This window comes from Panthera leo, chromosome A3, assembly GCF_018350215.1.
Source record: "Panthera leo isolate Ple1 chromosome A3, P.leo_Ple1_pat1.1, whole genome shotgun sequence".
Classification (NCBI taxonomy): Eukaryota; Metazoa; Chordata; class Mammalia; order Carnivora; family Felidae; genus Panthera; species Panthera leo.
Window position 1 is genome coordinate 98,079,679 of NC_056681.1, and position 72,089 is coordinate 98,151,767.

The 72,089-nt window shown below is 34.5% G+C and overlaps 1 protein-coding gene across 1 annotated transcript; it reads left to right on the forward strand.

The window, feature by feature from the left end:
• The first annotated feature begins 29,609 nt into the window (after positions 1 to 29,609).
• Positions 29,610 to 30,093, forward strand: LOC122215089 (ADP-ribosylation factor-like protein 5A). Its single transcript, XM_042930251.1, has one exon. It carries the CDS (start codon positions 29,625 to 29,627, stop codon positions 30,051 to 30,053), a length of 429 nt encoding a protein of 142 aa, XP_042786185.1. The 5' UTR covers positions 29,610 to 29,624; the 3' UTR covers positions 30,054 to 30,093.
• Positions 30,094 to 72,089: the final 41,996 nt, after the last annotated feature.

Here is a 72,089-nt window from a genome sequence, read left to right on the forward strand (position 1 = left end):
AGACTGCCTGGGTTTAAATCTTGGCTCAAAGTTTATAGTTTGTGTGTATGTGCGCAAATCACATATCCATTCTGTGCTTTGGGATTTTTAATCTGTAAAAATGGATCAAAAAATAAAATTAGCAATGCCTATTTCTGGGGTTGCTGTAAGAAATAAATGGCCAATAGAAATAAAGGACATATAAATGTGAATTATTATTATTCTTACTATTGTGCACCTACATTATATCTTCTTAAAATTTTCTTAATTTTTTAAAGTTTATTTTTGAGAGAGAGAGAGAGAGAGTGACAGAGCACGAGTCAGGGAGGGGCAGAGAGAGAGGGAGACACAGAATCCTAAGCAGGCTCCAGGCTCTGAGCTGTCAGGCACAAAGCCTGATGCGGGGCTGGAACTCATGAACCCTGAGAACATGACCTGAGCCAAAGTCGGGCTTTTAACTGACTGAGCCATCCGAGAGCCCCATACATCTTCTTAAAATATCCTACTGAAATTTTTGTTTACATAGCTTACATTATAGCAAACAAATACTTATGCTTGCCTAACTGCCCCCCCCCCCAAATGGCTATCATGAACAATATTGTCTGCCTCCTTATTTTGTGTCCAGCATTAAAACTGGTAAACACATCCCATAAAAAAAAGCTGTCACATGCAGGTAATAGCCCTTGTGATTGATGGGATCTATGGAGGTCAGAAAAAGCATTATGTTAAATATTAGGCATAGAGAATTTGAATTCATCACTCTTGGAGAGTAGGAACCTGAAGTTATCCATGTAGAATGAGGTTTGAGTACCTCACATTCAGGGTCTTGAAAGCATAAAAATTATTGATTGAAAGAGGAGGAAAAGACAAAGTACCTGATATAAACTAAAGTCTAAATGTAGAGCTTTAAAAGAATGTAGACACAGATAAGAAATAAAATTGGTTCTATAGACAGTAGTCTGCTGTGTCAGAATAGAGATACAAAGTGAAGAGAAAGCAAATAGGGACCAAATCAGAAGACTTCCATTGCTGGAAAAAGAAAGACTGAGTATTGGTGGGCAAGGGAAGGCGTAGGAATGCCTGCTGCTAAATACACAGACATGCTAGATAATATATATTTTCTAATCATTATAAATGGATACCTAAAAAAAAAATGAAAGTAGGATGACTTCCAGGTGAAAAATAAATAAATATAAATAAATAAATAAATAAATAAATAAATAAATAAATAATAAGTAAGTAAAGGAAATGAAAACTAAAGGCATTTGCTAGTACCAAGAAAGAGAAATTTGGTTTTTAACTACAACTCCAGGAATGTAAATAATTCCTTGAGCTCTTTAAAAGTACAAAGCTGAAATGGAAAACTCCACCTAAAGATAAATGTCAAATGCTCCTCCTTCTGAGAAAGAGTAGGATGGGAACCCCACAGTGGCAAAGGAAGGCAATCAAAAAACTCTTCTTGTCCTACAATTCAAGCAGAAAATATATTGGAATCAGTCCCTGGAATTAAAAGCACAGCTATTCCCTCATCTGGATTCAGCATTTCAATTGACAACACTTGAATGATCAGGAAAATTCCAAGTCCATAAATTAATTTAAAGAGTGCTGAGCTTGGTGTACACACACACACACACACACACACACACACACACACACACACACACAAAACTTGCCATCATAACAGAATCTTAGCAGAAATAAATAAATAAACCTCAGACTTAAATCCTTAAAATCTGCAAGTTTAAAAATACAAAATAATTACAGTGAATACATTTGAAGAGAACACATATATGAGATTGAATATGTGTTCAAGAAATAGGGAATCATCAAAAATGGCCAAACCTATTAAAAATAAAATCATTAATAGATTGTTTAGAAAGAAAAAATTAGTGAAGTAAAAACTCAAAGAACAAACCAAATGGCATAAAACAAAAGCAGATGAAGAACACGTTGAAAAGTAGACGTGATGAGTAATACAAATTATAAGATAAATATAGAAGAAGGTAGACAATTTAAGAAGCACACAGGGTAGAATGAAATGGTCTAAAACAATTGACATTTTTTAAAAATTTTTTTAATGTTTTATTTATTTTTAAGAAAGAGAGAGACAGAGCATGAGTAGGGATGGAGCAGAGAGAGAGGGAGACACAGAATCTGAAGCAGGCTCCAGGCCCTGAGCTGTCAGCACAGAGCCCGACACGAGGCTCAAACTCACGAACCGTGAGATCATGACCTGGGCCGATGTCGGAGGCTCAACTGACTGAGCCCCCTGTGCGCCCCTAAAACAATTGTCATTTAACTGACAAAAAAAGAAAAAGAAAAAAGAAAGAAGAAAAGAAAAGGAAAAGAAAAGAAAAGAAAAACACCAAAAAAGGAGAGGTAATTTTTAGAGATAATCACTTTGGAAGTACCAGCAATGATGGAAGGTGTCAAGCCTCAAATTCAAGAAGCCTAGTGAATATCGATAAAGAGAAAACAACATAAACTCCCATCTAAGCATATTGCCATTGAAATTCTGGAAAAAAGGAGAAGGAGAAAGGAGAAAAAAGCAAATGACTGGCAAATGAACATTAAAAGAATATCTTTCTAGCACAGAGGTATGTCAGCACACAGTGGGAAAATAACTTCAAATTTTGAGATAAAATTACTGTGCACTTTTATTTATATTAATTATCATTTAATATAAAAGTTAGTAGTAGACCATCAGCAAAGAAAACCCCAAACACGTATTCAGGAAGAAGATAAAATATTCCAAAAGAAAAGTCTGAATTACAAGAAGGAAGAGTCACTATAGAAAAATGTAAAGGTTTTACATCAATATGTATTTATCTGCAATCGTACAAAACAAAACAAAAACTAAATATATAGAGAGAGCAATAATATCATGTAATCCATGAAAAGGATAGTGGGATATTAAGCATTCCAAAATTCTTGAATTGTTTGAAATTTGGATGAAAGCAACAGATAAATTTAGATCTTTTAAGTGGCATCTTAATTTAAGATAAACAATAAAGGGATAAAGTAATACGAACAAACAGTCAGTGGCCAATGTAGGAAAGGAACAAAACAAACAAACAAAAAAACTAAACCAAAATAAAAATAAAAATGAAAACAAATATAAAATGTAATTCAAAAGGCAAATCTTACAAAGTAGATTGATAGATGTTGATCCAAATATAGAAACATTGAGTGTGGAAAAAGATGATCTCGATGTGATAACGTATTAAAAAAGATAAATAGCGGTGCCTGGGTGGCTCAGTCAGTTTAGTGTCTGACTTCGGCTCAGGTCATGATCTCACAGTTCATGAGCTCAAGCCCCACATCGGGCTCTGTGCTGACAGCTTGGAGCCTGGAGCCTGCTTCTGCATCTGTGTCTCCCTCCCTCTGCCCCTTCCCCTCTCATGTTCTGTCTCTGTCTCTCAAAGGTGAACAAACGTTTACAAAAAAAGATAAATAAAGCAAATATTATCCAGAGAGATGAGACAGTAGGAATATTTCTTTAAAATATCATACATATACATCTGTTATCATTAATTATATTTATTGTATTGGTGGTCTCAGGCAGTAGAAAAAATATTTATTTAATTATCCTTGTGGAGATTTAATTGTCTTCAAAGGAAAAAATTGATAATTTGAAACAGTTTATTTGAAGTAATAAGGTATAGTAATATTATTTGGGAATACAAGTGTAAAAACCATATCAATTTTAATTCTTGAATATTTACAGATAGAAGTTGGAAAATATTTTTTAATTTGATGCCAATGAAATTGCTGGAAAATAAGACATTAAGGATTAGATCTTATAAAAATGTTTATAACAAAACAAAACTGAAGTAAACGGAGCAATACCTTATACTTCCACATGAGAAGACACTGTTACAGTGATGTAGACTTGCCATCTTAATCCATAATTTTAAATATTCAAATATTTTGTTATTAATATTATTATTAATGGCACCTAGTTACCTTATTCTAAGTATTATATGGAGGAGCACATAGTCCAAGATTGGCAAGAATGCTTTGAAAGGGAGTAAGGCTAGAGAACTTGCCTTCACTGATATCAGCTAGAGTACACTATAAAGTGAGGTATTGGGGCAGTGATAAACACATAATTTAAGAAGAATGAGGGTACACAGTGAATCCTATGCATGTTTGGATATTGATAGATGTCAATCATGCAGTATAATACTCTGACGAAAGGGATGAGATGTAAGAAAATGGTGCCGTGGACAGTTGTTTCTCTGTGATAAAGACTATCTCAAACTTGAATCACTTGGAAAAATCAATTCATTTGGATTACATTCCTAAATAAAAATGCTACATTTTGTGAGGAAAGACAATAACATAGGCATTTATTTCTATGACAAGAAAATGGAGAAGAATGCCTTAATTAGGGCACAAAGAGTCATATAAAACATAAATGTTATTATGTTTTATTTTTAACCCACATCTCAAAGCACAGAAAAGGTCAGAAACAAAAAAGGTAAAAAGTGGACTCAAATTTGAGGAGTATATTTGTGACATGTATGAATAACGAAGGGTGTATGTATATATAGGATATCTATAAAAGGATATATACAGTTATCCTTCTTTGTAATCAATAGATAAAAGGCAAACAACTCATTAGAAAATGGGCAAATATATACAAAAGTAAGAAACCAGAATGCCAATTAAATATAAAAGAATTTCTCTATATTTTTAGACTCAACATACTGCAAACTAAATAAAGAGATACACATTTTTATTTTTACCCAATATCTTGAGAAAAAAATCCTGACATTCATAAACGCTGATGAGGGTATAGAGCAATAGAAACTTCTATGCACTGCTACAGGATGTGTAGTTTGAGTAACATAATAGTGAACAATTTGGCAAAATCTGTTATTCTGTTTTTGTATGTTTTGATAGAACATATTTTAAGGTAAAAGGATTGAAATCAGAGAGGTAGGATGCTGGGTATGTGATTGCTTAGTACAGGCAGATGCTGAGATTTTTCTTTGTATCTAAGTTGAAGAGTGGTATTAGATAGGTTTAGGGGATTTAAAGAGCTTGGAGTAAACCAACATGGATGTGCTTTACATAATCACTATATTTAAAATGAATATAATTGAATATAAAAGCTCATTACTGAAAATAACTCTGCTTAGCATAAATCACTTTCAGGAAGAAGACTCATAATCTCTCACATGCTCTTAGTGCCTCCCATTCTCCCTTCCTTGTGATCACTTTCAACCATTGACATGTCTGACGTTCTTAAGGACTTACTTATACTGGTTAATCTCCTGGGTTCTGGAACTCCTGTTGTGTGATATGCCCCCTTAAGAATTATTTAAACCAATTCAGGAGACATAATAAGTACCCTGAATAAAGGCAGAGTTTAGCTGTATGCTGTGATATAAGCTTTTATTCATATGCAGAAATGTCCCCTTTGTTCTCACTGATTAATTTCACTATGTACTTACTTCTGAAGCTTTTATAATACAAATTATTATGCATCAAAAGCAAGACAAGATCATATTAACCCCTATAATTTTTTTTTTGCATTTCAAGTGTGCCCAACAAATAGTTCTGCTCAGAAAACAGAAAATTAAAGAGTCATAAAATATTAGATCCAGCTCTTTCAAACCCAAATATGATAATAATTGCTGGAAACCTCATTTATAAATGAGATGACTGAGACTCCACAGTCAGTTGTATAGCTGATAACAAGAAAGAAAGATAGCTAGATGATATGCACTGCTTCTTTCCCTGGAATCTTCTCATTGCACATCAACCCTCGCAAATTAGTTTACAGTTCAGCATTTTATTGAACTCTATTTTTTCTGGACATAACTTGAAAATTCAATCAAGAGAATATTTGCTGACCACCCCCAAGTACTATTTTAAAATCTGGTCAGCACTTTTTTTTTAATTTTATTATTTGTTTTTGAGAGAGAGAGAAAGAGAGAGAGAGAGTGAGTGAGCACGAATGGGGGAGGAGCAGGGAGAGAGGGAGACACAGAATCTGAAGCAGCCTCCAGGCTCTGAGCTGTCAGCACAGAGCCCGACGTGGGGCTCGAACTCACGGACCGTGAGATCATGACCTGAGCCGAAGTCGGACGCTTAACCGACTGAGCCACCCAGATGCCCATGGTCAGCACTTTTAAATTTTGATGAAACTTCTGTGTGGGAGGTGCAGGTAAAAGGAACTGTAGACTGTGGGATGATTTATACTTTTCATGAGGCTTGATAATAATATACATGACCATAGCAAAAACATTAGAGCTTCCTCACCTATAAAATTGTGCTTATCCATAGAACCTGTTCAGTGTCCAGTTCAGTGTGTGGATTCAGTCCTCATCTTTGTCTTCTTGGCAGTGGCTCCATACTCACTGGTGAAGCATTCTTGATTCTCATCAGCTTCTCAGTCTCAAAGTCAGCTTCTCTGCTCAGGGAGTACAACTTGTCAGTGGATGCACTTCCTTAAATTAAGGTATCCATGCTTCTTAAGAATATTCCTAATAGTCATATGATGTCATATAGTCACTTTCAGGAGGATCTCTCATTTTAGTTGTGAATAAAATTTTAAGCCAAGAAATGAAATAACTCGTTAATCCTATTTGAGCTACTGAGGAACTTTTGAAAGGAAAAAAGTAATCAATTTAATAAAAAGAATAATCAAAAAAGAAACTTGATGGTCCATATATATCAAATGTAACAGTAGTGTATAAAGTCACCCAAACCTGTAAACTACTTAGCCAGATTAATAATAAAAATTTCAAATCTAACCAAATGTTAAACCTTTATAGATTGTCTTGTTCAAGAAGTGCATGGGAGAAGAATAAATAGATATGAGTTTTAAGGGAACAGAGTTACTAGGCTTATTTATGATTTCTGTTCAAGAGCCATAAGACTGGAAAACCCCTCAAGGCAAGGATAATGACTGAGCAGATTCAGGCATATGGTTCAGGTAACTGTAAAATAAGTGGAAGAACACAAAATAAACATCCATTTTGACTGGCAGAGCCTAGACTAGAGTCTGAATCTAACAATTACTGTGTGTGATCTCAGGCAATTTTTTTTAACCCTTCTGAATATTGCTAATTGGTAAGCAGAAGACCACATGTGATGATGTGATAGAGAGATGTGGGTTAAAAGCCAAGTTGACCTCTTGATAGTTTAATGTTCTTGGAAAATGAAACCCTTTAAACCTCAATGTCTTCATCTATGAAATTGAGGAAATAATATTTATCTAAACTTTGAGATTTGAGGAAAACTCAGGTTTATGTGATAAACACATAGTGGTTATTTTAAGAATGTTGGATAAGTGATTATCACTCGCTTGTGAATGCGGAACTTTGTAAATGTAAATTAACAGTACATACATAGGATTGTCAACTGGAGAGGATGTCCCAGTGAAATCCTCAAAATTTGAGTGACAATCAAAATATGTTTGTCCTCTATTGCCTCAGAGTACAAAATTAATCAGTAATTCTTAGGGACAAATATTACTTTTTCTCTTAAACTTTAATAGGCTTCTGGTTTGATAACACATTGAGTCCCTAGTGTGTTCTTATGAATGAGACTGTAGTATATTTTCCCTTCTTTCAATTTGTATTAAACAGAGAAAAGGGGGAGAATGGAGAGTGTGTGAAGAGCAAATATTTTAAAGACCCTAAAACACTTACATCATTCACATTTTGGCATGATAGAAATTGGGCTGTATTTTATAATCTGTGGCTTCTTGCAATTGCTGACATCCAGGAAGCAATCTTGAAAGAGTTGCCATGAACTTGGTTGATATTCCTGGTGGCAAGACAGGACAACTGTACCTCATCAGTGCTTCAGTCAACAAAATATTTCAGGTCCACTTAAAAATGGAATGTGAGTGTTCATTTTTGTCTGCAACTTTCTGATACCAAAATCAAAACTCACAGAGATGTTAGCATCTTGGTGCAATAGGACACAAGGAGCAGGATGTACAAAACTTCCTCTGAAAGATTGGCTCACTCTAGTGATTTGGATAATGAGTTACCTGGAATTCAGGGCTCCCTGGTATCCCAGTAGAATGAGCTCCATCCATGGTAAGCTTTCTGTGGTTTTGGTGTCTTCCTGCTCCCAGAGTTGAACATCCCAAGGAATCTAAAATCCCCAGATTTGGGGCAGCTGGCATTCCCAGACAAAATTTGAGCTGATGCCTGAATCCAGACTGCCTAAGTCCTGAAGCAGCCTGTTCATGTTCCCAGTAGTAGTTATTTTTCATTAGTGTTCTAGAAGGAAGAAGTGGGAGTAACGGGATGGAATACGTTCCTTCCATTCGATCGCATTCCCTCACTGTATGTCTAGCAAAGCAACATGTTTCTGGCACTCCTCTCTGTAAGACAGTAGGACAAGTAAGAGTTGCGATTGTTTACTCTAGGTGACTTTGGCTTGCAAGTGAAATCTTTCCTTAAGACCTAATATATGGTAGAGGGGATTGTTCAAAGTGCTGTATAAGCATAAATGAACCTATCTTATAGAAGAGAATAATATCTCAAAGGAAATAGCATTAACAAAGGCTGCATCGCTAATGGTACTCATGGAACAGAGGATGATGTCATCAGCAGGATAAGAACAATAAATATTCCATGTCAGAAGATTTGGATTTTGAATGCGAGGAGGTTTTAGAATATCTAAATAAACTATTTTACTGAAAATTTGTTTTTATGCATTCACAAGATTGGTATATGATTACACTTAGGTCTAAATAACTATACAAATATTCATTCAATACATATAAAAAGAAATGAGAGATTTTTAAACAGCATTGGATCATGGTTTAACATGAAGCTATTATTATTTTTTAGTGACTCAGAAGATTGAAAACGTTCTTACAATTTTTGGCATCATGAATTTGATGAAATATACAAAATAAAATCTCTGTAAAAGGAGGCCAGCAGCTTCCAACAATATGACCACCCGACCTTGTAAGTACGTCAGTTCAATTATAATAATTTCAGAGTTGTAACAAATTATAGTAATTTGCACCCTAAGGTATGTCTTGCCTACTGGAAAAGCAGAGACACCAAAAGTGAAGGGAAAAAATCAGGGGGAAAATGTTTTGATGTTAAGATACATGGGCATTTTTGTGTGTGGTGTTAGAAAATGGTTCAGTTTCATTCTTTTACTTTTAGCTGTCCAGTTTTCCCAACACCATTTACTGAAAAGACTGTCTTTTCCCCATTGTATATTCTTGCCTCTTTTGTCGTAGATTAATGGACCATCTAAGTGTGGGTTGATTTCTGGGCTCTCTTATGTTCCATTGATTTGTGTCTATTTTTGTGCCAGTACCATAATGTTTTGATTACTGTAGTTTTGCAGTCTACCTTAAAATTTGGAATCGTGATACCTCCAGCTCTGTTCCTCTTCCTCAAGATTGCTTTACCTATTCAGGGTTTTTGTGTTTCCATGCAAATTTTAGTATTATTTGTTATACTTTTGTGGCAGATGCTATTGGTATTTTGATAGGCGTTGCATTGAATCTGTAGGTTGCTTTGGGTAGTATGGGTATTAAGGCATGTGAAATAAGTTAGACTGAGAAAGACAAATGCCATATGATTTTGCTCATAGTGGAATTTAAAAAAATGAATAAACAAACAAAAAGCAGAATCAGACCTTTAAGTAAAGAGATCAAACTGTTGTCTGCCAGAAGAGAGTGATGAGCATCTAAATGGGTGCAGGAGATTGGGAGGTGCAGGCTTCCAGTTAAGGAAAGAATAAGTCATGGGAACAAAAGGCACAGTATAAGGAAGATAGTCAATGATATTGAAATAACATTGTGTGGTAAGAGATGGTAGCTACACTTGTGGTGAGCATAGCATAATATATAAACTGGTCAAATAACTATGTTGTACACCTAAAACTAATATAACATTGTCAACTGTTCTCAAAAAAAGAAGACGCATGAAATAATTACTGTTTAAAGAATCAGAATTGGTAGGTGTCATAGTAATTTGGTGACTTTGTACTGAGTTTTATATATATATATGTATATACATATATACACACACACACACAGAGAGTTTGAGGACTTTGTACTGAGCTATATATATATATATATATATATATATATATATATATATATACATACACACACACACACACACACATATATATACACACACACACACATATATATGTATACACACACACACACACATATATATATATATATATATATATATATATATATATATATATATATATAGTTTGAGGAATTGAAGCACACTAATAGTTTTTGTGTTCATATATAGCATTACAGTTCTTCAATATGTGGTTTCTACTCTTTCTAGAAACCATTTGATTTTTTTCTGCTTCTCTAATAAGATAAATGAGAAGAAAGGAGGATTATCAAAAGGTGACCTGCTAAAATTACAAAAGTATAAGTTAGATATAGCCCCATGGTAAACATTTTCCTTCAAACTACCATGCCTTTAACTCACTTACTGAGATTGTACTTTATCACCCAAATATTTTATTTCTAAAAGTGTTCTGTACATGGCTGAATACTGAGAAGAGAAAATTAGAGGCATTGGAAAAGTGACAGTTCTTAGCTACAACTATATCCTTCAACCCAGCAAAATTAACTAACAGAGTTTACCTTTTTTTATCTATTATCCTCATCTCCATTCACAGTCCCACTTTCTTATTTAGGCTGTAGTTGCTTTCTGATAATTCTTATTTTTCTTACTGAAGTTCTTTTGTCTCACTGACCTTAATTAATTAATTAATGTATTTATTTTATTTCTCACTCTTCAGGTAGTTCAAAGTTTTCCCTACTTAATCAAATTCCCACCTCCATAATGGATGTTTCTTAGGAGCATAGCTGAATGTACTCACTAGTGTCTCTCATGAAATTCATATTTCCATAAGCAGGGTAGGAAAGGCAAATGATTTTGTGGAGCCCAAATCTATATCTGTGTTTTTGTGTAACACTAAGAGTTCAAACCACAATTTCACTGTTGACTACTATCTGTTTGACTTGGGGCAATTTGAAAATTACTTTCCAGCCTTATTTGCCTGATGGTAAATCAGGTAATGTCTATCTCATGCTGTGGTAAACAATAAGAGATTTTAAAGGTATCTAGCAGCTTTTCTTCTTTTTTTCCGAGATAATCTATGTATATTTCCAAATATCCTGCCCATCATAATAATTATGAACTCAAAATAATCAGGTCAGTATCCCATCTCATGATATACTTACTTAAAGTCAGATAAAGTCATCTAGCCTGATCTATATTAGACAGTCCAAAAGCTGCCCTCACCTTAAAGAGAACTTTTATGGGTGTCACGAGGAGATCTGGAAGGGTTGGAATAACAGACAATATCCACTGCCAGAAATGGTGCCTCACATGCTCCCACACTGTGTTTGTTTTGGTGATTATATGTCCTTCTCTTGGTGAATACTTGTGTAATAAACATACATACAGAAACAAGTGTGGGCACTTTAGCAACTACTGCTTCTGAGTCAGGGCTTGAACTCTAAGATATGTATTCACCTATGCTAATGCTGAACTGTTCTCAGGGAGAGCTGGTCCCAAGAAGCCTTAATCATAGCTCTGTGGGAAGATTGTGAGAGATTCTTGGTTTTGGAGATGTTCCATTATCTCTTACAACCAATAGTGCCACCAAAATATGCTACAACAACCATCAGGAAGTAGGATCCTCGCTGGATTTGTACTTTCCATTTCCGGAAGACAGAAATCTGACAGCAGTTAGATTAGTGTCTTCCAATGTTCTCTGTCATATGTGTGTACAATAAAAAGGGCTAAAGAATTGCCTTTCATTTGTATTACCTGATGCTAGATTAAACAGATTTAGCAGGTGTTTATGTGTGTGTGTGTGTGTGTGTGTGTGTGTGTGTGTGTGTGTGTTGTGTTTTGCTTAATCCAGCAATGATTATGGAGATTCCTAGCCAAGTCTCTATTATTTTCAAAATACAATAGCAAGTTGTAAGGACTGGATTTTAATCCTTCCCTCAGTATGGTTGAAGATGTCTGCTCCAAAGCAGCATTACAGAGTTGTCAAACTCTTTTCAGCCTGGCAAATAGAACCTAATGTCTTTCTTCACTGTGTATTTGAACCTATCCAGTAGCAGAACTTGCTTTATGACATTACCAATTTTCAGGTATGATGGCTCATGTCATTACATGAGACCCCATTTAGAAGAGCTGTGAAAATGTGAATAATCTGGACTAATGAGAAATAATTACTAAAGTAAATAAAAGGATTTTCCAAGGGAGGGCTTTGTAAAATATGCTTATAATAAATAATAAAAAGGTGAACTATGTTAGTGTCAATACCAGAAAACACAACAGGCCTATGTAACTTGTTCACCAGATTTTTATGCTTTCTAATAGTTTATAACTAAAGACAAAATGTGAAAATAGGTGTGATATACCTGATTAGAGTACAAAAGGCATTGTTTCCTATTCATGTGTAGTACCAGTAGTGTTATTAAATTGTTTATGCAAACATTTTTTTAAAAGCCCACAGGTTTGATTAAATTAACATACGTAAGATTATAGAATAGATGCTCCAAGTGTCCAAGGGATACTGAATTTTAAGACATATTATAATCTCTACAAAGCCAACTAAGGGAATTCTATGATTTTAATGTCCTAAAAATGCAAGTCCCATATAAAGTTTGAGGATCAATTTTTATTGTTCAATGAAATTTCACTTGGGCCACCACACTTATTCTTTAAAAGTGAATCCTCTGGGCCACTTGGGTGGCTCAGTTGGCTGAGCATCTGACTCTTGATTTCAGCTTAGGTCATGGTCCCAAGGTTGTAGGATTGAGCCCTGTGTCAGGCTCAGCATTGACCATGCAACCGGCTTGGGATTCATTCTCTCTCTCTCTCTCTCTCTCCCTCTCCCTCTTTCTACCTCTGCCCCTCTCTCCTGCTCACACACTCTCTCTCAAAAAAAAAAGTCACCTCTTGGGGACGCCTGGGTAGCTCAGTCAGGTAAGCATCTGACTTGAGCTCAGGTCATGATGTCACAGTTTGTGGGTTTGAGTCCTATGTTGGGCTCAATGCTGACAGCTCAGAGCCTGGAGCCTGCTTCAGTTTCTGTGCCTCCCTCTCTTTGCCCCTCCCCTGCTTGTGCTCTGTCTCTCTCTCTCTCTCAAAAATAAATAAACATTAAAAAATAATTTTTTAAGTCACCTCGTATTAAACAAACAAACAAACAAACAAAGTAACTCCTCACAGTGAGTATAGTTGTTGTTATCTATAGTTTATATCGTATGGGTGATGGCCAGGAGGGCTACTGTAATCAAGGGTCAGGGCTAAATCCCTGATTTGTCTCCAGGCATCTGCATTTTCCATTAGATTCTTCCTTGTCTTACAACTCTGCTGAAAATCTTTCTGACCAGAAGAAGAGTTTTGAACACACTAGAGAGAATAAATGCCCTTCCCACAGCTGAGATATAGGTCCCGGAGTATTTTCCCCAAAGCAGAGGCATGTGTTGTAGAGAAGACTGAGTATATTTGGCAGTGATTACTCTTCCCTTCTCCCTGCTGGAATTATTAGTGCATTCTTCTAGGATTTTCACTGTGAGAACCTGGGAAGGCTCCTGGAGCTAAATTCTGCTAAGGTGTTGGGATCCCTCTCAGACTGGGATCTACTCACATGCACATCTATACTCAGCCTCCAACAGTTCATCGAAATTACCATCTAAGTGTCCCCAACAGTGTATGGCTCCAGCAGTTGCTGATCCTATTAGTTGTGACTCTCCAGATGTACATGTGTCTCCAGGTTCTGGGGTGGCAGATAACCATGAAACCTCAGTTTCTAATGGATTCAAGGACAGGACACTCAATGAGTCATTTCATCTGGCCACTTTTTTTTTAAAAACAGGAGTGTAGAATTCTAAGCTATTGACATTTTGACACTGTCTCTTCATCATTGTTCACTAATCTTGCATTTTTTCTTGTGCCCTGATTCCATTGTGTTTTCATCTCTCATTGTCATATATTTCTGCATGTATAATACAGTTTGCCACTTACTTAATAACCACTTAAAGGTTGCAAGTAGCCAATATGTCATCCTCAGTGGCCAAGGAAGATAACGTTACCATGGTTAGGCCTATCTGAATTGTTTACTCTTGCCTTTAAGCCATCATGTGTACACCTGAGAGTGGCAAATGTAAAAATTCCCCCAAAATTGCTGATGTGAATCAAAACACAGTGTTCAAACTCAGGTAATTAAATCTAAACATGTCATGAGTAGCTAGAAATCAGAACAGAGTAATTTGTGTGAAGATTTGAAGATCTTGGAATGAAGGTGATCCTAAAGATATTACCTATGAAATGCTAGAATTGATTTCACAGACCAATTAGGAATGGCAGATACTGGACAGTATGCAGACATATAAGACACTTTAAAGATTAAGAAGACTTGAAAATTCAGGTGAGCAGAACTTGACCATGGAACTTCAACATGTTAAGAGATACTGTTTTCTTCTGTGGCACAGATATGGATCTGTACAAAGAATATAACCTTTTAAATCATTCTGTATAGTCAACTGCCCACTTTTTTCACTATGTACACATGAACAAAATGTTTTGGCTTTGTTTTATGCAAACTCTGTGTATGCATTATTATTTGCAAAATAGTACTTTATATGTTTGTATGCATTCAGAGAAGCCAAGGATTGTTTTTCATGAATAAGAAAAAAGGAAAATTAGCTTCAGTAATGTTTGTGTGTGTGTGTGTGTGTGTGTGTTTAACTTTGGATTTAGAATTTAAATGGTGTACAAATAAAAGTTAGTTTTAAAATTCTGTCTTCACATTTATTACAGCTTGGGGGGATTCAGTAGACTTCTCACTGGCTCATTAGTGGTGCTTATAAAACAAGAGCAATTGAAAAAAGGAAGGAACAGCTGTTTGGAAATGCAAGGAGAGAAATTAGAGCAGAAATGCAGGTAAAATATGGGCACTTTGAAAATAATTGTAGTGACATCAAAGAGGTACAATTTAAACATTATTTAAAAATACCTTGCAAACTGCTTTAAAACTCAAGATCCTGAGTCAATAATGAGTTTATGCATCAGCTACTCCAAATGTAATTGAAACGTGGAGAATGCTGTATAAGTTATTCATTAAAAACTATCCAGTTGCTGAGTAGGAAAGTAACTCCTCCTCTAAAGTCAGCACTTTAAAAATCCTGGGGAGAGTCACTAGGGCCATCAATATTTTGATTCATGACTGAAAGAATGTCTTGCATGAGGGGACACCTGTCTAATTCAGTTGCTGCCTTTAATTGTGGAAGATAGGCAAATGGGGATGATAAAGAGATTTGTTTAAAAAAAATTCAGGGTAGGGGTGCCCGGGTGGCTCAGTCGGTTAAGCGTACGGCTTCAGCTCAGGTCCTGATCTCCCGGTTCATGAGTTCAAGCCCCGCGTCCAGCTCTGTGCTGATAGCTCAGAACCTGGAACTTGCTTCAGATTCTGTGTCTCCTCTTCTCTCTGCCCCTCCCCTGCTCATGCTCTGTTTCTATCTCTCAAGAATAATAAATAAACTAAAAACAAATTTAAAAAAATTTAGGGTAGTGATATTTATTTGCATATTTTTTCTAATAAGAGAGTGATTTAACTATCATAACTGCATTCAAATTTGACAGAAAATAGATTTTCAACTTTACTGAATTTCTTTTTTTTAATCAAAATTCAACCCAAACTTTACACTTCTGGAACCCAAATTCTGTTGTTTCTGACTCTAAATTCTCCAAAGCACTCCCTGTTCTGATAGCATAGAATCTTCACTCTCCTCATGGCAGAGTGCAACAGCTTTAATTACATAACACGCAACCAGAAAAGTAATCAAGTTGACTTTGCTCTGTGACATTTGGACCCCAAAACTTCCATGGTTATAAGAGAAAATACATTGCAATATATTTTAACCTTGAATGAAACAGTAGTATTCTTATAGTTTAGACAAATGTACATCAGTAAAAGTGAAATATGAAAAACTTTCTTCAAACATAATTTACTTTCTTCAAAATTCTGTTTGAAGATCCACTTTAATACATCTTTTCAGCAAGGCAAGCATTTCAGATTATTTCCATGCAGATGGAGAATCACTCAGTTCTTCATTAATTGAGTTTCAAAATGTGAAAGGTGCTGAATAATCTAATTGGGAAGCAAAAACAGAAAAATTCTTCTTAAAGCTTTCATTATCTCTGTAGCAACAATTCCGGGTTTAACTTAAGCAGTGTCCATTGTAAAAGCATCTCTTCCCCTTTTTAAAACCAGAGAATCTATACTCCTCAAGGAAAGGATTATTCTACCCTTCCCTCACATTGGTAGAAAATCAAGCACATTTATAGAAAAATCAAGAAAATCAGACTGATGTCTGGGAAAAATAGCAGTAAACCTTGCCTTTCTAAGCCTACAACATCAAAGTCAGCTCCCCAGGTTTAAGTTTTCAGACTGGGTGTTGCATTCAAGCCTCATCTATTAATAATTGTCCTTTTGCTGGCCATTATTATCATCTGTTTCCTTCAGTGACTTGAAGAATAATATGTGATGAAGAAGAATAATTGAGAATTTTAGACTTTCCAGAGGCTTCTGGGTGGCTCAGTCAGTTAAGCATCTCACTGTTGGTTTCAGCTCAGGTCATGATCTCATGGTGTTGTGAGTTGGAGTCCTGTGTTGGGCTCTGCACTGCCAGTGCAGAGCTTACTTGGGATTCTCTCTTTCCCTCTCTCTCTGCCCCTCCCCTACTCATACTGTCTCTGTCTCAAATAAATAAATAAACTTAAGAAAAAAGAAGTTTAGATTTCCATGACCAAGTATCATCTAAAAGTCATTTTCAGCAAAGAAAGCTTTGGTAGATGCATGCTTAAAGCAGCAAAGATGATATTTAAATAAGGCATCTGAAATTAGGTAGGAGGAAACAGAAAGATTTTAGAATTTTTAGAGTAGACGCAAGATATAAACTCAGGCCAACGACTCACAGAATGTGTATCATCAGAAATGGTTAATGAAGTCCAGTTCTGGATGAGATGGACTAAGCAGCCTCTATCATTTTATCCATGTGAATACATCCAGTACATCAAGAAGCATTTTCGGCCTCTGAAATATAAGTAGTAGCAGAGGATTATACAAGAACACCAGAAGTACCTTGGAGGTAGCAATTACTTTAGCACTTCTTTTTTCTTCAGTATGCCTTGACCAGAATGCAACCTGTAACCTGGAAGTAAACACCAAGGTACAGAAATTCAGGAGCCTTCCTCCCACCTTTTATTATTATCTGTTCGCTCACACTCCAAATTTCAAGTAACTGTCAGGTAGTGGTGGAAGAAGCAATAATGAGAGCCCACAAAAAACAAAACTCTGAGAACAGGGAGCTTTCTCTACAATCAACAATCTCACTCCAACCTATTGCTATTGCTTTATTTTGTTGTCTCTGTCCTCTTGTCATTGGAAAAGGGAGATCCAGGGAGCCACAATGTACCCAGGAGATCATACAGAGGATGAAGCCCAAGAAGAAAATTCATAAAGAATGAAATACTGGGCTCGTCCCAACTTTTGCATGCATGGGTATAATCTTAATCATCATAACAAACACTTTGATAGCTGACCACCAGCGAGGACTCAGATTGAGCAATGACTGGTGCACACCAAGGAAAGGTCTGAAAAGCAATGCAAAGGATTTGAAAAATGAACTAACATTGATACAACAACCCACAGAAGGATGATTGGACCTTGTGACTTGAAAGAAAATGGGTTGATTGCCTATTTAAAAAAAAATTAAAAATCCTCCTTAGAAGTTAGATAAAACTCAGAGTCCCGTAACATAATAAGGAAAGTGTCCAAGATATGATCCAAAATTATTCCCCAAAGGAAGAACCAAGGAAGTTTCAACTAAAATGGAAACAATCAGCTAACATCAACAAAATTACACAGATGTGATTTTCTAGCAAAGTATTTAACTATTACACAGTGATCCAAAAAGCAGTCATGAACACTTTAAAAAATGGACAAATTCAGAGTATCAACAAAGAAATAGAGAATGTAAAAAAAAAGAACAAAATGGGGCACCTGGGTGGTTCAGTCAGTTAAGCATTCAACTTTGGCTCAGGTCATGATTTCACAGTTTGTGGGTTTAAGCCCTACATCAGGCTTTGTCTGTATTGACATCCTGGAGCCTGCTTCAGATTCTGTGTCTCCCTCTCTCTCTGCTCCTTCCCTGCTTACACTCTGTCTCTATCTTTCTCTTTCAAAAAATAAATAAACATTAAAAAAAGAACAAAATGGAAATTTTTGAACTAAGAATGTAATAATAGATATGAAAGCTGTACTGATTGGGCTTTGTGATAAAATAAAGATGACAGAAGATAGAGTGAACTTGAGGGTATGTCGACAGGAATTATTCCATCTGAACAATACTAAGAATTTAAAAAATAAACAGCCTCAGGGATGTACAAGAGAAACACAAAAGTTGTAACATTTGTGTCCTCAGAGTCTGAGAGACTGGTGATGTAAAGGTTGAACAGTTGAAAACTTCAAAAGTTTATCAGAACATATAAAGCTGTAAGTTCAATAAAAATGCCCCCCAAACCCCAAACAGGTTAAGCCCATATATTTCCACACTAACACACATCATAAACAAATTGTTGTAAATTAAAGCCAAAGAAAATGTATTGAAAGCCCCCAGAAAAAAATGACATGTTACCTATGAGGAAGGACAATTTGAATGGCTGTGGATTTCACTTCAAAACTACAGAGGACAAAGAGAAGTAGCACAACAATATTAAAGTGTTAAAAGAGTTGTTAGCTTTAATTCTACATCCAGGAAAAAACATCTATCACAAATGAAGGTAAAATACAGACGTTCTCAAATACAGAAAAACTAAGAGAATCTGTTTTCAGCAGATCTGTTCTAAAATAATTGCTAAAGAAAAATCTTCAGACAGAAATGACACCAGAAAGAAAGTTGGAACAGAAGAAATTACCTAGGATAAAGAGGAACACTATATAATGATAAAAGTTTTAATTTACTAAAAAGACATAACAATTCTAAATGTGCATGCCCTGAACAACAAAACTTAAAAATATACAAGACAAAAACTGACAGAACTGAAATGAGATATAGGCAAATCCACAATTACAAATCAAGATTTTAACACTCCTTTCTCAGTAATAAAAGTAGTAGACAGAAACCAATCAAGAATATAGAAGTACAAAATAACACCATGAGGCAAAGTCCTCAGTTCATATTGAAATTAAATTAGAAATGAATAACTGAATGACAGTGGAAACATCAGTAGACATTTGGAAAGAAAAAAAATTAAAAAAAAACTATACTTTGTTACAACCTATCAGTCAAAAAGAAAGCCTCAAATGATATTAGAAAACATTTTGAACTTAATGAAAATGTAGACAAAAATAAAATCCCATAAAAATAAATTTGTGAGATACAGATAAAGCAATGATTAGAGGGGAATTTATACCATTAAACATTTACATTAGAAAACAGGAAGATTTCCTACCATAATTTAAGCTTCCAATTTAAGAAACTAGAAAAAAGAAGAGAAAATAAACCTATGGTATCAGAAGAATATAAGCAGTGAAGATAAAGAATGCAGAAATCAATGAAATTGAAATTTAAAAACAGAAAATTAATGACATCAAAATCTAGTTCTTTGGAAAGTTAAATGAAAATGATATGCCTCTACTAGGACTAATAAGGAAAACTGAGAGGAGACAAAAATAATATTGGAAATTGTGGTAGCAGGGCACCTGGGTGCTTCAGTTGGTTGAGCATCTGACTTTGGCTCAAGTCATGATCTCAAGGTTTGTGAGTTTGAGTCCTGCATTGGGCTTGCGGCTGTCAGCGCAGAGCCCAAGTCAGATCTTCTTTTCCCCTTTCTTCTGTCCCTCACACTCTCTCTCAAAAGTAAACAAAATGTAAAAAAAAAAAAAAAAAAGAAATTGTGGTAGGAAGAAGTTTAAGATGACTTCCATTTTTTTCTCCCCGGTGTAAACACATTGTATATTTCCTCTCTTTGATTTTAGGCATAGCCTGTGAATATGATGGGCTTTCACTCCTCTGATCATATTATGTTCTATAGCAGAAATGATTTTTTAGGTATAAATAAAAGTTCTGGACAGATGTCTTTGAATTAATTGAAAAAGAGCTTATCCAGATGGTCTGAGTTAATCAGTGAACTGGCTAAACCTGGGACCAAAGGTCAGTGAGAAAGAAGTCAGAAGTTCAGTGTGAGAGATCACGTGGCTGTGAGGGAAGCTCCAGGATGAGGAAGTGTGGACCACTGGAAAAGTTCCCAGGCTGACAGCTTGCAAGAGAATAGAGGCTTCCCTACTATAATGATAAAGAAGTGAATGCTGCCAACAATTGCCTGAGCTTGAAAGAATTGAGAAAGGAATACAGCTAGGCTAACATCTTGAGATCATTCTTTTGAGATCCTGGTCAGAGAACATAATTCTCTCATGCCTGGACTTTTGATCTAAAGAAACTGTGAAATAAATCTCAGTTGTTTTAAACTTTCAAGTTTGTATTATTACATTTTAGTCATAAAAAGTTATTAAAAGAATACAGAAAGGCTGTATCCCAATAGACCCTATAAACATCAAAAGGATACTAAGGGAAACCCAAAACTCTCTCTCCAAACATAAATTCTACACTTGAGGATGGACCAATTCTTTAAAGGACACAAATTATCAAAATTCATCCAAATGAATAGGTAAAAGAGGGAGGCAAAATACTAGTAGATAATGACCAAGTAGAGTTAATTCCTAAAATGCAAGATTGACTCATTATTGAAAAGTCATTCCATGTAATCTGCTATGTTAATAGTCTAAAGAAAAAAATCATAGTATTAATTTCAAGAAATTTCAGAAAAATTTCACATTAATTCATGGTAAAGACTCTCAGCAAATCAGGAATAGAAAAGAGCCATCTACAAAACAAATAAAAAAACCTGTATATATAACACCATTCTCAATAAAAATTAAAAAGTCAATGTTCTCTTTCATGAATGGGAAAAAGGCAAAAAAATTAACTGTGATCATTACTGTTCAACATTATACTGAGATATCCTATCATTGCCATAAGGCAGGCAAAAGAAATAAAAATCACATAGATGGGGGGAAAAGACATAAAAAATTCTCCATTTTTTTTTAACATTTATTTAAAAAAAATTTTAATGCCTATTTATTTTGAGAGAGAGAGAGGGAGAAGGAGTGAGTGGGGTAGGTGCAGAGAGAGAGGGGGGCAGAAGATCTGAAGCCCAGTATGGAGCTTGAACCCACAAACCATGAGATCATGATCTGAACCAAAGTTGGCCACTTAACCCATTGAGACACACAAGTGCCCTAAAAGATTCTCCATTTTCAAATAATATTATTGCCTATGTAACTCTGTAGAAAATATGCACATAACTAGTTTAGCAAATTCGTAGCGTACAAGATCAACAAACAAAAAATAATTGTATTTCTATACAGTAACAACATACAATTGGAAATTTAGATTTAAGAAATACCATTTAAAGTAATTCCAAAATGGGGTCCCTGGGTGGCTCAGTTGATTGAGTGTCTGACTCTTGATTGCAGCTCAGGTCATGATCCCAGGTCATGGGATCGAGAGCCCCATGTCAGACCTATGTACTTAGTGACAGCATGGAGCCTGTTTGGGATTCTCTCTCTCTCGTCCTCTGCCCCTCCTCCACTTGTGTTCTCTCTGTCTCTCTCTAAAATTTTGCAAGAAGCTCCAAAAAATTGAAATACTTAGGTACAAAACTAGCAAACCATGAACATAATGTTTCCTGAAATCTAAAAAATGCTGACGAAAAAAATAAAAGGAGACCAAAATAAATGGAGGTATATGCTACGTTTCTGAATTGGAAGGCTCCATGTAGTAAATATTTTCATATTATCAAATTGATGTATATATATTTAATGTAATGCCAGTTAAAGCCACAACAGGATTTTTGGTCAGTATATATAATCTGATGATAAATTAATGTGTAAATTAAAAGTACCTAGAATAACTGAAACAATTTTGAGAAAGAAGAATAAAGTTGGGGGGAACACTTTAAGTAATTTCAAGACCTGCTATTAAACAATTATATTCAATAAGTATGTTATTGGCAAAAGGATAAATACATTAAGTTTGACACAGAATAGAATATTAGAATTCTACAAAAGTGGCCAACTGAAGTTTTACAAATTTGTGAAAGCAATTCAATGGCTAACGAATGTTATTTTTAGCATTTGATGCTAGAACAATTAATTAGACATCCATATTGAAAGAAGTAAACATTGATTTATACTAACTCACTCCAACTGAATGATAGACATACATGTAAAGCATAAATCTATAAAACTTTTAGAAGAAAACACAGATGAAACCTTTGGGAACTGAGTTAGGCAAGGGAATTTTAGACAGAACATCAAAATAAAATCCATAAGACAAAAAAATAATGGCAAATTGGATCTCATTTTTAAAAAGATGTGTGAAATACCTTATTAAGAGGATGAAAATACAAACTAGGGAAAGTATTTGCAAATCACATACCCAATAAAGGACTTGCATTTAGAATATATAAAGAGCTCTGGAATCCTGATCATAATTTATCTCTGAACACCTGTGTGAACATTTTTTGCATGAATGTTAAGTTTTATTTCTCTAGTATAAATATGCCAGATTAGAATTCCTGGGTCATATAGTAAGTATTTGTATAACTTTCTAAAGATTGCTTGTTCATAAAACTGGACTATCCAAATATCCTATGGATGAACAGAGAAACAAAAGTAGTATATCCATACAATATAAAACTACTCAAGAATTAAAATCAAAAAGTCATTGACACATGAAACAACTGAGATGAACTTCAGAGACATTATCCTGAATGAAAATAGCCCAAATCAAAATATTACATATTATACTATTCCCTTTCAATGTCATTTTGAAAGAGACAAAATGATAGTGATAGAGAATAGATCAGTTTTCCATGTATTATGGATTGGGTTAGGATATGAGTATAAAGAGACAACATCAAGGATTTTGGTGGTGGTGTTATTGTTCTGAATATTGGTTGTCATGGCATTTACAGATTCTCAAAATGTATTAAAATTCTAGAGCTCCACATCAAAAAATAGGTATTTAGTTTAAAAATAAAAAGAAATTAAAAAATGAAAATGTAGAAGAAAATATTGCTGAATTACGAATCAAAGAAAGAGGAGTGCCTGGGTGGCTCTGTCAGTTGGGTGTCCAACTCTTGATTTCAGCTCAGGTCATTATCCCATGGTTGTTGAGCATGGAGCCTGCTTCAGATTCTCTCTCTCTCTCTCTCTCTCTCTCTGCCCCTCCTCCTCTGTGTGTGCTTTCTCTCTCTCTGACTAGATAGAGATTTTTGTATGACTTCTAGTAATATTGGAATATTGGACCTAAGATTAACAAGTACATTTAAAATACCAGTTTCATAATTGGTTTTCAAAATTCATTTCACTCAAAACATGTTTTTGTTTGCTTCAGTGAAAAGTTTTAAGCAAAAAAAGTTAGTATATTATTTGATTTTACCATTTCCTACTATATCCTAAAAAAGTAGTCAGTAAATATAAGATTCCTATCATTATGCTACATACAGTCTTTGGAGGAAGTAGGTGTGGAGTAGGATATTGAGGAAGCAACACGACAATGTAAGAGAAAATAAAATATGAATCACTCTTTTAAGTACCTTATATATTTAACAAGAAAATAATTAAGTTCATCAAAATTTATAATGCTTATAATGCTATGAGAATTACTTTCTATGCTATTTGTTTACATAACAAATCAATGCTCAAAATCTAAAATCTAATAAATATCTTGAAAACAGTAACAATTATCTGAATAAATCAACAGGTATCTATATTAACATATCCAAACTAAAATAACATTTAGAAAAAAAGTGGCCATGTCTTTTTTTGTAAAGAAATAAAAAATGAAGGAAAGAAGGGAGAGAGAAAAGGAGGAACACAGAAAAGTAGTTGCATGTACAAGATAGGTATCATTTTCATAATGTTCTCTGAAGAAAGTATAAAGCAAAATACATGCAACTTTAACTTTTCTTGTACTTACATTGCAACAGTAAAAAAAAAAAGAAACTAATTTTTAGATATAACACATATCTTACATGTTATTATTTAATATTAAATATAAAGTAGATACCTATTTTAATAATGAGTTATAATTCCAATATATCTAAAAGATTATGTTAACATGTAATCAATGTAAAACTTACTTGAGAGATTTTTATATTATTTTCTTAGTACAAAACCTTTTTTTACTAAATATTTGAAATTTTTACATATTTCAAGTTTTATACTAAATTTTCATCAAGATTACATGATCTGTATTTAGATTTAATAAAACTGAGTTTAAAAAGTAGATTTACATGCTTGTTGTTCCAAATTTACTTAAACATTTTCCAGTAATTGAATTAACAATTTAAAATTTCAATTTATACGTTTATATTCAATTTTAAAATAGTAAAATAAAAAATTCAGTTCTAAGGTCACACTAGCCACATTTCAGGTGTTCATTAGTCACATGTGGCCAGTGACTTTCATTTTGGACAGTGCATTTCTAGTACATAAATTTAAATTATTTAAATAAAAATAGACATTTTTAGTAGGTTATTCTCCTCTTGGAAATGTCTTGGCATCTTGTAAGTTTTATGACAACTTTTGTCTACTGATGTTTACTCCTTGAAATATTAAGTGTGTATTGACTTTAGAGACAAACAGGAAAAATGAACATTGTTTATATTTTTATTTTTTATGATGATACTTTGATAAAACTGTCTTTTATGCTAGTATTTGAGAGTAGCAGTCAATCTGGTGTATTAATTGTGAGCATTTTCCCTTTTGATGCATTTGCTTTACTGGGATTCAGAATAAAGTGATGTAGTTATTTGCAATTTGTTATAATTTAATTGGTTAAAATTCTCTTTTCTCAATATATTAAAATGGTATAATTGTACAGTGTAAAATCAGTAGGCTAATTTTATTTTCTATAAGGAACAGATGTCAGGGCAAAATCCTCCTAGCTTTTGAAAAGCCCCAGGCATTATGAAAAGAAGTGATCATCTGCAAAAGTCAGTTTCATGGATAAACAGAAAAGTGGGCACTTTTTAAATTTAAGTACTACTTTGCATTTTTGTGTCTAATTCCACCTGATATCCCAAGTACCTTCTTAATTCCCTGTTATATCCCTCAAGACTCCAAGAGCAACTTGCATGTTAATTCATATCATTATAATTCTCTGAAATGGAGAGTGTAGCAAATGGGAAATTGCTAAAGAGTAAGGGATTTCAAATTTGGACAAATATTCACACCTTTCATCATGTGCACAAATACACACATCTTTTACCTTATGAGCATATACCGTAAGGTCATCTATTGGCAAATATTTTTGGAGTTCATCAAATTAAAAGAAAATTTGTCATGTGTTTTCATAGAATCACATAGGGACATTCAGTTTTCATATATCAACAGAATTCTTTATATCGCCTTATTCAAAATATACTATAGCTCAGCTGTTTGGCTGGATAAAGTAGATTTTTCTTGCTGACTGCAACTTGATGCCGGGATGGCCTGGACCCAGGAGTACTATAGCTATGTGGGGAACACAAGATCCAAATTAAATGTGCATGGAGCTTAGAAATAAAAGTGGTGAGAAAATCATAAAACAATAAACTAAGTCCGCATAAAAATGTTTGAACCTCATAAAAAAATGAAGCCTGAATGCAGACATTTTTCATTTTTTTCTGTGAACCATGTTTCTCCTTGCAAGATAGTTTTGCTGGGTTTTGGGGCAGTTACCATGACTAGGTAATAAATAATGCAACTTGTTTCATATCAGTTTCTTCCTACAGAAATATAATGATTTATCTTTTTTTTAGTGTCATAGAAAGTATGTGGATGAATAAAGTCATGACTTTAGAATACACTGAACACGAAGGACTGGTGAGGTTTAACACTCAGTAAAGATTAGCTTCTCTTGCAAATAATTTTGTCGAGGAATTCTGGAGCCTTAAAAAATAAAATTCATAATTGTTTCTTCAACTACAATTTGAGACTTTCTTATGGCTATGGTAAGAATCTGTTAGAATTCACCACAGATTTACTGGGAATCCAGTTAGCACTATTTTGTGCACGATCGCTACATAGAAAGAGAGTAGTAAGATAACTATCAGTAATAGCCAAGTTATGGAAAGAGCACAAATGTCAACCAACTGATGAATGGATAAAGATGTGGTATATATATACAATGAATACTACTCAGCCATCAAAAGAATGAAATCTTGCCATTTGCAACAACCTGGATGGAACTAGAGTGTAATTATGCTAAGAAAAATAAGTCAGAGAAAGAAAAATATCGTATATTTTCACTCATACATGGAATTTAAGAAAACAGATGAACATAGGGGAAGGGAAGGAAACATAAGCTGAGGATTGCTAGAGGGGGAGATAGATGGGGGCATGGGCATTAAGGAGGGCACTTATTGGGGTGAGCACTGGGTGTTATATGTAGGTAATGAATCACTAAACTCTACTCCTGAAACCAGTAACTGGTTTTGTTGACTTTCTTTTTATACCATGAAATATTATGTTGACTTTCTTTTTATACCAATTTATTAATAAGAGGAAATTAGATTCTCTTGAATTTATGTTTTTCATCCATATAGAAAGGAGATAGATTTTTTTTCAACTCAATTAATTTTTTTTTTTTTATTAATGTTTATTTTTGAGAGAGAGAGAGAGCGTGAGCCGGGGAGGAGCAGAAAGAGAGAGAGAGAGGGAGACACCAAATCCGAAGCACAGAGCCCGATGCGGGGCTCAAACTCATACCATGAGTTCATGACCTGAGCCGGAGATGGACGCTTAATCAACTGAGTCACCCAGGCGCCCCTCAACACAATTCTTAAACAGAATACCAACTTTTATTTTTTTTAAGTGACCATATTTTTTAATAGGACTATTGTGGCCTCAGTATGTTTAAACAAATTTCTCTTAACTATATTTCTTTCCTAGTAATGGCTTACAACCAACTAAATTAGTATATTTAATGCATATTTCTGATTAATATATAAATTTAGACATTGGTAAAATCCCATTGTATATGTTTTTCAGTTTCTTTAAAGCAAGATAATCAGACATTAGCTAAAATATTTTTTGTTTCACTTAGAGATCTTTAGTTTTTCAGCTATAAATTTTGTTGATTTCTTTTTCTTTTCACAAATTTTCTTAAGAAAGGGAGTAGAGGATTTGATGTGATAAAATATGAAATATATCTTTACAGAAAATATCAAAAATATTTATTGTATACTCTATTACCAACAAAGGCACTGCTTTTGTTATTTTCCTATGATTCTGTTAATCCATGTACCACTTTGTTGTACTTTTTTTTTTTTTTTGAGGAACCATTCCTTTGAACAGTGTTAAAAAATGTTAAATTCTGTTGTATACATATCAACTCCTCCTTGCTGATTAACATTTATTTTATATCAAGAAAAAATCGATTAAATGATATCCTGATATAGAAAACTAGTATTAATTATACACAATGAAATCACCATACGGTAGTGATGAGAAAGAGGGGTGTGAGAGAGAGACTGGGATGAAGAGTTTATTTCTTTTTTTTTTAATTTTTTTTTTTCAACGTTTATTTATTTTTGGGACAGAGAGAGACAGAGCATGAACGGGGGAGGGACAGAGAGAGAGGGAGACACAGAATCGGAAAGAGGCTCCAGGCTCTGAGCCATCAGCCCAGAGCCTGACGCGGGGCTCGAACTCACGGACCGTGAGATCGTGACCTGGCTGAAGTCGGACGCTTAACCGACTGCGCCACCCAGGCGCCCCAATTTCTTGTTGGCTCTACACCTCCACTGTAAATCAGTGAAGGTGTTCTTATTGTCAGTCAATAATGTACCTTTGCTGATGAAACATACATTACTTGGATCACTGCCATCTGCTGTGCTGGGGATAAAGACCTGTAGGATCTCAAGTGTGTAGTTAAATTACTTCCATGCAGAACATATTAGCCACAGAATGGACACTTAGCCCTTTGCTCCTGCTAGGAGCTGGAGAATATTTTCTGAGTAGCACAAATGAGCACTTTACCATTTGGGGTAAATTTACAGGTAGCAGTAAGTTAAAATGAAAGGTTAAACTTAAAGAGCATGAATAAATTGGTTGAGATAACTTCTCTAGCAACTTATGTATTTTTCCTATTAAATTTGAATTTTTAGTATTTAATATTTTGAATATTATGTTGTATTATAGGAAAATGTAGCTCAATCATTTCCTCACAGCCTAGTTAACTGAAGTTCTGTATCCCTGCTCTGTCTTCAAGGGCCATAAAATGGGAAAAAATAAAGAATAATCAAATGCAGTGCCACATAGGCTTAGATAAGATGGATCCTGTATTTTATTTAGAAGGGTCTGTATATCGCAAACAAAAAAAGACGTCAAGTTGTTTAAAAGACACATGGAGCCTATACCTTGGAATCTGGCCCTCAGTACTGGGAGGGTACACTTTGTGTTTCAGTGCCCACGATCATGAGCAACATCCTCAGGCTCCAGAGAATGCTTCTCCACTGGAGCTGTGTGTCCTATGGCAACCATGGCCTGATGGCATTAGGGTGTGACTGGTGCCGGTATGTCTGGGATGATACTCCTTCCAACTACAAGGAAGATTTGAGTGGTGAAGTTCTTTGGAAAGAGCAAAGACAAATTAGCCTTTTTATGTTTCAGTTTGTGGTCCTGGAAGTACTCCTAATTTAATTCAGTATTTACAGCAGTTGCACATACGAGGAACATTTTGTAGCATTAAACAATCAGTCCTAGATTTGCATATATGCATGTGTGGGGATAACATCCATGGAGCCTAATACTCTTTGTAACGTTGAATAGAGCTATATCATTACTTTAAGGATAGTGAAATTGCGATATAAGTGACCATTATTTGTATGATGAAGTTGAATTATAGTATTTACTGACCCTTTCCAATATTTGATCAGAATATGTAGAGTACATTGTTTATTTTTAAATCTAAAAATTGATTATTTCCCTTAGCAGTTCTTTGACAATAATTCAGAAATTCATCTTATTTGCAATTGTTTTCAATAAAATAATCTCTGTAAAATACTGGCTTTAACAAAACTGTACTGAGACAACGCGGCGGCGATGTCCGCGAGCCAGGCGAGTGCTGCGGCAGCAGCTGCGGGGTTCTCGCACACGCACAGGGCAGGGCAGGGCGGCAGGGCGGCTTGGGCTTCGGCCTCCCTCCAGTTCCCAGGAAGGATAATACTATCCTTAGTTATAACCATAATGAGATGAGTACTGGCAGTGGTGTTAAGTGCCATTTTGAGCTGGCGGCCAGCGCAGAAGCAGCAGCAGCAGAGGCGGAGGCACCGGTGCCTCTTTCTCCTCCCCTTCAGCCTGAGCCAGGGGAGGGCAGGCGCTCGGGTGGCTGGAGGCGGTTCCGCTGCCCAAGAAGGGGAATTCTCTTCACCAGGAAATGGAGACTGTTCGATCACCAGGGGCACAAAGTTATCATTGTTGGGCTGGATAATGCAGGGAAAACTACCGTCCTTTACCAATTTTCTATGAATGAAGTTGTACATGCATCACCTACGATTGGAAGTAATGTAGAAGAAATAGTGATTAATCATACGTGTTTCTTAATGTGGGATATTGGTGGACAAGAATCTCTTCGTTCTTCCTGGAACACATACTATACTAACACAGAGTTTGTAATTGTTGTTGTGGACGGTACAGACAGAGAAAGAATTTCTGTAACTAGAGAAGAACTGTATAAAATGTTAGCCCATGAGGACCTAAGGAAAGCTGGATTGCTGATTTTTGCTAGTAAACAAGATGTTAAAGAATGCATGACTGTAGCAGAAATCTCCCAGTTTTTGAAATTAACTTCTATTAAAGATCACCAGTGGCATATCCAAGCATGCTATGCTCTTACTGGAGAGGGATTATGCCAAGGACTTGAATGGATGATGTCACGATTTAAGATTAGATGATCTCTACTGACCTCTTCTCATAGACTTTGTATAAACCAAGTGCTGGACTTTATCTGAAAGCTGCAAAAATTAATGGTTTAGATATATTTATAATAAACTGATTTAAACTTTTTCTATAAGAAGAAAAATTAAGACCACTCATTTGAAAACAAAGATGAAGTCTCACTTTCCAATCTGCTTTCTCATTAGTCCCTTCCAAAGCAAGGTCTTTAAAGCTGTGATTGCCATTTTTCTCGTAATGAATCCTCTCAGGACATTGTGTAGCCTCTGGTAAGTACAAAGGGAGAAGGAGACATTTTTAACTTTAAGTGCTTTATTGTCAGTATAAGCCTCCCTAGTTGAATGTTGTTCTCTTCTTGTTCCATTAAGTCAGACTACAAATCAGCACATATTCAGTTTCCAATATTTTAAAATGTAAGGTTACTTATGAAAAGTATTTTACATAAGGTTGTATATCTAATGTGTATATACTTCAAGTTCAAGTTTATGGCTTTGATTTATGTTCCAAAGAAAAGCAAATAACACAAAAGGTAATACTATCCTTAGTTATAACCATAATGAGATGAGTACTGGCAGTGGTGTTAAGTGCCATTTTGTGCTTTCCCCTGTGTACTCTGTATTGTACTAACCAACCCACAAAATTATTGAGCTGCTCTTAAAAAAAAAAAAGCGAATGAAAAAGAAAGAAAAGGAGAAAGCTCGACATTTTGTACCTATTTTTTTGTTGATCAAATTACATACATGAAAACATGTAATCTGAGTGGAGTATCTGCAAACTTTCAGCTTAGTGTTAGGAATGGACAGAATTTCACATTGAGCAATTCTTGTTCCCTTTGTTGGATCTATGCCATCTAAATTACTGAGAAAATTGTTAATCCATTAATCATTAATTATGATTAAAATTATCAAGTGATTTTTTTCCCGCATTAATTGGAAGCTATTGTGTAAAATATGCCTACCCAAAGAAGTATCATCCTATAAATATTATAAAATAATTTACCTAGAGTCTTCTTAGGTATTGAATTATACAAGCAGTTAGAGTGAGTTTGAGATAAAAAGTACTTATTTTCTAAGCAACAAAGGTTATTTCTTAATTTGAAAATTTCTTATTTCTGGAGTTGGGATAGTTTGAGATTTTTTTTGTTTCTACGCTTTTTTTCTTTTTCACTTCTTACTAACCAGTGTGAATGCATTGACAACTATAAAATACAATTTTTTTAATGCTATTAAGAGTTGATCAATGCATGATAAATTATTTTTACAAAGAAGTAACTTGGCCCCAAATATCTTATGTTTGCCTAGTGTATTTTGTTTTTCACTGAAAATGGAAAGATATGAAGGTTGAAGGTATTTTTATTGTACTTGTAAACAGACTTATCCTAAATGTGTTCACACATATTTTTGGGTACTCTCTTTGTATATGTTTCATGCCCTGAAAATCTGAAGGCTGATCCAAACTGGCATGTTTTAGAATGTTCAATAAAAAAAGTAACTACCTTGAATATGAGCCTTTTGGATTTCACGCAGATTTTGGTGAGGAGTAATAGTATATACTACAAGCATTGACAAAACTTTGAAAGTTTCTTTCTGTAAAATATAATATACTCAGTAGCTAAATCCAAGTCAGGCATGGGAGATCAGTGTTTAACAGTGGATGTTTTGTGTTTGTATTTATATTATAATGTTCATAATGCAAGTATAACATTTTATAATATTTTAATATTTGTCAACTTGCTTTTACAAAAGTAAAATCTAAATTACTAAAAAAAACCCAATAAAACTGTACTTTTGCCAAAATGAATATAAAAAAAAGTAATTTATATGGAATGAGCATATACTAAACTCTGATATATATTAATTTATTTGATGACTTATCCAAACATTACCAGTATTCAGGGAAAACACTGATTAAATTCATTGCCTTAGAGGGGCGCCTGGGTGGTGCAGTCGATTAAGCGTCCGACTTCAGCTCAGGCCACGATCTCTCGGTCCGTGAGTTCGAGCCCCGCGTCGGGCTCTGGGCTGATGGCTCAGAGCCTGGAGCCTGCTTCCGATTCTGTGTCTCCTTCTCTCTCTGCCTCTCCCCCCTTCATGCTCTGTCTCTCTCTGTCTCAAAAATAAATAAAAACGTTAAAAAAAATAAAAAATAAATAAATTCATTGCCTTTAGAGCCTGTGCTTTTTTTAGTCATAAAATTAAAACTTTACACATATCTTTCAATTGTGTCAATGTAAAAATAGTTTTAAGTTAAGAAGATAAAATACAGTAGATATAATGGTGTGTTGGCTATATTTGTGTCTTTGAATATTTAGACATTTGGTTTGAATTTAGATACATGTCTTCATTTGTACTGCTGTTTAGGCCCTGACAAAGTTAGTGTGATGAACTGAAAGAAGTGTAATATTCTATTTATATTATATTTTGAAGAAAGGAGAGTTCATTGTATACTAAAAAGATGGTCGTGTAGAAGAAATGTGACTTAAACGGAATTTTATGAGATTTGCAGAGCAGTTGCGATGACAGAAGATAAGTCAAGAGAAAGAAATAACAAAATCATGAAAGCAGAAGCAACCACACATACCCACAGGAACTAAAGGAGCCTCCTGGTTCAGGAGCTCCTCACTGATGTCCAAGGGTACAGGAAGTTGGAGCCTTTCAAGGAGACTCTTAAAAAGCAGGCAGTGGAGTTTAAGACTGAGACAATTGTAACCTACACAGAAATTAGAATTAAAATCACAATTTGGAACCTTGAAAGAATTTGTGTCCATACAGAGCCCATTATCAGTTTCATTTTCTCTTCTTTCAAAAACAAAACAAAACAAAACAATTTTATCTAGTGTCTTTTAAATTCCTTTGACATCAAGGATTTTTAGCTTACTTAGATTATATCCCTTTAATTCCTCTCATAATTTTTTGCATTTGGTAAAGATTACTAAGTAAATGGTTAAATAATAAACTAATTACTCATACCATTAGCTTATTGAAAGAAGATTTTTAATTATTCTAATATTGATGCTGCTGTGAGACTTTATTTCTAACTGAATCGTGAATCTCTCACAGATGAGGAGTAATTCTTTCAGTTTGCCAAGCAGACTTTTTTCACTTGCCAATTGAAGGATATTTGGGTTGTTTTAATTCTGAGTGATTATGAGTAGAGCTTTCCTGGGTTGAATAGTGTCTTCTAAAAATTCATGTTCACTCAGAGCCTATAAATGTGACCTTATATGGAAATAGGGTCTTTCTAGATGTGATCACGTTAAATGAGGTCATTCTACATATAGTAGATTCTAAATCCTGTGACTGGTGTCCTTGTCAGGAAAGGGACATTTGGATATACAGAGACACAAAGTACACGCAGAAGGGAAAAAGTCCATTTGGAAATGAAGGCAAACTTTGGAGTGATGCAGCTAGCCAAAGGAAACCAAGGATTTCTGGCAATCACCAGCAACTAGGAGGAGGCAAGGAAGGTTTGGATTCTTTCTGAGAGCCTACAGAGGAGGACTTCTTGCCTCCAGAATGAGAAGACAATAAATTCCCCCTGTTTTAAGCTATCTAGTTTATCGTATTTTGTTACACAGACGTATGAATCTAATATAGAACTGCTATGCTAGGTCATATGATTATTTGCTTAGCTTTTGTAAGAAATTGTCAAATTGTTTCTTACTTAGCCTTCCCACCAGAACTCGATGAAAGTTCTGTTTGTTCTGGGTCCCATCCGGCCCCTAGTACACTACCTTTTAATTTTAGCAGTCCCGAGAGATGTGCAATAGCAATTAACTGTGGTTTCAAATTTTGCATTTCCTTAGTGACTGATGTTATTTTTGATGTGGTTGTTATCTAGATCTCTGAATTAGGCCTTTAAATGCCATTTATCCCCCCCTTCATTTCCTAAAATGTGTTTCCCTTGTCTCTTTTTCTCTTCTCTTTCGCTTAGTTGAATTTATGTCAATTTTTTTTTCATATCATGATAATGGAGTTTCAGGAAGAATCATAGGTTAATGCATGCATTCAACCCACCATCTTTCCCAGAACTCCAGGCTTGATTTTTATTCAAAATTACTTACAAATATGAAGGTGGAAATTAAAGAGACAGGTTTGATAAAATATAAATTATACAAATTAAGGAAATTGCATTGCCTTTGAAATTAACTTCCTATTTTTATAGCAGTGTAGACATCGTTACATTCATTGCACACCCATTGACAGTAAGATATAAGCTTAAAGTACATATGTAAGAATGCATAAAGTTTCATTTCCCGACTCTTGATAAATTTAAACATTCTAAGTCAGCATTCCTAATGTACTTAACCTCTATGATGATTTCAAAACACCTCCAATTTTTTTTTATTCCTCCTTTCAAGAGATGAGGCTGAACTTCCCTTCCCTTGGGTGTAGCCTGGGCTCAGTGACTTGCTACTAATGAAAATAATGAAAGAGAAGTGATGGGATATGAGTGTCTTTTAGCTTTTCTTTTTAGCTTAGCTAAAAGACACTGTGATCCAGCTCTCAAGATTTTATTTCACTCTCTATTATACTTGACTCATATAGTATTTTGGCACATCCAAGGGAAATAGGAGAAAACAAAGAACATGAAGCACCAATAAAATAAAGCTATTTTCTGTTTCCTCTATTTCATTTTCCCTTATCCTGTCCAGCATACTCTGGAGGCTGGTGGTTTTCTTGTTTTGTTTTTTTCTGTTGTTGTTGTTTTAAAAGTTTTTTTAAATCTTATCTTCAGTTCTCTACCAATGAATTAAATGACCATGATAAGAGTCCTCTGGTGTGACATTTGACATGTAAAAGAAAAACTAGAGAATTCATATAATTTTTTTCTCTCTCTCAGGAAAGCCTTGTGAGAACTGAAACCAACATATTTTCCTGTGTTCATGTTAAAGAACTCTGGGACTAGGCATCTTTTCCTTTCTCTATATTAAACAATGTGAGGATAGGGAAAGATAAGATCGATACTTGCTACATTAGAATAAGTTCAGTACTTGCTGTTAGATGAGATTACAAAGTATGTGAACAACTGACATGTCCAGATGAACTACGTGATCATCCATCCATCAAATACCAGGATCCCTGGGCTCACAATCCAAATTTTATGATTTTATCAACTCTGCTTATTCCCAACTAAAACCCTAATAATATCTTCTCCTGATTATCTCCTTCTAGGAAGGATACTACTAATTATCCCCTAAGGGATTGTTCTTTATTGCAGTTGGCTTTGCTTCAACAATAGATTTCCTGCTTATCCTTTGAATATCAACACTTGTCAAGATTATTGTCCTTCTAGGAATAGGAATTTAAAAAAAATATAATGTGACAAAGCTACATGATGATTCGATTCTAGTTTGTATCTTCACACAGTTCTCAAACCTTCAAATGAAGTTGTATATCCTATATCTTTAATAAGTTGAGAATATGATGGAGAAAAGAATATAAAAATACAACTGAAAGTAATCTAAAAAAATATTACATTGGAATCATCTTAGTTTATCCCTAAATAAAATTACTTATATATCTAAAGGGTTCAGGCATTTTTAAAATGTTTATTTATTTTGAGAGGGAGTGCAGGCTCTTGGCATGTGAGGGGGGGAGGGGCAGAGAGAAAGGAGGAGAGAGAACCCCAAGCAGGCTCCTCGCTGTCAGAGCAGAGCCTGATTCAGGACTCAATTCAGGTCTCAATCTCATGAACCGTGGGACCATGACCTAAGCCAATATTAAGAGTCGACACTTAACCAACTGAGCTATCCAGGCTCCCCTAAAGGGTTCAGTCATTTTATTTTCCTACTGGAAATGGACCTTACACAAATGGACATAGTGAGTAACACTTGAAATAATAGTAAGAGGTAATCTGCCATTTCTACATGGAATGGGCATTCTTTAGCTCTTCTTCATTTATATATCACTAAAAATTAACTTCAGACTCTTTACTGAGAACATATTCTGACAATTTTGGTGGTGCTAAGTAGAACAGGATGACACTAAGTGATGTGAATAACAGAAAAAGAGGAAGTTACAATCAAACTGTGTATAGAGTACTACTCAATCTTTACTTACTCAGGAATACACCCACTTTGTCTTTCATTAATTTTGAAAGATTCTATTTCTGTGCTCTCATCTGCTTCAGAAACTAAATGTTTGGCCATATTTGAATAGTTTTTGGGTCACTCAGTTATCATTTCTACACATGTGGGAGAACTTAGCATCACAGAATCTACTCTCACAGTTAAACAAGATTTCAAAGGCCCTCTAGTCAATGAATGTAAACTTAGATTCTGCTTTATTTTAATTTTTATTCTCTATCCTATTTATTTTGTTTGAAAGTCAAGATTAGTAGTTCATCCATATAACAATCTCTCAGATATTTTCAAGACAATCATCATACTTTACCCTTCTTTCTCTAGTTTGTCTACCATTCCTCAAAAATAAAATACTTAGTTCCTTGGCTATTTCTTTCACTTTCTCTAATCTCCTAATTATTATAAGTATTGCATACTTTAGACTAAAATTTTTTAAACTTTTATTTTTAAACAATTATAGAGTAACAAGACGTTGAAAAGTAAGTAGAGAGAGGTCACAAGTACCTTTTACCCAGTTTTCCTCAGTGTTTACCTCTTATATATTATAATACAGTATTAAAGCCAGAATAGTACATTGATACAACTTGTGTATGACATTCTACCTCATCTTATCCCTTGTGTGGATTTGTATAAGCACCACCACCATCAACATAAAGATCTATGGAATGGATAAAGAAATTTTGGTTTATATACACAATGGAGTACTACGTGGCAATGAGAAAGAATGAAATATAGCCCTTTGTAGCAACGTTGATGGAACTGGAGAGTGTTATGCTAAGTGAAATAAGCCATACAGAGAAAGACAGATACCATATGTTTTCACTCTTATGTGGATCCTGAGAATCTTAACAGAAACCCATGGGGGAGGGGAAAGAAAAAAAAAAAAAAGAGATTAGAGTGGGAGAGAGCCAAAGCATAAGAGACTCTTAAAAACTGAGAACAAACTGAGGGTTGATGGGGGGGTGGGAGGGAAGGGAAGGTGGGTGATGGGTATTGAGGAGGGCACCTTTTTAGATGAGCACTGGGTGTAGTATGGAAACCAATTTGACAATAAATTTCGTATATTGAAAAAAAAAACAAAAACATAAAGATCTATGTCATTACCACAGATTCCCCTCATAGGACTTCTTTAAAGGCACAGCCACCCACTCACTCCCCACCACCATCCCTAACCCTTGACAACTACTAACCTGTTCTTCATATATATAGTTTTGTCACTCATATAATGTTATGTAAGTGCAATCATATACTATGTGAGCACTTGAGATTGGATTCCTTTACTCAGCACAGTGTGCTGAGGTTCATGCAAGTGGTTGTGTTCAAGTTTGTTGTTTTATTGCTGAAAATGGGGCATAGTTTGTTAACTATTTATCTATTCAGGAACATTTTGGTTGTTTTCAGTTTGGGGTTATTATGAATAAAGCTGAGGTGTACATTCATGTATAGGCTTTGTGTGGAGATATTTCTTTTTTATTTCCCTAGATAAATGTCCAGGTTTGCAATTGTCAAGACGTATGGCAACCATACATTTAGTTTTCTAAAAATTTGACAATTTCCCATTGTGGCTGTACCACTTGACACTCCCTCCAGCAATAGATCCCATTTCTCTGCATCTTTGCTAGCATTTGATGTTGCCACTGTTTTTATTTGGCTGTTTTAATATTTGTATAGTGATATATCATTGTGTTCTTAATTTGCATTTTCCTGATGGCTACTTATGTTGAACAATATACTTATTTGTTAGCTATATATAAATCTATTTTTTACATTTATAACGTATATCATACTTATATTGCTTCTGTATATACTAGTGTGTGTGTTGTGTGTGTGTAACAAATTTTTATCAGTTGATATCTTAGCACGTCACAAGGGTAATTTCACTATTCCATGAATTTAATTCCCTCCAACCATTAAAATATAGCTGATTTCTACTTGTATAAAAAGCATATCCTTTTTCTGATAATTTATTAAGGAATCTGAAAATGATGCATAAATATGTACCAAAATCACAGTTATCAGATAAGTATCCCAGCCCTCTAACTAATCCAGTCTTTTAAAAGCATATCCAAGCCAGAAGACACAAAGAAGATTTATTAAGTGAACTGGAATTACACAGTCTGCAAGTGTGTGAAGCAGAGACAATTCAGGTTAAAATATTTTTTTAGCAATCCATTGACATTGTGAATTACACACAGATCTTGTGGCTACATCTCTGATGCCAATCCACGATGTCTAGCTTCCGTGGAAGTAGCAACATCAAATTTTCAGTTTTACAAGATGCAAAGAATTTTTCCCTTTGCCATCGTATTTTGAAAGAAATTTATATAATTATATATTTATCCAGAAACACACATTTCCATTTACATAACTGACAATCAACTCAAATATTAAAGTGAAGTCTGAAGTCTGATAAGACAGCAAAAGTTATGATTAGTTTCTATGTTCTTGCTCTAATGTATGCATGATCTTGTAAACCCTTGAACCTCTTCAAAATATAGCTTTGACATTTAAGTCAAAGTTTAAATTTGCTTACAATCTAAAGCTTTGCAGGTAACATTTCCAAAAGAAAAGCTCCTATCGTGTGATTCCTGAGTTTGTTTCCACTTTCATATTCTTCCCTTAATAGCAGTGCAATCCTAACATACTGTGTAGTTTCATAGTCTTATAACTGCTCTTATGAGGCATATAGAGGGCTATAGTGATGGTAGAGCGTAATGGTTAAGAGCCATACTTCCCCAGTTTAAAACCTGTCTCTGTCATTTAGTAGCAGAGTGAATTAGAGCAAGCTATTTTGGCTTTTACATTTTATAATTTCCTCATCTATAAAATAACAAAGGGATATTGTATAACTCCTTGAGTTTAGGAACGTATACATTGAAATAACACAAATGAAGTGTTCAAAACAGTGTCTAGCACATAGTAAAATACTTAATAAATTTCAGCTGTTCTTATTTTCATTGATCAATAAGCAATGAGCAATTCGAATTTTTAAACATAATATTTACATTAGGACCCAGGGGGAAAAAAGTAATACTTAGGTTAAATCTAACAAAATATGTAGAAGATCTATAACAGAGAAAACTACAAAATTCTGATGAAAGAAAGCTAAAGAGATATTCTATGTTCATTGATAGGATGACTTGATTGTCAAAATACCAGTTCTTCCAAACTAGACCTGTATTTTCACTACAATTCAAATAAAAATCCCAGCAGTTATTTTGTGGTTATTGACAAATTGATTCTAAAATTCTTATGAGAGGCAAAAGATTCAGAATCACCAACACAATATTGGTGAAGAAGAGCAAACTTGGAGAACAAATGTTACTTGACTTCAAGATTTGCTATAAAGCTACAGTGATCAACTGATATAGTATTAACAAAATAATAAATTAAATAATAAAAAATGATAAAAGAGTAAATATATCAATGTAGCGGAATAAAGAGCCTAGAAATACACCACCAAATAGTCAACTCATCCTTGACAAAAGACCAAAGGCAATACAATGGAGAAAAAATAGTCTTTTCAACCAATGGTGATAAAACAGTAGACATCGACATAAAAAAGAAGAAAAAAACAGAAGTAAAAAAATAATTAAAACAATTCTAGACATAGACTTTACACCCTTCACAAAAATTAACTCAAAAATATCACAAGCCTAAATGTAAAATGCAAAACAATGAGATTTCTGGAAGATAATATACGAGAAAATCTAGATGAACATGGGAATGCTGATGGCTTTTTAGATACAGTACCAAAGGCATTATCCATGAAAGAAATAATTGGTAAGCTGTATTTCATTAAAATAGAAAATTACTGCTGTGTAAAAGACATCATCAAGAGAATGAGAAGTCATAGACTAGAATGAAATAGTTGTAAAAGACCCATCTTATAAAAATTGTTGTCGAAAACTCACAAAGACCTCTTAAAATTCAAGAATGAGTATATAGACAACCTGATTAAAATGAAACACCCAATTAAAAATGTGCAAAAGAGCTCAAAGGATACCTTACCAGAGAAGATACATGAATCACAAATAAGCATATTAAAATATGTTACATGTTATATGTCATTAGGGAATTACAAATCAAAACAATGAGATACCACTACACCTGAATGGTCAAAGTTCAAAACACTGAAATCTCCAAATGCTAAGAAGAATGTGGAACAAAAGGAGCTCCCATTTATTGTTGATAGGAATGCAGACTTGTTACAGCCACCTTGGAAGATAGTTTGGCAATTTGTTACACGATTAAACATACTCTAACCATATCATCTAGAGTTGTGCGCCATGGTATTAACCCAAAGGATTTCAAAACTTAATGTAGACACCAAAAACTCCACATTCATATTTATAGCAGCTTTATTTATACTTGCCAAATTTGGAAGCAACCAAAATGCCCTTCAGTAGGTGAGTGGATAAGTAAACCACAGTACATCCAGATAATGGAATATTACTCAGCCCAAAAAAAGAAATAAGCCACCAAACTATGAACACACGTGAAGGAGCCTTAAATGCACATTAATAAATGAAGGGGGCAATCTGGAAAACTCACATACTGTATGATTCCAATTGTATAATATCCTGGAAAAGGCATGAAGTATGGAGACATTGAAACACTTCATGGTTGGCAAGGATTAAGGGATAGGGAGAAATAAGTAGGTGGAGCACTGAGGATTTTTAGGGCAATGAAACTATTATCTATGAACTATAATAGTGGGCACAGTTGTCAACACCTATGGAATTTACAGCACCAAGAATGAGCCCTAATATAAACCATGGACTTCGTGTGATAATGATGTGTGAATGCAGGTTCATCCATTACATTATTTGCAATAATAATGGTGGGGTGTTGACAGTGGGGGAGGTTGTGTGAGGATAGAAGAAGGTATATAGGAACTGTTTCCACTTTTCATTCAATTTTTCTGTGAACTTAAAACTTCTCTTGAAAATAAAGTATATTTAATAAAAAAATAAACTATAAACTATATATATATGCATAGTATATGTGTGTACATGTATATATATACATATACATACATGTATATATACATATATATGTATATATATATATATAGTTTATTTATTCAATAAATACCAAGAGATATATTTCACATTACAAGATATTTACACAGTTCCCGATAAGGACCTAATACAGAATCACAATGCTAATTCTTGTGTTTCTTTCTTCTAACCATTATGATTTCACATTTGTATGATACCCATCTTTGCTCAGTCTTTTCCAGTGAGAAGCTCTGTGAACTTTTTTTGATACTTTTTCATTTTATTACCATAAATTATTTTGTTCTGTCTCATAAATGATATTGCTCTGTATTGCTAGCTATACTTCAGCAAAGGTTAGGCGAACAGGGACCATGTGCTGTCATTCCACAGTTTCATTTCACGGATCTCTGTTCTAATCCCTTCAAATCAAGTCCAACTTTATTGTTTCATTATATTTAGTTTTTTGTTTTGTTTTGTTTTTTTCCTGAGAGAACTTTTAAATGTTTATTTGAGGAAAAACCCTGATTTCAGTAGAAATTAAACTAATACAATGAATGCAATGTTTAATTGTTTGGGGGAGAAAGATCCCTTACAGATGTAAACTTACACTTATTTTTTAAAGCATAGCATTATTTTTAGAAATCATCATTTTATATCTTTAATTCTTTTTCTATCTTGTAAAATTATTTTTTATTTACACACAGTAAAATACATTTCTTTTGCTGTAAAAGTTTTTGTGTTTTTAAAAATGTAACAAGTTGTGTGACTACCACAGTTAAAATTCAGACAAGTTCCATCACCTCCGAAAATTTCTATCATGATATCCTCTCGCAATCATATTCTCCTCACGAGGTAAACTCCTGAGGAACACTGATGTCTTCTCCATTCATACAGTCTTTTAAAAAATGGAATACTGTAATTTCACTCTGACTTTGTTTGCTCACATTAGTCTTTTTAAAATGCTCCATTAATACAGTCTTCTTGAAAATAGAATCCTGTAATTTCACAGTAGCTTCTTTTGCTCACATGACTGCATTTAGGATTCATACGTGATGATGCTTCTATGAATGCTTTGTTCTTCTTATGGGTGATAGCATTTCGGTGTATATATGTACCATAGTTTGCTTGTCTCTTCTTTTTTAAAATTTATTTATTTAAATTCAAGTTAGTTAACATACAGCGTAGTATTGGTTTCGGGAGTAGAACCCAGTGATTCATCTCTTACATATGACACCCAGTGCTCATCTCAACAAGTGCCCTCCTTAATGCCCATCACCCATTTTGCCCATCCTCCCCACCTCCCTTCCAGCAACCCTCAGTTTGTTCTTCATATTTAAGAGACACAGTTTGCCTGGTTTGCCTCCCTCTCTGTTTTTATCTCATTTTTCCTTCCCTTCCCTATATTTGTCTGTTTTTTTCTTAAGTTCCACGTATGATACTTGATATTTGATATGATGTTTGTCTTTTTCTGACAAATTTATCTCACTTAGTACATTACATTCTAGTTCCATCCCTGTTGTTACAAATGGCAAGATTTCATTCTTTTTGATCACCAAGTAGCATTCCATTATATGTATATGCATACATATACAAATACACATACACATACACACCACATCTTCTCTGTCCATTTGTCAGTCGATGAACATTTGGGCTCTTTCCACAATTTGGCTATTGTTGATAGTGCTGCTGTAAACATTGGGGTGAATGTGCCCCTTCAAATCAGCATTTTTTTATGCTTTGGATAAATACCTAGTAGTGCAATTTCTGGGTCATAGGGTAGGTGTATTTTTAATTTTTTGAGGAACCTCCATACTGTTCAGAGTGGCTGCACCAGTTTGCATTCCTGCAACAGTGCAAAAGTGTTCTCCTTTCTCTGAATCCTTGCCAACATTTGGTGTTTCCTGAGTGGTTAATTTCAGCCATTCTGACAGGTGTGAGGTGGCATCTCATTGTGGTTTTGATTTGTATTTCTCTAATGATGAGTGAAGATCATTTGTGTTGTTTTCTCTTGTATGTTTATAAATTAGGTTTCTATGAGCATTTCTGTACAGATTTTTGTATAAACTTTTAAACTTTCTGTATCATTTTAGTTAAAATGAGTTTCTTGTCAACTACACATAGTTTTGTTTTGCTTTCTTTTCAATCTAATCATAAAATATTTATTTCAATTAGTGTGTTTAGACAAATTACACTGAATGTAGTTGGTTTGTATTTAAGTGTACTATTTATTATTTTCTTACTTGACTCCTGATTTTTGTTCCTCTGTTTTCAACTTTAATCTCCTACTTTCATTTAGAATATTTGAGCATATTTAAGTATTCTATTCTAATTTAATTATGGGATTTTTTTTAGTTGTATCCCAATATATTAGCTCTTTCCTGGTTATTCTGACTTCTCCCATTCCACTTAAAGTAACTCAAGTAAAATATTGAAGCCTTGTAACTATACAGATTTCTTGACTCCCCTTTATATTTTTTCCTTTCATTTTTTAAATATTAATTCCAATGTAGTTAACATACAGTGTTATATTAGTTTGAGGTGTACAATCTCCCCTTTAAATGTTAGTTATCTTATAAATTACATATTTAGATAGGTATATAGATAGATATAAAATTTAAATCATTGTATTCATGTTTTTAAAATAACTTTGGTGGAGAAAATTAGTCTTTTCCACTTAACTAGATATTTAGTTTTTACTTCTCTGTTGAGAACTTCTATTTTTCCTTTTATTTCAAGCATGTTTACTTTTTTCTCATGGAGGATGGTAACAGTGACTGTTTTAAAGTCTTTGATAATTCTAACATCTGGGTCATCTCTGGGTTGGCAAATATGATCTTGTCTTTTCCCTCTTGAATTGATCAGATTTCCTGGTTTTGAGGGTTGTATACTGTATATTTTGAATATTATGCTTTGAAATTTTCAGTCTGTTAACATTTTCTGGAAAATGTTAATTTTTTGTTTGTTTATTTTAAGAAGCGATCAATCTATTCAACTTTGTGCTGTAAAGTCTGCCTCATCTACTGTGGGTGACAGATTATAATGTCAGTTCCATTCTCAAATCCTTTGCTATGATCTTTGTGCCACTTTTGTGTTCATTCTTGGGCTTGGATAGTGGCTTATGTTGTAATTCAATTATCAGAGCCTTCAGTAAGCTCTTTTGGGTATATACTGCTCATGCAAAGTTTAGACGGATTATGCTATTTCCTACACAGAGTTAGTAGATTGATTTCATCAACTATTTCCTCTCTCTTCCCTCTGTCCCTGGTCCATTTCCTGACTCCTCTAGCTAGAGTAATGGAGTTCTCTCAGAGTTTCAGCTACGTATAGAACCATGCAATGCTAGCTCTCAGGCTACAGTGGTTACAAGAAAAAGGGAAAAAAAGATGGCAATTCTTTTCACACTCTTCATCTAAGTTGCCATTGTTGTTTTTCTTCTATCCATAGAGATTGGTTTTCTCTGAGACTTTTAGGTGCTCTGCTTACCATGACAGCAGTGATTTTGTGTTTTGTGCAACTGGGGCAGAGGCATGAGAGGAAAAAAAAAATAGAAAAAAGAAAACACCAAAAAAAGAAAAAAAATGAAGACTCTACATTCTTGGTCTCACAGATGTTCCTTTCCCAGTCCTCTGTCCAGAAAGTTAGACTATCCTTGGACATTTTAATGTCCATGCTTGCTAAACAGTTCCCTAATTCTAACCACTTGAGTCAAAGTTGGGGGGAAAGGAGGAAGAAAAAGAAAATCTCACTACTATTGCATTAATGGTTCAAGTTTTGACTTCCCTCACTCAAAACAGATGATTGGTGGATCACCTATTGCTGTTTAGTTTTCAGAGTCTTCTGATGATTTATTTTTTTAAATCTGCCCACAAATTTTAATTGCAATTAGAAAGAAAACTTTAAGGAATTACTCTCTGAGTGGTTCTTAAATTCTCTTTAACTTTCTCTTTATGTATTTTTCCCTATTCAAGGCAAATGGCACTTTTACAAAACACACACACAAGCAAATACACACACACACAATTTTATTCACTTCTGTTTTAAAATATTGGTGTTAGTGTTAGAAAACTGTAGTACTGTCTCTAAGAGAAAAGCAAGGACTTTGTAAAATTTGATAGCACTTTATTTTATTTCAAAGCATTTTCTATCTTCCTATACAATTTAATACTTGAATTATTGAATCAAAGTTTCAAGAATCTTGACCAGCCCACGTGAGCAGAGGAAAAAGACATTAATGTTAAGGTGGGGTAATACTGGTAAAAATATAGTGGGAAGAGGATTTTGCAATTATACTGCCTTCCTGTACTTTATTTTGTTCAACTTGTGTTTTTCTCTGAGATGCTCATTTCTTTGAATTTGTCATTCTTTTTAGTTTAGGCTTATTATAGCATGTGTTGTTAATAGAATATAGATATAGATGTATCTCTCATTTCCTCTGGCAGATTTATGTTGTATCTAGAATATTTTGCCAAAAGATTTTGGTCATTTTATGTCATCATGTAATGACACCCGCCATTGAGATGTGAAAATTAAAATTGTTTCCTAGTATGGGTAAAATTTCTATGGTGACTGGAGTGGTGGCTGAATGCATTTCCTACTTAGAAGGTCTTTTATAATTTGACAAAATAAAATTCAGAAAGGTGTTTGTTGTTTGCTGGATAAGTGAGGGGACTATATATTTCAAATTTAGTCATACCCTACAGTCTTTATTTTTCTTAAGATGCTCAAAGGAAGTCCAAGGGAACACAAATAATTTTCCCTGAACATTTAACACAGAACTCAGAGGAGTGTAGTTGCATTCTGGGGCAACTTCCTTTGCATAGCCTAGGCATCTTTACTTGGCCACCTTCCCCAGAGGACTAAATCCAAATCACAGATTTTACCAACATACTTTTAGGCATAACCAAACCAGAGAACCCTCACAAGTAGTTAATTTAACAATTTACAACAAAGAGTTTATCTCAATGCCTAGAAAGAAGGTTCCTAAGACTGCAGTTGTGAGATGTGACTCACCAAGCAGTTGTGAAAAGAGCATGGAAAAATGGGACTATGCCCAAATGTGCCTTTGTATGGGCGACATTGAATCCTTTACTGACTATGGTCAGAGACCTGAACAGTGTCCTTGTATTTGACCAATCTGGATGAATTTCTCTGGTAGGGTATAAGTGGGGTGTGAAGAAAGAGTTATATCTATTTCTTGGCAAGAAAAAAAAATACACACACACATATGCACTCCAGGGAAGAAACACAAGAATGTTCAAGGAAAGAAATGTCCAATTATGAAGCTAGTTAAAATATGATAATATTTGAGCAATTGATTAAATATGAATATAGAGTATATATTAGAATTTGATGTTTTAGACACTTTCTTTAAAAGCTACAAGTTTAATAATTCAGAATCCAATATCTTCTCCACAAAACCAATTGTCTTAACAATGACTAAAATTTTTATCCTTATATATTTTTAATGATATTTATAAATATTTTATATACTTAATATAGAAAGAAAAAGAAAACCATATTAAGTCACATTAAATTTCTTATTTTACATCTCAGAAAGAATGTATATTAGTTTTAAGGTGATAAATCAAGAAATAGACATATAAGTGTAATATTTATTATAATATGGTTATCAGAAGTGAATAATTGAAAATGACAGAAAAATAGAAATATATTTCCCTCTTTTTGCCAACCTCAGATTGTGTGACCAAAGCTTAAAGAAAGGAAAATGTGCCATTTTACTACATTTTCTTGTACTTATTTAAAACGTCTTGGGGCACCTAGGTGGCTCAGCCAGTTAAACATCCAACTCTTGATTTCAGTTCAGGTCATGATCTCACAGTTTGTGAGATCTGTGTTGGGTTCTGTGCTGACAGTAGAGCCTGCTTGGGATTCTCTCTCCCTTTCTCTCTGCCCCTCCCCTCTTCAAAATAAATTTAAATTTTTTAAAAATCTTTATTTATTTTTGAGAGAAAGACAGAGTGTGAGCAGGAGAGGAGCAGAGAGAGAGGGAGACACAGAATCTGAAGGTGCTCCAGGCTCTGAGCTGTCAGCACAGATCCCGACACGGGGCTTGAACCCCCAAACCGTGAGATCATGACCTGAGCCAAAGTCGGATCCTCAACCAACTGAGCCACCCAGGGGCCCCAAATTTAAAAAAAATTTAAGTTTATTTATTTATTTTGAGAGAGAGACTGAGAGAGGGCAAGTGGGGGTGGGGGAGGACATAGAGGGAGAGAGAGAATCCCAAGCAGGCTCTGCAGTGTCAGCAGAGCCTGATGAGGAGCTCGAATTCAGGAAACCATGAGATCATGACCTGAGTGGAAACCAAGAGTCGGAGACTTAACCGACTGAGCCACCCAGGCATCCCTAAATAATTTTTTTAAAATGTCTTATGTGTTCATGTATTACTACTCTTATAATGAACAAAATAAATATACATACATGTCTCTAAAAAGAATATAGTAATAAATATAGAAAGCTGGATAATAGAAGGATAAAAATGTTTTCCTTATTTTTCCTGGGGACTGAGAAGGATTAGCAAAACATCTTGTAACAAAAAGCAGTCATTTTTATTATTTTTTTTTATTTTTTATTTATGTTTTATTTTTTTATCTTTTTTTTTTTTAATATATGAAATTTATTGTCACATTGGTTTCCATACAACACCCAGTGCTCATCCCAAAAGGTGCCCTCCTCAATACCCATCACCCACCCTCCCCTCCCTCCCACCCCCCATCAACCCTCAGTTTGTTCTCAGTTTTTAACAGTCTCTTATGCTTTGGCTCTCTCCCACTCTAACCTCTTTTTTTTTTTTTTCCTTCCCCTCCCCCATGGGTTCCTGTTAAGTTTCTCAGGATCCACATAAGAGTGAAACCATATGGTATCTGTCTTTCTCTGTATGGCTTATTTCACTTAGCATCACACTCTCCAGTTCCATCCACGTTGCTACAAAAGGCCATATTTCATTCTTTCTCATTGCCACGTAGTACTCCATTGTGTATATAAACCACAATTTCTTTATCCATTCATCAGTTGATGGACATTTAGGCTCTTTCCATAATTTGGCTATTGTTGAGAGTACTGCTATAAACATTGGGGTACAAGTGCCCCTATGCATCAGTACTCCTGTATCCCTTGGGTAAATTCCTAGCAGTGCTATTGGTGGGTCATAGGGTAGGTCTATTTTTAATTTTCTGAGGAACCTCCACACTGCTTTCCAGAGCGGCTGCACCAATTTGCATTCCCACCAACAGTGCAAGAGGGTTCCCATTTCTCCATATCCTCTCCAGCATCTATAGTCTCCTGATTTGTTCATTTTGGCCACTCTGACTGGCGTGAGGTGATATCTGAGTGTGGTTTTGATTTGTATTTCCCTGATAAGGAGCGACATTGAACATCTTTTCATGTGCCTGTTGGCCATCCGGATGTCTTCTTTAGAGAAGTGCCTATTCATGTTTTCTGCCCATTTCTTCACTGGGTTATTTGTTTTTTGGGTGTGGAGTTTGGTGAGCTCTTTATAGATTTTGGATACTAGCCCTTTGTCTGATATGTCATTTGCAAATATCTTTTCCCATTCCGTTGGTTGCCTTTTAGTTTTGTTGGTTGTTTCCTTTGCTGTGCAGAAGCTTTTTATCTTCATAAGGTCCCAGTAATTCACTTTTGCTTTTAATTCCCTTAACTTTGGGGATGTGTCGAGTAAGAGATTGCTACGGCTGAGGTCAGAGAGGTCTTTTCCTGCTTTCTCCTCTAAGGTTTTGATGGTTTCCTGTCTCACATTTAGGTCCTTTATCCATTTTGAGTTTATTTTTGTGAATGGTGTGAGAAAGTGGTCTAGTTTCAACCTTCTGCATGTTGCTGTCCAGTTCTCCCAGCACCATTTGTTAAAGAGACTGTCTTTTTTCCATTGGATGTTCTTTCCAAAGCAGTCATTTTTAAATCATGATTTGAATAATTAAATTACTTTTTTAAGTTGTACATAAGTTTTGAGGAAATGATTCATATGAAACTTCCATGAGAGAACTTAAGAATGTGGCTATTTAAGATTATTCAGTTAAATGTTTATTAAATACTTATTAAAAGCAATCCTTTTACAAGTTAATAGAAACACAGTGATGGAAGTGTGTAAAGCTACAGTCTTTACACATGACAAGTGTTTAAACAGCAGGAGAATAATGGTTGACTTTTTTAAGATGTGAAATTTTATACTAGAAAAACAAAACAATGCACTGTATTACCACAGGAGGAACTGACAATCAGAGCAGGTATATAGGATGGCTTGAAAAGGTGGACCTTGAAGGATAAGTACAATCTCAAAATAGAAAACCAGTCTGAAGGGTGGGTAACAAAGTTCAAGTAATAGAGTTGGGTGTGGACTATTGGATGAGATACATTGAAGGCCAGAGATGGAAGTAGTTGAGGAGAGGTTGGTCAGTTCATGAAAGAATATTTTAATCCAAAGAAGAGGTTTGGTTTTATCTTATTAACACTAAGTATTTTTTAAATATTTTAATCATAGAATTAATATACTCCAAATAGCATTGTTTTTATTTTTATTTAAATTCATGTTAGTTAACATATAGTGTAGTATTGGTTTCAAGAGTAGAATTTAATGATTCATCCCTTACATATAACACCCAGTGTTCATCCCAACAAGTGCCCCCTTAATGCCCATCACCCATTTAGCCCATTCCCCTACCCACCTTCTCTCCAGCAATCTTCAGTTCGTTCTCTGTTTTTAAGAGTTTCTTACAGTTTGCCTCCCTCTCTGTTTTTCTCTTATTTTATTTTACCTTCCCTTCCCTTATGTTCATCTGTATTGTTTTTTAAATTCCACATATGGGTGAAATCATAGGATATTTGTTTTTCTGTTATTTATTTTGCTTAGCATAATACATTCCTGTTCCATTGATGTTGTTGCAAATGGCAAAATTTCATTCTTTCTGATAGCTGAGTAATATTCCATAGCATGCATATATATATATCTATATCTATATCTATATCTATATATATATATATATATATATAGATATAGATATATATATATACACACACACACACACACACACGCCACATCTTCTTTATCCATTCATCAGTCAATGGACACCAAATAGCATTTTTTTAAGTTTTATTTATTTCTTTTGAGGGAAAGAATGAAACAGAGGAAGGGCAGAAGGAGAGGAGAGAGACAATCCCAAGCAGGCTCCTCACTGGCAGCACAGAGCCCGACATGCAGCTTGAACTCACGAACTGTGAGATCGTGACCTGAGCTGAAACCAAGAGTCTGACACTTAATAGACTTAGTCACCCAGGCACCCACCAACTAGCATATTAGAAAAATTATTTGTATAGCCATGTTTAGGATAATTAAGGAAGAGCCCAGAGACAGAGGAGCAGGTTTTTAAGCTATTGCATTACTTCAGGGCTTCCAATTTTTTGTTTACTGGGGAGGTGAAAAAGAATAGATGGAATCTTGCAAAATTAAGTTAAATTCAACAATTTTGCTTGTTCTAGTTGCTTACTTTATTTTTTGTTTATATCTTCCCACCTTCTTTGGGGAGTAAAATAACCTCATTCAATGAAGAATAGTGGTATTTCTTTTCACAAGTAAAAACTAATGGGTATGTCATTGTGTTTATTGCTTATTTTGGTCAATATCACTGATACTCTAATCCCTACCAACATCTACAAAATTATTATTTTTAACAGTAATTTAATTTAAAATATCAGATTTAGGGTTCTGTGAATTTTTTCAAAAACTATATCCAAATATTGCAAAAGGTATGTCTGATTTTCTAAATAAATCATGTTAATAAAAACTGTGTCTTTATATCAACCTAAACATCAAATTGTCTCAGTTTCATAGATCTTTCAATGATACAAAAAGTTGGGTCAATAAAACTAATAGAATATGTGTTTGTTGTGCATTATGAATAAATAAATAACAGTGTTACCTTTAACATCCAGTGTGTGTTACAACACTGTTTGCTGTTTGTGACAATTAATATGCCAACCTCTGCTTTTCTTCCACTAGTTGAGATCCTTCAAAATCAGGCACAGAAGATGGAGAATTCCCATGTATGAGGTCATTCGACTAATACCTCATCTTGGCTGAAATATCATCTTATTTTTGATAATCCAAAAAGATCCCAGTTTCATACATATTTGGTACTCCAAAATTTATATGTACTTGAGAAACTTGAAATTAAAAAATGAGCCATATGTAGGATATTTTGATTCTTCATTTACTATATTAATTTTCCACTTCAAACGTCTCTAAAATTAGAAAAGACACTGAATGTGAACCCCCCCCAAAGCCTCATTTAAAAACAATTTGAATTGCCATAATTATCATAAATCACTCTAATAGAGTAATTTTCTATCACTTATGACACCATCACATTTGAGTTCATTGGGGCTTTCCTAAATAAAACATAACCTTTCATTGTTAAATAATGCCATGTGCCTCTTCTGCATTTTGACTCAAATGGGTGTCAACTTATAGTTCAAAACTGAATGAATAAAACACTCCATAATTATTTCCTAAAAAGTTCATAGTTTAGCTATCAAAATAATCTTCTTCAGCATATTATTTAAAAAATTCTATCATGTTATGAATAATCATATGTACCATGTTATGGTGAGAACTTTAGGGCACCTCTGAGCTAAAGTTTATTGCTAGGATAGTTAACTCAAATGGTTACTGAAACAAATGCAGAATTCACATTTCTGGAAATCAGATAGCTTTGCTCCATTTTTCAAGTTACCCAGCAAATACATCTTTAAAAGTATCTGCCACTGTTTTAAGTCCCATCAAGAGGGACTCTGCAGATTTTATCTTCATCTTCATTAAACTCAAACTCTTAAACTCAACAAGGAAGATTCTCCTTCACTGAAGGTCCAAAATCTAGTTAAAATGATAGTTCATTCTGAACATAAAATCACTTTTCCATGCTTTACTGTAATGGAAAATTAATTACTTTTAATTGTTAGAAAAGGACCAAATAACCTTACTAGTTTCAGAGACCTAGTAGCTTATATAGGTTCAGAGGTATCTCAGTCCCCATATGCACATCTTCCTCAAGGAGTAAGTTTTTATATCTTAAACACTCCTGGAGGCCTCACTTTTACCTATTTCATACCCCAGACTACATATTATCAATAAATAAGAATTGAAGGCAATTCTAGGCAAATGAAAGTGAGACAGAACAAAATAAAACTATGAGTGCCTGGGTGGAAAATGGAAACTCTCGTTGGAACAAGGAGATCCAAGCAAGACAAACAAAGTATTGGCATTAGTTCAGAAAGAGACAAATTGCCAAGAATTTATAATGCAGTCCCCTATTCCTCTCATTAGCAGGAACAACCTAGAGGTTGCCCTGTCACTGTAAATTACATGTTTCAAATGAACATGACCCATTTCTCCTCCTTGTTGAATGATTTTGTGACTTGTTACATTTCCCTTAGCACAGGCTTTTGCTAACTTTTTAGGTTTCTTGGAGGCATCTAAACCTTGAAGGAAAGGAATTAAGAATGAAATTTAGAAACAATAACACAATCCTCTTATACTCCCTGTATTTTGAGTTTGAATTTGAAAGAGTTTGAATCTGAAGAGTCCTTATTCCCAAGCCAGTGCCTGAATACTCATGAGTGGCTTATCCTTACAGGAAGATGAATAGACTATTCCAGTATCATCTGAAGGCATCCAAAATGCCCCTGAATCCCAAAACAATCTGAGCATGGTGGTTAAGAGTATGGGATGATACTTTTAATTAAGTTCAAATTCCAGTGCGACCACTCAGTAATTTTGCTATATAAGCTACATAATATTTTCTTGGAGCCTTAATTTTCCATCTATAAAATGGCCATGTTAATAATAATAGTAATAATAATAATAATAATAATATAAATGTTACATATAGCAAATAATAGAAAATGTGTGAAAGTACTTAGTATGAAAAGAACCATAATAGTAGTGGTAGTTAGTAGTAGTGGTACGATTAGTAAAATTTAAAAAAAAGGAAGTTCAAGATTTTTGCTCTGAAAGGTTATTCAAAGCTATGCTTTGTTTAACCTAGTGTTATTCATTTAATGCCTCTTGCAGTAATTTTGCCTAAGATTTACATCATTCTAATTACTTCTGCTCTTTCCATGGACAACCTCTGAACACAATCATTTTAACTGTATCTTCTTTGCCCAGTAGTTCCATCTTGGTACTGATGCCTCTCTGCTCTAATTTTACTTCTAGGAGGTTTGCCTCTTTTCCACACAACTGATGGGACTATCCTAAATCCTGCATTTTGCAGAATCACTAAATAGCTCGCCCTGTCTTTCTATATAAAGTTGCAAAAGTCATTTTTAGTAGTTTCTCCATCTTACTGTCTGTATCCAGTCTTTTGACATCTTTCCTTTCTAACTCAGAAGTCAATCTCCTTTATCTCTTACAAGTGCTTGAATTCCTTCTCAGGTCACCCCTGGATTGCTAGACCAGTTTTTTTTAATAATGTTATTGCTACCTTCCATCTCTCTAGTTCACACTCTTCAGTTCCAAAATATTTGCTTCTAAAATGCGAATTTAATTACTTCTATTTGAATTTTTTTCTGAGTATACACTTGCTTCAGAATATGTTTTTCATTGCCTTTGGTTTCACTGGTATTGTTATTGTTGCAAATTCATTTCAAGCCCATTTAAGCAGCTGAAGCATTAAAGGCCAAAGAAAAAGTCTTCCTCTCAATTTGCATTACTATCAGACTTCCTAGATGTAATCACTCTTCAGAGTTTTCCTTGAATCTCTCTAAACATATTCTAAGGATTAGATTGTCAGGTGAACTCACTAGAATCTGAGATCTTATCCACTGTAAAGCTTTTCAAGTAATTTCAAGAATGCTAGTAATTCTGAGGCAGAAGTGAAGCCTGAGGAAACTAGGACTGCCAAAGTTGCTCCCAGATTGAGTTTATGTCTAGCCCAGATATAATATATGTAGACACATCATACACCCAAAAGGCAACTGTTTCAGTTGTGAAGCATCACTAGTTTATTCTCTGATGCTTATATAACTTGTTACACTTTTCAACATTAATACATAATACATGCTATTTTCCAATTTGCATGTATTAAAATTACTATCCATATGTCTTTTTATATCTAATTATTATTAATGGATTTCCAATATTTTAAAAGAATATACTCTGTATTTCCTTTCCTATACTGATGCATTTTTAGTTGTATTTTGATAGTACAATAATACTTGAATTTGTAGGATTTTGATATACTTTTTCACATTTGTAAAAATGTATCTGAAGAAATATTCTTACAAGGGTTATACATTTTAATTTTGACAGATATAGTAAAATTCAAATCCAAAACATATTTCAAATTAAACTGTCAAAATAAACTGTGTGAGTACATATTTCACTTTCACAGTTGACATTATTTTTAATATTTTTAATCTCTGTCAGTTTTATGAGTAAAAAGTATTACTATTTTAATTGAAGTATAATTAACATAAAATGTTACGTTAGTTTCAAGTGTTCAATATGATTCAATAATTCTATACATTTCTCAGTGCTTATCAAGACAAGTGTACTCTTGGTCCCTTTATATCTATTTCTCTTATCCCCCGACCCACCTCCTCTCTGGCAACCACTAGTTTATTCTCAATATTTAAGAGTCTGTTTTTTGTCTCTTTCCTTGTTCATTTGTTTTGTTTCTGAAATTCTACTTATGAGTGAAATTGTGTTATTCGCCTTTCTCTGACTGACTTATTTCACTCAGCATCATGGCCTCTAGGTCTATCCATGTTGCTATAGATGGCAAGATTTCATTTTTGATGACAGAGTAATATTCCATTGTATGTATATGTGTGTGTGTGTGTGTGTGTGTGTGTGTGTGTGTGTGTGTGTGTGTATACCACTTCTTTATCTATTTGTCTATGGATGGACACTTAGGTTTCTTCTATCTCTTGGCTTTTGTAAATATTGCTGCAATAAACATAGGGGTACATGTATCTTTTTAAATTTTTTTTTAATGTTTATTTATTTTTGAGACAGAGAGAGACAGAGCATGAACAGGGGAGGGGCAGAGAGAGAGGGAGACACAGAATCTGAAACAGGCTCCAGGCTCTGAGCCGTCAGCACAGAGCCTGACGCGGGGCTCGAACTCACTGACCGTGAGATCTGCATATATCTTTTTAAATTAATGTTTCCATTTTCTTTCAGTAAATACTCAGTAGTGGAATTATTGGATCATATGATAATTCTACCTTTACTTTTTTAGGAATCTCTATACTGTTTTCCACTGTGGCTGCATCAGTTTGCATTCCCACTAAAAGTGCACAAGGTTTCCTTTTTCTCCACCCTCTGGCCTACACTTACTACTTTTTGTTTTGATTTAAGCCATTCATACATGTGTAAAATGATATCTTATTTTGATTTTAATTTACAAGTCACTGATGATGAGTGATGTAGAGCATCTTTTCATGTGTCTATTGGCTATCTGTATGTTTTCTTTGGAAAAATTACTACTCAGGTCATTGCTCAATTTTTAATGCAATTATTTGTGTAAACGTATTATTTCATAATTTCTGTATGTATTTTATTCATCCAGCAAATAGTTTTGGAGTGGCTATAAATTACTAGGCATCATATTTGTGGTTGTGATATATTGATAATCAAAATATTAAATCCTGGGGTGCTTGGGTGGCTCAGTCAGTTAAACATCCAACTTCGGCTCAGGTCATGATCTCACAGTTCATGGATTTGAACACTGCATCAGGCTCTGTGCTGACAGCTTAGAGCCTGAGCCTGCTTTGGATTCTGTTCTCTCTCTCTCTGTCTCTCTCTCTCTCTCTCTCTCTCTCTCAAAAAATAAATAAATGTTAAAAAATTTTTTTTAATATTAAATCCTGGGGCACCTGGGTGGCTCAGTTGGTTAAGTGTCTGAGTCTTGATCTCTGCTCAAGTCATGATCTTACAGATCGTGAGATCAAGCCCTGTGTCAGGCTCTGCACTAACAGCATGGAACCTGCTTGGACTTCTCTCCCTCCATCTGTCTCTACCCCTCCCTCACTCACAGGCACTCTCTTTCTCTCTCAAAATAAAGAAATAAACTTTAAAAAAGATTAAATCCTAGTGGAGCATCACAGAAGAGAAATAGTATGGGAACTAATGGTAAGTTCTGTATAAATGTTCCAAAGGGAAAAATAAAGCAGTTCAGATGGATAGATTGCGGAATGCTCCTTTCAAATGGATTGAGGAGAAAATCTCTGAGCAGATAATATATAAGCAAAAACCTAAAATTTTTAATATTGAGGTAAATTTGAATGGCCAGTAAGAATTAGCATTGCTTTATTTTTAAGATTTAGTACCTTTCAGCATGTTTCTTCATATTTGATTTTCTGTGAAATGCTTGTTGATAGCATTGATTATTCTTCTGTTGAGTGGTATGTTTTATTATAAATTTTATTAATCTATCTTCTGTCAGAAGTCAGGATATCATTTTATATAGTCCAAAGGGTATATGAGGATCTTTGAGCCTGCAGATATTGTCTCATTTCTGTCAAATTCTATGATGTGTATTAAACCAAAATTACATGAAACTTATAACTTTGTACCTCTGTTATTTTTTTTCTCCATATAGAACACACATATACATCCTTTAAAATAAAGCCTATTTATCTCCTCAGCTATGAAGCCTTTTTTGAGTTTCCAAGAAAGAGTTGGCTCCTTTCCCCTCTCATCTCCCAATATCTTATCCTTATCCTTATTTATCACATTCTATTGTAATCTTATGCTCATTTCTAAATAGTCTCTTGTGACTTCTTATGCATTTTTTTTACCAAGATTTATCACAGCATCTGATGCTTAGTAGGTTTTCAATAAATTTGATCTAAGACAATAGATAAGTAACAATAAATGCAGCATTCATTTCTTTTTTTTTTTATTTTTCATTATATGAAGTTTATTGTCAAATTGGTTTCCATACAACACCCAGTGCTCATCCCAAAAGGTGCCCTCCTCAATACCCATCACCCACCCTCCCCTCCCTCCCACCTCCCATCAACCCTCAGTTTGTTCTCAGTTTTTAAGAGTCTCTTATGCGCAGCATTCGTTTCTAGAAGACAGAGCGACCATAGCTAAAATACTCATTTGAAGGATGCAAATTCATCACTTTGTGTCTTCCATATACAAGAAACACACTGTAGTCAAATGTAGAGAGCTGCTTTTAGTCTTTGATTTGTACTGGCCTCTTAGCTACTAAACAAAATCCTTCACATTTATCTGATTGTGTTGATTTGGGACATTTATTATTGTGTCAGTTTTGTTCCTTGTTCCTCGTTTTAATTCCTTCCACCAGACCATTCTCTGTCTCTTGTGGTCTGCTATTTGCTGACAATTTAATTAGCACCATTTCTACTACCATTGTGCATTGTTTGTAAATGCAGTAAGAGGAAGAGAAGATGGAAGAAGTGCCTGAGGTCTTTGTCTACATAACACCTCAAGATTAGCTCCTACGAGTTTCCTGAGTAGTCCACTGTTTGTGTTCTTGAGTTATGTCTAAAGAGTATGTCTTTGGTGTGCTTTCAACCCAATACCATAGGCTTGCAGTATCAGAATAATAAGAGCTACTGCTTTCAAGCACATTCTGAGGTGGCCATCTTCCATCAATGTGTGCCCTGGACTTAGAATCTGATTTGAATCTCAACCAAAGTCTTTAAGTTTGGACCAGAAAGCATCAGATGGCCTCCAGCCGTGCAGGACCAGGAAAGTTGGGTCTCCAAGTGCTCAAGGGGTGGCCAGGATTTCAGTCACAGAAGGAAAGCTTGTAATGCAAATGATAGTTTGCAGAAAGCTGGTTAGGAAATTACCATACATTGTGTGTGTATCATTTGTAATGACAGGCAATAGCCTATCACAAACACACTTTCAGTCCATAGATATTTTCCACAGATATTCATTTAGTAACCAAATAACTGGATACATGGAAGATAGAGGCACATGGGGGTATCCACAGAGAGTGAGGCAGTAAGAAGATGAGAGGTAGACAAGAGGGTAGTTATAGCCAGCCTTCAGTGAGATGGTGATCACAAAGCTACTCCAAGTGACTGGGATATTCAAAGGTCCAACTAAAAAGAGATTAGTACATATGTAACTGCTGTGACACTTACAATCAACAAATTGCAGTTACAACTCACTAGATGTCGAACTTTGGGATGAGAAAATGTGTGTAACCATCAAAAACACAGAAAAATGAGAGATTATATTGGGGGAAGGAGCAAACAACCTTTATATAGCAGGATATCCTGGTCGAAATGGGCAAATAAGTTTGTATAAAGCAGTCAAATGGAGGGTTGGTAGTAGCATAATACCTAAGACAGGTGCAAGGTCTCCAACAAACACTCTTACTAATACGCTCTTCTGCACAGGAAAGTTATTTGAGATATTTCTTGCTTTCAGAAATGTTGAAACTGGGCCAAAGTATGTTACTAAATATTTAAACTTCACAACATTTAAAAGAGTGCATTGCAATTCATAAAAATCAGTAAATCTCCCAGTCAGATTGAATGTGACATATTTGTTGAATTTTTCAGATTTTTTTTTTTTTTTTTGTGACAGGTGACCATTCACTTATTTCAGGTCACCTCCAAGTCCTCTGCTTTTGGAATGAATATTATATACAGGGAAATTTATGCAAATTTACAAAGTTCTCCATGTAGAAAGAAAAATTAATTAAGATAATGTTAAGTAAGACGCAGATGGTCGCTGTGGATATAAGTCAGTTGTTCATGTAAAAAGTTATTACTAATAAAGTTAACGGTAATTGCCATGTAACTTACTATTTAACAATGGTTTGGCTTAGTAGTTAAGGCCAGAAATAAGGAAATAAAATATCGCAAATTTTTAAAGGGAAGTGTTTACATTTATGTCTTAAGGGTTAGATCAATTTCTAACTATAATGCATGTCAAATCAGTAATTAATACACCATTCTGCTTTAAACAGTCTTGTCGTCTGAAAATCCATACTGGTAAAAGAAGAAGAAGGGTCAGTCTATAAGAAAGAATTCATTTCAGAATGATTTATTTATTTTAAAGAAGATTCTTCCATGTGTTATTGTACTCAGCCTAAATTCTAGAGTGAGAGAGGCTGATCGTTATCAAGTTCCCTCAATGAGAGAAAATATGGAGTGAGGTATCAGGCTGCACAAAAGGAAAGGATCTAAGCCATAACATACAGGAACATTTAACAAGGTAGAAAGTTTAACAATGTTACATTCTAAGGCAAGATATTTTGGATATTATTATTATTCTGGAATATAAAAGAATTGGTACAGCCTAAGACTTATAGCCCTGTGTTTTAAAATATTATTTTAAAATCTAAGTTTTTTCTTAAGTATTAAGATTTGTAGGGGTACACTTTTAAAGGTTGAAAGATCTGGGTTTTTTTTCCTTTTTATCTTTCTCTGTCATTTGATTTATGTTATGGTTTTTACATTAAAAGATAATAAATCATTGAAATGTTTCTGAGATCAGAATGAGGTCAGGTTGTGGATATAGAGAATATGTTCATTGTGACTGGCTCCAAGATCTGGGTTTAAGAGAGAGGTAGATAAGGAGAACACACATTGTTTTTTTATTTCCTTAGATTTTTTCCCTCAAGTCTAGCAAAGGAACAAATAAAAAGATTTGTAGCAAATTCTCAAAGAGTAAAGATATTACTTTGGGCTATAACTTCCTTTATCCGTGGATCTTCTCAGCAACCTGAATGTGGTAAGTAAAGAAATGGACAAAATGCAAACGGTGAGGGAATCCGAAATTTAAAATATTTATTTAAAAATCTTTTAAATATAATTTATTATTTTAAGCTTTATTTAATTTTTAAGCTTATTTATTTATTTTGAGAGAGAGTGAGGGAGAGAGAAAAACTGTGCGTACAACACAGGGGAAGGGGACAGAGAGGGGAGAGAGAGAATCTTAAGCAGGCTGTGCCCTGTCAGTGTAGAGCCAGATGCAGGGCTCAAACCCACGAACGGCGAGATCACGACCTGAGCTGAAATCAAAAGTTGGATGCTTAATCAACCAAGCCACCCAGATGCCCCTGTTTTAAGCTTTACTTTAAATAACTTCTGGTATACCACAGATTGATTACTAATGTCACTGGTATGTCATTGCTCCTTAATATCAAAGGAATCACAAGTTCATACCACCAAATTGAATTTTTTTGTCATCATGATGATGATTCCAAAATAATATTTGGAAAAGGGAATGGATAAAAAAATGAAAGCACACTTAGATATATACATTCATATTTGCTCCTGAGTGACTTCGTCCCTCATTATATTCTTTTCACCTATGAGAGAAACATACATTTTGAGAAATTTTGAAAATATTTCAGACAATAAGTTGTTTGTATAAGTGAGTATATATTTTAATGACTTTCCTCACATACAATCAAAGGGGTGAATTATTCTTGGCTTTAAAACCCAGACTGCAATTTTGAAAAGCTCCTAAACATGTAGCTTCAAATCCTCTCTGACACCTTCCCTGTGATAAAATATCTGATGCTTCTGGAAAATAATGTTTCACAAAGAACACTTTTACTGGGACTTTACTTGAAGAATCAAAAAGTCTAAAATAAAGCTATAAACAAAGTGTGGGTTTAACAACAACAGCCGCTACATACCACAGACATTTAAAGCAGGAGTAGATAGAAAATGAGTCAGGCAAGTCTTGACAATTGGAGCCCATATAAAAATAGTTTTAGAGAACAACAGTTTTTGTTTTATCCTGATTGCCAGAGGCAGAGAATTTAAGACACTGCAACAGAGAGATTAGTCCTGTTTGCTTTTACTGACTACTTTATTTGAAACCTCTCCAATTATATTTTCAAAAATAGCATTGAAAGCATTGAGCAAGGATGTTCAATAAAACATTTGTTACTTTATCCTATTTGTCTCTCACTTGCTGAATTACTCTGAGAGAAATTAATGGATTTAAGATGCAGAAGAATAAAGATTACTTGCAATTATATTATCAAGGAAACATGAAAAGTAATATCACGAGATTGATTTTAACTTTTTAAAAATATGCATTTATCAATCAATGACAAAAGTTTTCTAGGTCAAAACTTAGAATAATTGCAAATATTGTTTTGGTGATAGGTTAATAAATACACATTGGTTTTGTATAGTTAATGTTTAATAATTTAATATAGATTAAATAATTGGATATTGGGATGAGGGAGATTTCTCTTGTGTCCAGATGAAGAGGTTTTTAAGATCAATATTAAATTCATTTTCTTTCATGAATTCAAGAGAATTTCCTCATATAGAGTAAGCCCAGAACGTCTATTTGTGGCACTATGGTTAAGTAGGTACTATTTTAATGCTTTCAAAGTATGAAACTTTTATTCTATTAGAATAATTTTCAAAAAATTAAGATATGGCTTTCATCAAATTTAAACTCATCATGTGTTGTTGATGTTGTTCAACACATTAATTAGTGAGGGAACCAGTAAGATAATACAACTGGCTTAAAGAAACATTTGAGAAATAGAGATTTACATAGTCCAGTAAAGAAATGCTAAAACAAATTTGCTAATACATAACAAAACCTTGTACTGTTTCATAGGACAAAAAAATCTGTAACCTTTGTGGTTACCTTTTTTATCAGATAGAAACTTAACAGGTTAACATGTAACTTTTTACTTTAGGGTTCTAACAGAAAAAATGAAATGCAGGATCAAATTCCCGTGCATAATGCTGAATAATTAAATACTGAGTGATAAGTTTTTAAAAAATGATATTAAAAGAACATGCAGCTATTATGCTTTGTTTCCAAATTTTAATTTTTTTAAATGTTTATTAATTTTGAGGCAGAGAGAGACAAAGCATGAACGGGGGAGGGTCAGAGAGAGAGGAGACACAGAATGAGCTGTCAGCACAGAGCCCAACGCAGGGCTCGAACTCACAGACCATGAGATCATAACCTGAGTCGAAGTCGGACGCTTAACCGACTGAGCCACCCAAGCGCCCCTGTTTCCAAATTTTAGATTGCATAAACATCTAATTTAGTCAAATGGTCATATAGAGAAATGAAAAATCTTCTTTCCACTTTTAAAATTTTGGAGCACACAAAAGTGGCTGTATATACTAGAAAGTAGAATGGTACTTTAGAGAAAGACTCAACCTTTGTAGGCAACTGAAGTGAATGTCATCAGATGCTCCCAAGCTGGGGAAGGGAAGTTTGATTTTTGGTAGAATCAAGGGATTTAAAGGGATTAGAAGGAAATTTCATGTATATTCCCCAGTAGTTCAGGAAGTTAATGGTTAAAACAGAGACCAAAGACGATGGTTATCAGAAGTTTTGTGTTTATGACATACTCCAAAACTTGTCATACAAATCGCTTAGTGAAATGCTTTTTTTCTTAATGAATACATAATGTGTTGTCCAAAAAAATCTATTAGTGAAAATGTTAGTGGTGAACATTGAGATGCATCTTTTGAGAACTTTAAAATATAGAATCAGAAGATTTAGTGATTAAATATATAGAGAAGTAAAGAAGAAATGAATAATTCTGAAGCTGGCTAGATAAGATAGTATTAACTGAAAAGATAGTTTTGTGCATATTTCAGTAATGGAGATTTTTATTTATGAAGCATTCCTGATATGAGTTTCATATCAAAATGTTTCACCGTTTGTTAAACAAATGAAAATAGCCTTTTTAAACAAACCACATGCAACTTTTTGTCTGTTTCTTCCAAAGTTATGTAAAGAAATGTATCAGTTTAATGGAATATGGTGAATTCAACTGAATATAATGCATAGCTTCATATGTGAATCAGACCCTCAAACAAACCACAATAGTGGTAACATTTGAAATGACTATACATTCTGAAAGATATAACACAGTACATTAAACGATAATTAAAGAAACATTTGGTGAAAATTGTCAGAACCTAAAGATCACAAAAATGTCAATAAATGCACAAAATATAATTTGTAAAGTAAAAATTTAAAAATCACAACAAAAAGGCTTCCTCTTGAATATTACATGTAGTCATGGTCTAAAAATCATAATTTAGTGCATACCAGACATTGATATATTTACCTCTAAGTAATTGGCAGGTGACTAACTTCCTTAAACTTTTTACTCTGACCAAGTAAGGAAAGGCCAATAGCACATGTAAAAAGGCATTTTATAAATTCTAATCATACTAATTCCTTATTACTTTCTCATTAATGTCATCCTGAATAACTTTAAAAAAAATAAAATGACTGAGATATTTTATTGTAAAAAACTATTTTAATTTTATGTAAAGGATTGAGAGATTTGAGGAAAGCTAGTAATCATACACAATTCAATTCAAGTGCCTGGATTGTTCACAGTCTAAATGGCAGGGCTATTTTTGTAATCGTGGCATCTAAAGGAATATTCATGCCATTAGGAATCCTCTTCCATAAATGCTTTTTCAAAAATACAGTTTTGATCGGGACATTTAGATTGATTTCTACACAGAGCCTGCTTGCCTGCAGACAAATATCTCTTGTTCAAATTTTTTCTAATATTTTAAAAATGCAACCGCCATTGGTATTTTGCTGCAAATCAGCTTCTTAGTACAAAACAGCTTTAAAATCTTCTTTGACATAGAAAGAAATTAAACGTGGTTTGTATTTTGTTGGATTTCCCCCAAATATTAAATGCTTGCAATTGTTTATTTAACACATGCCAAAAGATAACAATAGGAAGAAAACATATTAACAGACGCTTATGGGGAATAGACAGGGATTAGAATAATAGTTATTTCTGAGTAAATGTTTGACAGCCCCTGAAATGAAGTCAAATTCCTTTTGAAGACATATTCTATAATTCAAAATAATAATCAGTAAAGTTTCAAATATTATACTTTATGACGAAATGACTTTAAAATGTCAATATATTGAGAAAAAGTTGGTAGTGCATTATATATCTATGCAATTGTTTGTTTGACAGGAGTATCAATAAAATTTGTTGTGCTTCTATTTGGTTGAACAGCATTCAGTAAACCATGTCGGTAAACAAGTATATAAAATAAATAGGTCTCATCTTTGTAGATTGATAGTGCATGTCCAGACTGTAGTGTGGAAAACTAAATTTTAATTTATTCCTTCAAACTATTCAGAAGGGTAAAGTATGTTTGAAATATCTTACTATAGGTTTGAGAAGTCCTGGAAAACTTTTTTCTAGTGATGTAGAATAACAGCTGAAGAGAGTATCTTCTGACTTTCATCAGTTATCAGGCTCAGCTTGGCTCCAACTCCTGTTCATCTTTGTTTTTTCTTGCCTGAACCATAATGCTGACAGGTTCTTTTCTTCCATGTCTTCTCCTCAACCAATTGGGGAATTGTCATTTTATAATTTTTATTTTTATTTATGTTTCCAACTTTATCGAGGTATAGCTGACAAAAATTATATATGTTTACAGCTTGATGTTTTGATATATGTGTGCACTGTGGAATAATCACCACAATCAAGCTAAGTAACATATCCATCACCTCACATAGTTACCAGTTCCTTTTTTGTTTCTTTTTCTTGTGTGTGGCAAGAACTCTTAAAATCTCTTCTCTTATCAAATTTCAAATACACAGTACAGTACTGACTAGGTCATGTTGCTGTACATTAGAGCTTCAGAATTTATTCAACTTGCATAGCTAAAAGCAGGTACCCTTTACCCACGTATCTTCCCTATCCCCACCACTGACAACCACCATTCTACCCTCTGCATCTGCAATTTGGACTAATATTTTAGATTCCACATTTGAGTGAGATGAGATCATGCAGTATTTGTCTTTCTTTGTGTGACTTATTTCACTTAACGTAATGTCCTTCAGATGCATTCATATTGTCACAAGTGACAGGGTTTCCTTTTTTTTTAAGGCTGAATAATATTTCAATATGTGTGTGTGTGTATCTACCTAAATATACATATACATATATTTATGTATCCATATACATATGGATAAGCAAAATATGATATGTGGGTGTGGGTGTGTGTATCTATATATACACATGTATATTTTTATCCATTCACCAATGGATGGACATTTAGGTTGTTTCCATATCCTGGCTGTTATGAATAATAGTCATTTTAATTATATCACAGGTATATATAATCAATATGATTTATCATTGTGGATATTGACCTTGATCACCTGTCTGGAGTGGTATTTGTTGGATTTATCCACAAAGCACCACGTTCTATACTGCACTTTTGGAAGTAAGTCACTGTGTACAACCCGTACTTAAGCAGTGAGGATTCATGCCCCCCCCCTTCTTGAAGACAGACTGGCTACATAAATTATTTGAAATTCTTCTGCATAATCATTCGTCTCTCCTCCCTATTAATTATCTTATTTAATAATTTACTTATATAAGTATGGACACATGGGTATTTATTTTATACTTTGTGTTATAATCCAGTACTATTTTGTTTTGACATTCGAATTTGTCCAGCTGTGGACACTGAAGGCTCTTACCATGGCTCCTTTGTCTCTGCCATACCACAATGTATGTGGCTTTGTTTGTTTGTTTGTTTGTTTGTTTGTTTTTACCAGTTTCATACTTTCTGGCACTACAAGATGTTAAAACTTCGCTGTCTTAGAATCAGCCATTTTTTAAGGGAGTCTTAGTTCTATTACTGGAGAATAGTATTGGAAACCAAGACATGGGTTCTAAGTGTGCCCATAGTTACTGGTGTGTTGATGCTGCCAGGCCTCCTTAGCTGACACAGGAAGGGAATGTATGTGCATGTACTAACTTCCGTGTATACTCTTATCTATAAATATTTCTATATGTAACCACAAATTAAACATAAGTTCATACTGATGTATTTAACACTAATCTATAAACACATGGATATTTCCAACCTCCTTCCCTTGCTTATCTGGGAAATAACCATCACCTGAATTCAAGTGCTTAATGTGCAATTTCTTTCACCTTTAGTCTTATGAATGTCACTGCCTTCCAAAGTTAATTAGATCATCAACTTTTCCTACTACCCACTTCAGTGAGGTTGTTTCAGATGTTTGTAATACAGTTACATTCTTTTGTCAAAGTCTGCACTCCATCTTGAGATTCTCATTCTGCTAAATGGTGTCATTTTCATTAGTAGAATACACTAAGGTTCACCCTTTACGCTGCAGATTCTATGGGTTTTGATAAATGCATAGTGTCATGTATACAACATTACAATATCATGCAGAATAGTTTCACTGCCCTTAAAAGTCTCCTGTGTTTTTAGCTTTTCAGTTCTCCTTCTTTCCTCCAAATCCCTAATGATAACCGATAAATTTACTATCTCTATAGTTCTGCCTTTTCCAGAATGTCACATAATTGAAGTGATATAGTATGTAGCCTTTTCAGCCTGACTACTTTCACATAGTAATATGTACTTTTGTTCAAATTAAGACTTTTCTGGTGTCAAGTTTCTGTTCAAGTCTAAGGCTCAAGGCAGAAGAAGATTGTTATCCCAGCTCAGAGGTAGGCAGAGAGAGCAAATTCTCCCTCTGTCTTTTTTGCTCTACTCATGTCTTCAGAGGATTAGATGAGACTCACCCACCCTGGAGATGGTGATCTGCTTTACCTAGTCTACCCATCACTTGTCGGTCTCATCCAGAAACACCCTCATGAGCATACCCAGAATAGTGTTACACCAAATATTCAGGTAGCCCATGGCCTAGTCAAGTTGACACGTAAAATTAAGCTTCCTGGATCTCTGATTTGGTACTTAACCATTAATTTTGAAAATTTTTCAACTGTTATTTTAAATACTGGGGTGCCTAGGTGGCTCAGTCGGTTAAGCATCCAACTTTGGCTAAGGTCATGATCTTGTTTCATGAGTTGGAGCCCCACATTGGGCTCAGCACTGACAGTATAGAGACTGCTTGGGATTCTCTCTCTCCTCTCTCTTTGCCTCTCCCCTGATCTTGATCTGTCTCTCAAAATAAATAAATACAGTAAAAAAAAATAAAAATTTATTTTGTTTCATTCCTGCTTACTTCTTTTGCAATTCCAATTACATATATGGAACATCTTTTCAAATTGTCCCTCTGTTTTTCAATGTTCTGTTCTGGTTTTTCATATCCCCCCCCCCCCATCTTTATTTCCTTTTGGGAAATTACTGTTGACATATTTAAGCTCACTGATTCTTTCCTTGGCCAATTTACTAATGAGCCCATCAAAGGCATTCTTCATTTCTGTTACAACAGTATTTTTGACTTTTATTATTTCTCTTTGATTGTTAATTTCTATCTTATTGCTTACCTTATCCATATGTTTTTCTATGCTGTGTTCTTCCCCATTAGAGCCCTTAACATAGTAATAGTGTTTATGTTAAATTTCCTGATGGTTCTATTTAAGTGTCTGTATCATCTTATTGCAGCAGTTTCTGTTTCATTTAAGCAGATCTTTACTGTGATTCTCTGTGTTCACCTGTCTCCTCTGATTTGAGGTAGGTGGTTTGCAGTGTGAACTCACTTCTTTGAAAGGTTCCAGAAAAATCATTAATTTTCACTTCTATGTTTTTCTTGTTGTAAAGATGAGATTATCAATTTCTGAGCTCTTTACTAAACCCAGAGGTCTCCTCAGATGTTTGTTGGTTTTTGCCCTGGGTTAAAACAACTATCTCTGGATGTTTTCTCAGGGTCCTTACCTAAAGACGTGGTTGAAAATAACACAACCAGGATGCTTAGGTGGCTCAGTCAGTTAAGCATCCAACTTGATTTTGGCTCAGGTCATGATCTCACGGTTTGTGAGTTTGAGCCCTCCATCAGGATCTGCGCAGAGTGAAGAGCCAGCTTGGGATTCTTTTACCGCACCTCCCTCTGTTCCTTCCCCTCCTCTCCCCACTCACAGTGTCTTTCTGTCCCAAAATAAGTAAATAAATTTAACAAAAAGCCACCACTATCTGTTTCTGTTATGGATACCCTTTTTAAGAAAAGAAAAACAAATGTCCGCAAGAGATGTTTGCAACAGAAGTTCTAAATTTTAATGGTCCTGCCTCTACAAAAAGAGGCAAATAATGTCCTACAGTTCTCCTTTAGCCACACTATCCATCTAGCATTATTTTATACCATTAACCTTCCTGTAATATCCTGTAGACTAAGCAATCAGATGACTCACAATTCCTTAGATTTGCTGTGAATTTTTACTGTTGCACTTCTTTGATCATGGTTGTTTAACACAACATGACTCACCATCCTTTTTGTTGTCAAATCCTCCACTATGTTTAGTCTAAATGTCGTGTCCTCTCATCTTCCCATTGTTACCAGTATCTTATTTCCCCACACTCCAAAAGGACCTGTATTTCCTTATGCCTTCTAATGAAATGCTTGTGTATCCACTCATCATAATTAGAATCTATGGGGCTTGGGATCTATACCTGCTCTTTTGTTTAGAAGAATGTTTGGTAAAGCAGACAATCAATAAATGCTTATTAAGTGAAGAAATGAACAATATTATATATGAATAAACAATATAATAAAATGAATAAATGAATAGTGGGTAAACACTGCAGAAATTTAGATAATTCAGACTTATTTGGAGTGTGGAGATGTGGAGTGGGTAAGATCCTTCTTCTGACCCCTAGGGTATTACCCTTAGAATGTAATACCCACACTTTGCAGTGCTAATGCTATTTAATGCTCCTTTCTTCCCTAAACACCTAAATAGAGAACTATTTTGGTTTTAAGCCTGGTATTTATCTTAGGTACTTTAATATATCTCTAAAATTGTTTTTTTTAAATATTATTTTGATGGAACAGAAACTGTATTAGTCCATGCCAGTCCATATCCTATATTTAAGTATTTTATAAGGAAAGGTCTATTATTCCTCCCTACTATGGGCCTATTCTAGTGCTGCCTAGAAATTTTGCTCACACATTATCATCCTCACTCCAGAGATCCTGACTCACAAAGAACACACTAACTAGAACGACGTGGTGACTAGGGCAGAGATAAAGACGATATGGAGAGGCACACACCAGCTCTTAAAAGATTATTGTCTAAAGGCACAAATATCTCTTCTGGTCATTTTTGAACTCAACCACGTAGTCACATATCTACCTATGAAAACTGGGTAGAAGGGAATCAGATATTCTCCAAAAGTAATACCATCTAACATGGATAAATACAAATTCAGGAAAAAAAAAAACAAACCCAAACACTGTGTATGCCTTTTATAATAAAAGTAAACCAAATGAGTGATTTCCTCAAGAAGGTGTTACTACATCAAAGGCAAATAAATATAAATGTCTGTGTTAAAAAGGTGCCACACCTGGCCCTCAGATGGAACTTTGTCAGTTCTTTTTAATAACAAATGAATGTCAATGCTGGCGTGTTTTTATTTTGCAAAACAGATGATGGATGTTTTGGAAATTTGCATTCGTATTACACAAATGGTAGTTTCTGAAAAACAGACCCTGATTGAAATTAGGATAAGGGATGGAATGTAGACAAAGAAAGTTTCACAGTCTTTCATAGTTTACCCTAAGTGGTACCAAATCAATGTAGATGGTGGCATTTTATTTGCTTTTCCATCTAATTAGTCATAACTGCAAGCCTGACTTATAATATAGAACTGTTTATATTTGCCTATAACAACAAAATAAACACACTTTAGTCAATAGAACTCTTAATTGTTAGACTTTAGTGTGTTCAGATTACTGATGAAAGAGGTTCTTAAATTAGTTATATGAGAAAAATAGCTGTTGAAGAAAGGAAAAACCTATTTGAGGACTTGTAGAGAAGAGTCTGTTTTTCTTATCAAGGCAATCTAAATTGTTACCTCATTGCCTTATCTCCAAGATTTTCTTGCTTTTATTTCCTTCTCATACTTCCTTCCATGACACACAGGAAAACCTACTACATATCACACTTGTTTTACAAATATTCAGTTGTTTTGTACTCTGCCAAACTGCAGATTTCAGTTCTGGCTTCATTGTTTCATGCCAACTGCATGCTTTCTACTACATATTCATAGCCTTCCAATTCAGTTCTCATTAGATCTCAGCACACTGCCTCTAAGCCGAATGGCATAGTTGGTGACCACAGCAGAATGTTGTTGTCGTTGTTGTTGTCGTTACTATTATTATTACCCATGTTACCAACACCATGTTCCTTGTTCCCATCAAGCTTCTTGGAATTTCTCTCATCAGACTTCTTTGGATTAAGAAAAATCCAATTAAAAAAAAAAAGTAGACTTTTTAAAATTCAGGTATGGCGGGGTCAAGAGATCAAAAACGGATTGCCATTAAAAAGATAGGGGAGCTTATTACTCACAATTCCCAAGGGGAGAGGACACCCCAAGACAGGGAGGGCCATACAAGAGGACACCCAGATAGATCAGAGGTATAGAGGGCCAGGTTTACTTTGGAAGAGTCATTGTTGTGGTTTTTACAGGCAGGCTAAGCAGGTTTAGGATTGGTTAGTATGAATAATTTCAGTGAGGTCCTAGGTGTGGGGGTTGCCCCTGGTTGTTTGATGCCTGGCCCGTGGTGATCTGGGCAAGAAATACTGCTCTGGACTGTAAGAGTTGAGTGAAGCAGCAGGTGGGTAGGGGGGATGGGGTTGGGATATGTTTGTTTTCCTGTGGAAGGCTAACTTCTAAGTGAGTCATTTACTATATCTAAAAATCAGCTAATCTTCGGAGAGGCAGCAAGTCCCCAGATTTCAAACATCAGATACAGAAACTGAAAAATGTGGTTAATATGCTTCTACAAATATGAAGTGAACACATATTAAAGATTATATTCAAGGGCACGTGGGAGGCTCAGTCAGTTGAGCGTCCAACTTTGGCTCAGGTCATGATCCTGTGGTTTGTGAGTTTGAACCCCACACCAGGCTTCCTGCTGTCAGACTGTCAGCCCAGAGCCTACTTTGGATCCTCTGTCTGTCTCCCTCTTTCTATCCCTCCCCCACTTGCACTTTCTCAAAACTAAATAAACATAAAAAAAAATATTACGTTCAATGTGGTATTGAAAGAGGAAACCATTAAGATTGTAAGGCTGGTTCGAGGAACATTTTAAGAACAGAGTTTAGGTAACTGATCAAAGAAGGCATAAAAATAAGAATATGAGAATGAGAATAAAAGGTAAAAAATTAGCCAATGTTCTAAAAATAAAATCTTCAGGATTATTTATTCTGGAAAGGAGAAATCCACAAATTAATATAGAACTTTATATTGACAAATCAAATACAAAATAGTAAAGTCAAACTAGATAACTAAAATATTCTTAGATCATACAAATAATGCCAAAGCTCGACTTTGAAGGAGACCAAAGGTTTGTAATTTTGTATACATTTTTTTAGTACTCAATTTTTTTATTGGCATGCTTACTTTAATAGTTTTTGGTGGCCAAGTTTAGAAATTTATAAGTCTTATTTGATTCATTTACTTTCTTTTAGAGTTTAAATCTATTTATCATTAAATTCTGTCATTTATTTTTTTTAATTTTTTAAGGTTCATTTATTTTTAAGACAGAGAAAGATAGAATATGAGCGGGCGAGGGGCAGAGACAGAGGGAGACACAGAATCTGAAGCAGGTTCCAGACTCTGAGCTGTCAGCACAGAGCCTGATGAGGGGCTTGAACTCACAAACTGTGAGATCATGACCTGAACCAAAGTCAGATGCTTCACTGACTGAGCCACCCAGGTGCCCCATCACTTATTGTTTCAAAAATGGCTCTCACCCTTTCGTCACTGTCTGTGTCATTATTCTAGACATGGCTGTTTTCATTTCAGGGTTTATATTCATTATAAAGCTACTTTGCTTGTCTCTTCCTCCCATTTCCTCCTATTTGTGGGCTACCATTTGTATTATTTCAAAATCAAGGGTTTTCCTTGAGGTGGTGCATTGATGGAGTATCAACTGGAAGAAAATTATTTAAGATGGCCTTCTATTGTCAACCATTTCA

What these genes read in the sequence shown, in the direction of transcription:
- LOC122215089 (XM_042930251.1), top strand. Translation starts at nt 29,625, where the DNA reads ATGAATGAAGTTGTACATGCATCACCTACGATTGGAAGTAATGTAGAA.